General features: G+C 35.3%; 1 long non-coding RNA gene across 1 annotated transcript; it reads left to right on the top strand.

Annotated features, from left to right (window-relative positions):
- The first annotated feature begins 35,023 nt into the window (after positions 1-35,023).
- On the top strand, positions 35,024-64,723 carry LOC127181910 (uncharacterized). The gene is made up of 3 exons (XR_007829834.1): positions 35,024-35,141; positions 38,246-38,317; positions 63,931-64,723. It is a non-coding gene; the product is annotated as an uncharacterized LOC127181910 (long non-coding RNA).
- Positions 64,724-72,089: the final 7,366 nt, after the last annotated feature.

Raw genomic sequence — 72,089 nt, 5'->3', positions numbered from 1 at the left:
TAGGATTTTACATAAGAGGGTGTGTGGCCATTTGTAAATTTTATGGGTCTGACTTTCGGTCTTGTTCACATCCAGCTATTTTTAGCTGTACAAAACAGCTTTGTTTTGTTGCTTGAATCAATAATAAATTATAATAATAAGAACTCAGATAAACCATGTATTGTCATAGTCGTATGTTTATTGGTCATGTTGAAAGCAGTTAAATCTTCTTTTCATTCAGCTGCAGTGGAATTTCCTTGGTTTCTAACTCGGGCGTATTTGGAGTTTCCATGCGAGAGCATCCTCTGACCTTCGGATAAAGATTTACTGCTGATCACAGAACCGTGCTTCACTGAAAGATACACATGACAATAGCAGCTACTGCCTAATCGCAATTGTGATTTCATTTTTTTTTTTTTATTGTGAAGCCCTAATAACATAGTAGAAAACCCATGAAAGATTTATTTAATCCACAGTGCTTTACACAGAGCTTACACAGAGTTTACAGGTGATGGATATAAGTGCAGGCTTAAACCAAATGCCATACCACCATTTTTCCCCAGAAGGAGTCTAAACATTCCCGGATATCGAGTAAAATCTGCACCAAGAAACTCCTTCAGTGACTGCAGCGTCATGACAAGCGTCAGCATGTTTACATCCTGCCAGGATGGCATCTAGTGTTTCTTGTCTCTGCCATTTGTAAACTCTTTCAGTAGCTGTGGTCTACTAAAAGCCTCAGGCATCAGGGCTAAAGTGGAGAGAACAAAGACTCAGGTCTTTAGGACATTTTATTTGTCCACAAGCATCTTCCCATTCTTTTCTCCTCTTCTCCGCTAGGAAAAGCAGACTTACATTGCTTCTCTTGTTGCCCTTCAACTGAAAATTACAACCAAAAGCAAGACAATGTGGCATTGTATCAGTAATTTATTTTTCGAGTTATGTATTCTGAGTTGTGTTGCAGTAAAAGCAGCAACAAGTGCAACCATTTCATGTATTTAAAATAATGGCACCCCCCATTGTCCACAATATGTATAAAATTATGTAGATTTATTTAAAGGGGCCATCGGATGCAAAGTTCACTTTTACATGTTTGAACATTAATGTGTGTTGGCAATGTGTGTACACATCTACCTTATAATGATAAAAATCCATGCAGTGGTTTTTAATTAATCTGTAAAAATAATATCCCCTTTTTTAAATCAAGCCATTCTCAGATGGCGTCACACCGACAGAGGCCACTCCCAAGATAGTTGGGTGTTGTGTTGCTGGATGTAATAATGAACATAGTGGTTGTCATTTACTTCCGACATCATACATATATCGTCTTTCCTAATAACGTGCTAGTTAGCAAGTTTAGAGGCTAAATGCGGCTAAAGTAAACAGGCTCGTCACTCCACAGCGAGAAGAGAGGGGCGGGGCGAGCAGAGCTCATTAACATTTAAAGCAACCTTGACCAGAACAGGATGATTTTTGGAGAGCTGATTTTGGCAAGGTAAAAAGGGTGTTGTTTTACACTACCTTTGAGAATTTTTAACCGAAGTATATTATAGACTTTTCATTAAGACCCTTAAGAGACATCATTTGCGTTATATTAAGCCATATAAATCTTAACCTCGTGTTCCCTTTAAAACAAAGTTGTCGACACTGTCTTGAAGTTGTCTTTAAGACCACTGTCGACACTCCCACTAACGGCAATTACCTTCATCGACCACAGTTTGACTTCAAATCATTTTTGGTGAATGTAAATAACATAATTATTTTTCATGGGTCCAATATTCAGTCCCAAAAGCAGCCATTAATTCTTCAGTTCTTTAAGTTCTCTTTGAAAAAACCTATATTTTCCTACTGAAAATAGGCAACCCTACTGACCAGAATCAAAAGAACCTGGTATTTCATTCATGATCATAGCACAAATCTTGATTAATGGTAATTTCTACATATACTAATACATTTTTACATTTTAATATCAAGTGAGCATTAGATAATGCATTATTAACAAACGTGAATTAAGAGTAAAAACCAGTACATTTGTATGCATCCAGCAGCCAATTTAATAAGGATTTCCTGTGTGAATGCAACTTTTATAGCAGTGAAAGAGAATATCCCAGGTTGAGTTCCATTAACTCCAGCCAAGACCTCTGTGGTGCAATTTTTGTTAGTTTTCACTTTCTATGCTGAGATTAGAGACAGAGGGCATGTGGTGGGCTTTCATTTCCCCTTTGTTGTTGTAAACACACAGGCAAGGACATACACACACACACACACAAGCAAATGCCTTGTCCCTGCCACCTTTCATTAGGGTTTTATGAGGTGCGCTGACAATGGCCGACCCTGCCATGGAGACTGGTTCCACATCCCCCATGCAGGAAATCAAACACAATCTCCCATCTCTCACCATCGCCATCTCCATCTTCCAGCGGAAAACTACTTTCTGTAGCCAGTAGCGCTTCAGGGCATGTGCCTCTGTGTTTTGTGGCAGTTTAATATTGTATGCCATTCTGGTTTGACGTAATTTTTTTATGTGTTAGAAAAGCCAAAACATAAAAGAGTCTGAGCTGTAGTGGCTGGTTTCTTTTTGGTGTCTTACAAACTACTTTTGGCACGACCAGGCAAAATCCTCACGTTCTCAGTGACTAAATGCATGATGCATTGTATTTACAGAGGGTTTTTCTGAGTAAGGCTGATAATTTAGCGGTTGTGACTTACATCACTGCAAGAGTTTTGTGTGTCTATTTATACTAAAGCCTGGCTTGCGGTTGGCTGGTAAATGTCATAGTATCATCAGAAATTACTGGGTTCCCAATGGGATGAATTATGGGCTAATGCTTGAAAAATTTTGCGCTTTAACCTCCCACCTTTACATCTCTCGTTCGTTGTGATCCAACTCCATCATTCATTTCTTGGAGTGTATGAAAACTGCTGCGTTTAGCCAGAACATGCTGCGGTGGCAGAAAGGAAATGAACACGTTGGCTAAATGCATCACTGACCTTGGGGAGGAAGAAACTTTTGTATAAAGTGTGGAGTTGGGACAGTATATATTTGAGATCTGTTGTAGATTGCATGAGGCAAAATATTTACAGTATATTAAAATTTCACTGCTATATCAATGTGGGTAACGCTTTAGATTACAACCCGCAAAGAACTACGTAAGTAAACTGAATTTACGGTGTATGTTTCTGTAATTATAGTGTACCTATAAAGAACGTACATGTAGGTATAAGGGAACAAAATGTTATATTTGGGTAATAAGGGGATAACAAACCAGATATTCAACCTGCAAAGAACTACATAAGTATACTGAATTTACGGTGTACGTTTCTGTAATTATAGTGCACCTATTAAAGAACGTACATGTAGGTATAAGAGAACAATATGTTACGTTTTGGTAATAGAGAGTAACAACCAGATATACAACCTGCAAAGAACTGCGTAAGTAAACTAAAGTTACGGTGAATTTTTCGTATTTATATTGTACCTACGTGTAAGTATAAGGGAACAATAGGTTATGTTTGGGTAATAAGGGGGTAGCAAACAGATATGCAAATAATTTATAATGGATTAATTTAAAAAACTTAACAGGTACCTTTTCTATTAAATCGTAAGTTTGGTGTATCTATACGTAAGCTTTTTAAAATTACTGGGAAATTATACTCTTGTTCCATGTAGTTACAGGGTAAGTGTGCCATCTGCGGGCTGTAAATTAAAGTGGCGACTGTTCCCCTCTTGTTCAACGAAGTTACAGGGTACAACACGTATAACAACGCGACGTAAAATGTGGTTCTACAAAATGTACATTTATTTACATTTTTACAAACATTAAATGTACAATACTGACATATTTACATCATCTAAACATTTAACGTTTACTTAATATGAAATTATAACATTTAACTCTGTTCTGTGTGATTTCTGTTGCCAGCTCGTTTCCAAGAATAGGTCTACATAATGTTATCATGACTACACGGTAAACCCTTAAAATAAATAATATTTCTGCAATCGTTTAATCATTCATGTAATATTAACTTCGTTTGCCGTGGTGGAACACAAAGGCGTTTTCTCTAACATGCTGTGACTAACAATAGAACCATAAAATACACCGAACACGCATCATAATTACAAATTAAACCATTTTATTTGTGTGCTGTAACCCAGATCTTCAGAATCCATACGATTTGCGAGGACCAGAACCAAATTCAAGGCTTTGTCCGGCGATCTTCATCTCCATCTCTAGCAGCGAGTCCAGCAGCAACAGCCATAAACCCGTGCTAAAGTGCATTTTGCGACAGGAAAATCGGACGTTCATTGGCTCTCGCCTGCATTCGTCACAGATTACGACATGCCGTGTTTCTGGTGAGATGTGTTGGAATGACGCGCGGGCGCCTTGGAGGAGTGGATCAAGACAATAATCTGGATAATATTTTCAGCGATTAACAATTTAAATTCTGCTCTCAACCTACTGCACCTCAGACCTACTGTATTCCGTCAGAGAGGACTGCGGCTGCAAACGCATCGTTATTTGGATTACTTTTTGTATGGCTGTTGACATTTTTGCAATAAATAAATGATTGTGATTGCACTTTCCTGTTTTTTTATATTTTTATAACTGTTCAGTCATAGTTAACTTTAGGTTTAGAGGTAGAAGTGGGATTAGCGACTATAAAAAAATATTTTTAGATATATTTTCAGATTGTGTGTTTATGTATTGTACCTACCCTGTAACTTCCTTGAACAAGAGGGGAACAATCGCCACTTTAATTTACAACCCGCAGAGGGCACACTTACCCTGTAACTACATGGAACAAGAGTATAATTTCCCAGTAATTTTAAAAAGCTTACGTATAGATACACCAAACTTACGATTTAATAGAACAGGTACCTGTTAAGTTTTTTTTAAATTAATCCATTATAAATTATTTGTATATCTGTTTTCTACCCCGTTATTACCCAAACGTAACATATTGTTCCCTTATACTTACACGTAGGTACAATATAAATACGAAACATACACTGTAACTTCAGTTTACTAGCGCAGTTCTTTGCAGGTTGTATATCTGGTTGTTACCCCCGAATTACCAAAACGTAACATAGCCTATTGTTCTCTTATACCTACACATACGTACTAATAGGAACACTATAGTTACAGAAACGTACACCGTAAATTCAGTATACTTATGTAGTTCTTTGCAGGTTAAATATCTGGTTTGTTATCCCCTTATTACCCAAATATAACATATTGGTCCCTTATACCTACATGTACGTTCTTTATAGGTACACTATAATTACAGAAACATACACCGTAAATTCAGTTTACTTACGTAGTTCTTTGCGGGTTGTAATCTAAAGCGTTACCTCAATGTGAAACACTGATAAATACCTCTAACTAGAACTCTGTTCTAAGTCGGCCAAACATTATGATTTCAGTCAACTGGGTCGCCGGCATATTTTGATGTTAATTAGACGTTTTTTTTCCAGCCCTGTAGTGTTCTAAACACTGATGATGTTCAAGAGCACAATCATTTAGAGATAAATCAAGCAACTCTCCTCATAAGCAAGTAATTGAGACATTCATTCAAATTATTCAGTTTATTCAGAAACAAAACAAGTGACTCCAAGGGATGGATTATGTTTAAGGGATGAAACATGAAATAACAAGTTGCATCAGTTGAGTAAAGGATTCAGCGACTTACTAATAAAGATGAGTAAACCTTTGAATCACTAACATAAACCTTGCAACTGGATCATCTGCTGTGCTGTGGCCGAGAAAAAAAACTGATGAATAATGTGTCTAAAATGTTTATTCAGTATTAGCATCTTGTTTACAGACCTATTGTATAAAAACCACATAATCGAGGAGTGCACATACGTTTTTCGGACTAGTTCTCATGAGAGTACCTGGAGATTTGGTTTGGTGCTCAAACTGCACATAGTGTGAGCCATTTAATATAACTATAAAAATAAAATAACTTAGAATAGTAATAATAGTTTTATGGCACTTTATTATTTATTTGATGCAAGTGAATAAAATTTTTAAGCACATAAGAAAAAAATACATTATTTAGCAACCCTGTAACCAGCTAAATCTATGATTTTAAAAAAAAAAAGCATTTTTGGCAAATCCAAGCAATTTTCCATAGCAATATCATGTTTTTTTTTTTTTTTTTGTATTTATGACTGCTATATCACCAGATGTGCTACAATCTTCTTAAAACTTTGCATGCTTGTTTAGAAACACCTGTTGAATGTGCTCACCAAGTTTTGAGTTTTCCTTTAGGCTTCATAGGATTTGGGGTAAATTTGGACAGGCTCCTTTTCTAAATGACCCAGTTAAAGCTTCCCAAACTGTGAATTTTAACATTTTTTGATAATTATTGACCTACACTGTAAAAAATAAAAAACACAATTTGTTGAGTCAGCTTAAAATAATTTGTTACCCTGCTGCCTTAAAATTTTAAGTTCAGTCAACTAAAATAAGTTTAGTCAATTTGAAATGTTAAGTTGTACTAAGTAACAACTTAGATATCTGTGTTTGCTAAACTTAACAGATGGGTAAGTAACCCAGCTTCCTTCAAATTTTAAGTTGATTTAACTCAAATATCTAAGTTGTCACCTAGTATAATTTAACATTTAAAGTTGAATAAACTTTTTTTTTGAGTTGACTAAACTTAAAATTTTAAGGCAGCCAGGTTACAAATTATTTTAAGTTGACTCAACAAATTGTTTTTTACAGTGTAGAGAGACCAGAAAATTGTACTGGTTATTTTCAGAAAGCCTAGGACTAGTTCGCGAAAGTTGGACCAAGACCATGCACAGCGATTTTCATGTTGATAGGACAAATGGTTGTATAGTTATAGCTATTTTGATGGGTTTTTTTTCTCTCTTATAGCACCACCAACTAGCCAGGGTCTATGATTTTTTTTTTTTTCCTGTGACCTCAGATTGAGCTCTTACATAATTGTTCTGAGTTTGGTGAGGATATCTCAGGAGTTATAGGCATTTTACAAAAAGTGGCCCTGCCCCTTTCGAATGTTTTGGGGTCCCTTTGCGACGGTGAGTTGAAAGTTCAACTTTCTTTTTTTGATAATTATTAATATTCACTCTCCAGAGAATCTTTCTGCACTGGTTTGGTTCTGACTGATTTCAAAAAAATCCAAAATTTCACCTACAATTGAATCTGAGGCATACGTTTTGATTCCAACGAGCTTGCAACTTACAGTTTAGAGTTATGAACGATATCGTACTTTTGTTTGCTGTAGCACCCCCATCAGGCTGATTGGGGCGAGCCTTGGTGATGTTGTAGGCAATGTGAGTACTACCATCCCTCTAAGTTTCAAGGCTCCATGACTTACGGTTCGGTCTGCATGATGTGGAAATTGCTGATCCTTGGCCATTCTAACAAATACAATAGGGTTTCAGCGCTACATGCTTGAACCTCTAATAAAGTGTAATAATACTATTATATGTCAAAATAAAAAAATATAGTATTAAATACAAATACAATTCTTTCATAGTACACTTAAAGGGGTCATTGAATGCTAAGTTCACTTTTACATGTTGTTTGAACATTAATGTGTGTTGACAGTGTATGTACAAATCTACCCTATAATGATAAAAATTCATGCAGTGGTTTTTAATGAATCCATAAAAATAATATTCCCTTTTTCAAATCGAGCCATTCTCAGATGCCTGTCGTTGTTGCGTCACACCCACAGAGGCCGCTCCCACGATAGTTGATTGACATTAGCGTTTTGCCTCAGATCAGCTGTATAAGTCCGCCCTCTTTTGTTTCGATGCAGGAGCAGGGATGTAAGTTAGACAAGAATATCTCACATTGAGCGATTGAGGTGTTGTGTTGCTGGATGTAAAAATGAACGTAGTGGTCGTCATTTACTCACGACATCTGAGCCGCTGAAGATGCAATAGATTACGTTTGTTTGTGAAGGGAATGTGCCTCCTGATCTACAGAAATGTGTCTATGTTCGTGCGAATCATTCATGATCCAGCTTCACTTACAGCAGAAGTGAGTGTACGGGGTCTTTTATGAATCTTTGCGATCGTCTTTCCTAATAAAGCACTAGTTAGCAAGTTTAGTGGCTAAAGCAAACAGGCTCTTCTTTCCACAGAGAGAAGAGAGAGGGGCGGGGCAAGCAGAGCTTATTTGCATTTAAAGCAGCCTTGACCAGAATGAGATGATTTTTGCAGAGCTGATTTTAAAAAGGGTGTTGTTTTACTCAACCACTGAGAATTTTTAACCAAAGTATATTATAGACTTTTCATTAAGACCCTAAAGAATCACATCAACTTGTGGAAAATGGGCATCCAATGACCCCTTTAAAAATACAATGCTAATATTTAGCATTTTTTACTTTTTATATTCATATGAATTTTTAACATTTTCAAACCTAACATCAGCAAGCTTTTCTGGACTCTGATGTAAACTAAACTAAACGCCACTGATTTTCCAAATAATATATTTCTGTAAAACGATTTGTAAAACAGTGGTAGCACGAAAACCTGTGGAGTTTATTTATTTATTTATTTTTAACAGAGCCCCAAAGAGAACATGGTGATGGAAAAAGTATATTGCTTTCGGGTTCAAACTTTTGCATCCCCCCAAGAATCTTTCACTGAACTATTGTGTTTGCTTGCATAACTTTTATAAAAGGAATTAATATGCAGTAGTTAAAACACAATTCTTTAGTGAGAGAATGCAAAAGCACTGAAATAAAATTTTCCCTCCCATGTCATATTTTTTTTTTCTTCCATCACCATGTCGTCTGTACGGCTCCGTACTTTTCAACATACTTAGTTAATCAGACAGAGAGATGAAAAAATTACTGACCTCATAAAAGTGAAACTGAGCTAACCATCCAATCTGAATACAAGACAGATTTTCGAAGGAACCTCATAAAGCTGCTTAAATTCTGACAGACTAGAGCTGGAGTTAAATTTCACTCCCTGAACTTTATTCTAGAATACGTCTTCTCTTCCTACTTTTTATGCGCCTGGTGTCATTCATCAAAGAGTGATGACAAAAATGGTTCTGGAGGCAACGAAAGGTCATGACCGTGCGTATTTGAACATCGAAAATGTGTGTGCGTGTGTGTGTTAAGAGCTCGTCTGCAGCTCCCAGTGCCTGTCTAATCTCAGAGCCTTAGGAATTAATCCAGTATATTGATGACTGACTGCTGTGTGCATTTACAGGTTTTTTAGTAGACTCTTAGGAAGCTTAATATAGCTTATTTTGCAATATCTGACAAGCAAGGACACGAAAAGTCCAACATTATCCTCCAGTTTTACACCCCCATATTCTAAAACATTATAATGCCGTGACAAATAAATGAAACGCATCACATTTCAGAAGTTTCTTTTGTTGTGATTCTCAAAGCATCCCTGTCATCCAGTCCATCACTAACTCATTGGAAAGGTCTGCGCATCTGTGGCCCGAGGGCCAGAAGTTCGTTCGGTCTTGTTATACGTGTCCCTGGGCTTTCTTTATGTTTTGTGAGCTTTCTTTTAACTGGAGCAGGATTAAAGCTCCAGCTGTGGCTGTGATTTACTGGACAGGAGGCAGAGACAGGAACTTGACTACAATGACTCTGGCATAAATTCTCGGCACAAATCACTGACGTAAAACATCATACACACACATAAAGCCACGTCTCCCTTCCCGGCCTCCAGACACCATGAGGTTGTCTGATTTCCTGAACCCCCTGGGAAGTGACAGTCATATGTATAGTGTTTCCTCTTTTATTATGTGCTGGAATGAGGGCAGCTTTATGGACAGAGAAAGTTGAGGCCTGTCCAAGGTTGAGCCGGGTACACAAGTTGTTATTGTAACCAAAATACTGCCTACGTCATAAATCAACAAAGAAATGCCATGTTTTTGAAAATGTGGCCTACATAGTCTCCATTTTGCTTTATATGGTTATGTATACATACACAGCACCCCTATTGGCACCAAATGGAAAAAGAGTTTGATGGGAATGCATAGAACATATACATTTAGGTTTAATCATTAAGATTATATGTAGCATTATGTGTAAATAAAGAGTGAGCGTCTACAATGATGTTTATATTTGGTTATACAGATTAGCATTGTATCTCAGAGACTGCGCTCATGTTACTTTTTGCATTTTAATTCATCATTACATGATATGTAAAGATACACATTTTTCTTCTTTTTATCCATCATCTAAAATATACATATTTACATATATATTTTATATATGTATAAACCTAAATAAAAGTGATAAATAACAAGATTCATACCTGAATCTATTAAGCTATATGGCAAAGATAAGAAAATAATTAAAGAAAATGTATGTCGTTTTTATCAAATGCAAGTCATTTTTATTCCCAAAGAACCACCAGATTATACTATAATTTTTAATTAAATTTGCAGGACAATTTTACTAGTTTAGAGGCTGTCGATTAAGTGATTAACTTCAATAATTATTACTGTAAATCAGAATAAATTATTTAAAATTTTAATGTTTTATATCCATTTTCCGTTTAAAAAAAATACAGGAATACAAAAATGAAAAAGCTGTAATTGTGAGTTTACATCTCGCAGTTCTGACAATTTTTTCATGATACAAACTTACAATTTAGTCAGAATTGTGAGAGAAATTTGTAATTCTGAGAAATAAAGTCAGAACTGTGTGAATGAAACTCGCAATTGTGAATTAAGTAAGAATTGTGAGATATAAACTCGTAATTCTGACTTTTTTTTATCAGAATTGCTTGCATTTGCAAGTTATAAAGTGAGAATTGCGAGACAAGGTTGCAATTCTGAAAAATGAAGTTACAATTCTGACAAAGTCAGAACTTCAAGAAACTCACAATTTTTACTCTTTCTCAGAAATGCGAGTTTATATCTCACAATTCTGAGAAAAAAATCAGATCTGCAAGAAATATTTCAGAACTGAGTGATATTAACTTGCAGAGTTGGCAGAGTCACAATTGAAAGATACAAACTCGCATTTGTGAGAGAAAAGTTCGTTGCACGTTTTTTTCCAATTCTGACTTTAACGCAATTGTGAGTTTATATCTCGCAATTCTGACATTATAACTCAATTGCGAATTTATATTACGCTATTTGACTATAGCTTGCAATTGTGAGTTTATATCACAATTCTGAGAAATGAAGTCAGAATTGTGCTTTTATATTTCGCAATTATGACTTTGTAACTCGCAATTGCAAATTTTATCTCACAATTCTGAGAAAAAAATCAGAATCACAAGTTTTTAATCATGCAGTTCTGTGTGAAAAAAAGTCTCAATTGTGAGACAAAAAGTTGCAATAACCTTTTTTACTTTTTTTGGGGGCTGAAACAGGCTTCCGTAATAAATTGTAAAGTGTCCATTTCTGTCTATTCATTATTGATCATCTTTCGTTGGAAAATATAACTCTCAGTTTTACAATGGCTCCCGAAAGATGCTTTGCTGTTACATTAAAAATGTGTGAATGTTTGTGTCCCTGTCTGTACTGTTATTCTGACAGCATCTCCTCCCTCATCTGATCGCCCATAAAAGCAGCTGCTGTTTGTGAATGCACAACTGACAGGTATTTTGGTTGACAGATGAAAGCAGAGAGAAAAGAGTAAGGAGTTTATGTGAGAGAGAGAGAGAGAGAGAGAGAGAGAGTGGGAAAAGACAAGACAGTTCTTGAAAGATGTGCAGTGCAAATTTGTTTAATTTGCATGTGAGCAAGAAGAAAGCAGACCCTTTTGCGAGGTAATTTACAAGGAAATGTATTTTGTAGTAGCACAGGAAGAAGACATTTACTGCATTAGACACTTTCCGTAGATGCCAAAATAGTTTTCAAAAAGCACTGAGTAACAAAAATGACTTAAAATGCCTCTAAACAGAATGATCATTTGCGAAATTAAGTGATTGCGAAGCTTTTGAATCAAAGATGTGGATAAATAAATAAACACATTCAAAACATCTGCTTAATTTCTTCTATACTTTTCCATTAGGATTCATCTACACTTCGTGACACTCCATGAAACTGACAGCACAACTGTGAGAATAATTGCTCTGATAAACAGATCCAATAGAGAACCCAATAAACCCAAAGCCCCAACACCAATGCATTTATATTAATGAAAACACTCTGTTCTATTTTCCTTCATAACAGCTGCTGACAGCTTTTCCCTCCTATCAACAATTTTACATTCACTGCCTCTGAGACAAAAGATTTTATCTCATTTCAGCATTTGAGAAATAAATGAATTTATTCCCCACACTTCTCCACAAGCACTTCAGTAAATAAAAGAATGGATAAGGAAAGAAAGCATAAACAGAAATGGGTTTAAAAGCTCTCATGCTATGCGTGCCAAAAAGGTTACAGGGGCTTAAAATGATAAATAACAAAACATTTGACTGAAAACAAAATGTCAGTGCATTTTTTAAGAGTTTTGATAAAGACACCGCAACTGTAACTTCAGTGTAAAAGTAAGAAAATGCAACATCTTCAGACAGATTTGTAGATGTTACTAAATCTTAATATCACTCCCTGCTTACGGAAACATGTCTGCTCTCAAGGTAGGGTGATGCAACAGAAAAATCTTTTATTTTCCAAACTTTTTAGAGATATTCTGTCTGTATTTTGTATTTGCACTGAAGTGGCTTAAAAGCTTGTTTTTCTTAGCAACCACTGAACTAAATAACCATGCCATTGGTGATAGATAAAACATATTAAACAAAAAAAGAAAAATAAGAAATAATCAGTTTTATGCTAAATTTGTGTAGACGCAAACAAATAATTGAATCTGCGATTTGAATCAATTACTTGACACTGAGTTCAGCAGAACCAATTCATAAAAAAATAATCAAATCCACAGCCAGTTTTATTTAGGTTTAAAGAGAATCAGATTTATTCAAACAAATCTTTTTTTATATAGACCAATTTGGAGTAATGTCACAGTTACGTCACTTACAGCTGCGTGCGTATTGTGGTGGCAGAAAAACACTGGTAACAAGTGGAGGGAAATGGGTAAAATTCATGGAATAAGACAAAAAATGTAAGGAATAAGAGAAAAAATCTGACAATGACAGAATCGGAATACAAATCATTTGGTCCCACTGTATATTAAGTGACCCCTAACTACTATGTACTTACATTGAAATTAATCATTCGATACAGTGTACTTATTGTGTACATGGATGTATTTACATTGTACTTAGATTTTAAAAAAATACTTGTATGTAATTACATCTGTAATTACATTTTTAATTACACTGTTGACCCATCTCTTACACCTTAACCCACCGTTAAACCTACCCATACCACCAAACCTCTTCCTAACCATACCCATATCCCACCTCAATAGCAGCAAAAGTGTTTTGCAATACAATATGACCTCATTAAGGCCACTTAATATAAAGTGGGACCAATTATTTTTATAGAATACTGTCGTCAAAGATGCCATTTGAAGCTAAACACAGATGTTCAGTTGGACAGACTATGGATGAAACCTGCTATGATTACTCTACTTTTCAAGCATAAATTTGATTTAAACAATAGGTCTACGTAATATTCACATATAGCGTTTATAGGGGGCCTTACAGTTTTGTTAGCCTTACAGTTACAGCATGAAATACTGTTTAAACCTATAACATTTTACAGAACATTTACCTATTTTATCTCACAATTCTGTTTTTGTCTCATAAATACAAGTTTATATCTCCTAGTTTGGACTTTATAGCTCGATTTAACTCAACAATAGTGAGTTTGTCAATTCTGAGGAAAAAAGCCAGAATATAAACTCATAATTCTAAACCGAGGGGAAAAGAGAAAATGAGATATTGTGAGATATAATCTCGGAATTGCGAGAATAAAGTCAGAATTTTGTAATATAAACTCAATATAAAAAAAAAAAATCTTTTAATTGGTCTATACTTCGGCACTGTTGAGTGCTTAATCTGATTGGCTGACGAATGTTCTAAGGCCACAGCGGTTCCAGGCAGGTGTTGACTGCATTACATGTCCAGATCACTTCGCCAAATGATTTCAGTTATTTCAAAGGTCCTTCCTTACAACCTACAACAGCAAAATAATAAAACTCACAACGACACTGAACAAGCAAAAAAATATAATAAACAACAAGGTAAAAACATCAAATTATCGCCATGTTTTTGCCACAAAAGTATGTTTTTTTTATGTATAGACATTTCTCTCACTCTCTCCCTATGCACACACATACAGTACAGACACTAGGGATGTCACAATACTCAATATAATATCGAACCGTACGGTACGACATCCACGGTTCAATACGCGCTTGTGCATTGCGGTTTTTCGGTTTTGCATTTAAATAACTTCCTTGTTTTATTTCTCTCGGAATTTGCTGTATGTGTGCCCGCGATTTCACGTGCTGAAATGAGGAAACACTTCCCCACTTATATTTGAAAAAGCAACACACGCAGAGCATCTTCCATTCTAAGGACATGCAATGAAAAGCCTTTCTAAACCTGTTGTCCAACAAAAGAGTTATAAATACAAAAGTTCTAAAAACTTTTTTTTTAAATTCACAACATCAGTCGAGTGTTTGAAATAACTTCCGATCTGATGTGGATTCTTATCACAGAATGAGGCAGATGATAAATTCTATACTCGTATTCTATATATGTCGATTAGCAATGGCTTATGAAAATACATGAGATGGCGTGAAGAACACAGATAAACCATATGTTATTGCAGATGAGTGTTTATTGTCCTTACATTTCACCATTCAAAACGTTTAACGTTATATCTTGTTTTTATTCAGTTACAGCAATAGCGATGCCTTTATCCATATGGACCCTTTTCACAAGCCTGTGATGACGCGTTTCAAGGGTCATCATCATCATAAATCCTTTAAAGTTTTTTAAATTTTGAATTTTAAAAATATGTATGTACATTTATAACATTATACTTTGTATTGTCTCACCTTTTTATCAAGTTACAAAAATATTAGTTAACGCTATGCGAGGGTGTTTCTAATGCCGCGTCTTTGACGGTAAATTTGACATTGTTCTCTCTTCTGACTGCCACTATCAGTCTCTCTCAATTTTTTCATTTGATTGAAAGTCATGAAAACACTATTGCATAGTTCTTCTTTTGCTGTTTGAGCAAATGGGAATGAAAAAAATAAATTAGTGGTACTCTCCCATTCACTGCTTTTGGATTTTACCCAACTATGACGACTTCCACTATGAGAAACCCAGAAATGTGAGAAAGGTCCATTAGAGAAGCTGGAACTGAATTTAATCACTGATACTTCTTTGCATCCACGCATATGTGGATTTTCTGCACGAGGGCGCCCTTTGGCGTCCAGTATAAAAATCGAAAAAATTATACCTCTCTCAAAAGAAAAATTAAGCAGACATATACTAAACCACACTTTTTCTAGTGTACACATGTTTACGGGAGTATTTTGTTAATTTGTGCCAAAAAAAAAAAAAAAAAAAAAAAAAAAAACAGACTGAAGTCTGTCTGCAAGATATCAGAACCGATCCGAACAGAAAAACGTGGTTAAAAACCGAGGTACGTATTGAACCGCGGACTAACTGTATTGTTGCATCCCTAACAGACAAACACTTGCACACACTTGATATTAAGATGCGTTTTGGTCAATCGGATCACAAGTGGACAACGATGACACATCCCCGTTTACACCTGGCATTTTAATCCATCTCTTTTGTCCACTTTCGACCACTTCTTGTCACGTATATGTATGGTCTTTTTCAGCTATTTCAGAGCAATGGAAGACATAAGCTCAGACAAATTTCACATGTTCGCAAAATTATACAAAAGAGAATTCCTTTCAGCAAGCTTTGGTCTAGGTAGCCTTGACGAACACTGTGGATTTGCAGTAAAAGTCAGGACTTGTGGAAAAACATTGAGCTCAGTACGTTTAATGATCATCAGTGGCTTGAACATTTTTGTATGTGACAACACATTTAATGTTCTTTGCGATAAATTGCTGCCACTATTGATTTTGAACCGTAAATATTAGGTCAGTAGGTGGTCTTTTGTGGCTGCTCAAACGCAATCGAACACATTGGTGTCAACACCTTGAAAGCAATCCTAACTCTGGAAGTGGTTGAACGTGAACAAGCTCAAAACATTTCACACCCCATTTACACATGTATTTAGCGTTGTCCACTTGTGATCCGATCAACCAAAACACATCTTAAGACCAAGTGTAAACAAGGCCTGAAGTAGTTCAGCAATTTAAAAGCTACATGTCATTTCTTACTAATAACGGCAGTGTTCTTGAAGGTGCTGAACTTGCAGTTTCGCTATTAGGTTGCTGCCAAAAACTGCTCTTATTCTCTCTCTCTCTCTCTTTCAAAACTGCATTATTATCTGCATTAGTCTGCTATCAACAGCTCAAGCCTCAGTTGCTAGGTCCATAATGACGTTATGAAATTAGCAACATGTTGGATGAGACATGTAAGAAATGAATCTACTCACAAGAGCATTTTAAGGACAAAGACCTGACGAATGTCTTTACATACAAAATCGGAACAATATTTGAGGTATGGTAACCGTAGTATAAGCAGAATAATGAACTTGCAAGTTATGCTGTAAGGAAAGAAGTAACCTTATTGCAATATTGCAATACTGTTTGTGAATACTGAATATAGTTGTATGTCATTGTATTTTTTTTTGAGATCCTTTTTGGTAACCAAGGTCAAATTAGATTTTAATAAAGTCTTTCCTAATGCTTTCAACTCCACCACAATGCCATTTATAACTTTTATATGCACTGACATTCACCGAAATAGATTTTATGTACTTTCTTTTCTTTCGTTTTTCTGAAATTACTCTAGAAGTATCTTTCCTGGTTCTGCCTTTCCACATCTGTTTTGACATCTGTATGGTTTGTTTTCCCTGCATGTGATTCATAGCTGCCCATATACCTGAATTTACTGCTTCAAAATGGGTAATATGTGACTGGCTCTAATTGGTTTGCAGTCCTGTCTGGCTTAGGGGGGTTTCAGCTTGAGGAATTCATGCTTCATTCAAGGTGACGTTTTTCATTTCAGAGAGCTGTTTCCAGCAGATGATACGTCTCTCTTTGTTTCTTTCTGGGTGGTGTTGGAGAGGAGAGGCACAGGGGCTGGCGCACAGCTGTTACAGTTATTCGCTCTCTGCTGTCCTTCCCTGTCGCCTCGTGTTTTTCTTTCTTCAGGAAAGAACTGTTCATTCCATTTCCTACTCAATGCCCCACCTTCATCTACAGGATTATCTGCTTGACTTTATCTGTTTCTCTCCGCTACTTCTTAAATGTACTAATGTTATTGAAGGGGCCCTAACTAGGACAGATGGAATCTACTGACTTTTTCATGAGTTTGATGCAAGTTTTGGAGAAAATTCTCTGGAATGACCTATTAAATCAGTGGTTCTCAACCGTTTTGATTCCAAAACAACACTGTCCAAGACAAAATGATAAGCAAAGATATTTCTTGTAATTGTAATGACAAAGCTGTTTGTTTTCAAGCTTTTTATTTACAGATAAATACTAATATATTAATAAAACAATTACATAAAATAATTAATATACAAATAATAACATAATTCCAGAACTTTCTAAGAACTGAATTTAGTTAATGGGGATATTTATTTATTTATTGATTGATTTATTGACATTAGCAGTTTCTACCTGATAAAAATATTTTAGATTTTTACATAACTTGAAAAATATATATTACACTAGCAGTCAAAAGTTTTTAAACATTAAGATTTTTAATGTTTATAAAGAAGTCTCTTCTGCTCACCAAACCTGCATTTATTTGATCAAAAGTACAGCAAAAATAGTAACATTTTTTTAAATATTTTTACTATTTAAAATAACTGTTTTCTATTTGAATAGCTGAGTAGAATTTTTTTCAACAACAGCTGAGTAGAATTTTTTTTTTGTTTTTTTTTTTTTTTTGATGATTAGAATGTTCAAAAGAACAGTGTGTATCTGAAATAGAAGTCTTTTGTAACATTATAAATGTCTTTATCATCACTTTTGATTAACTGATTAATTGTGAAAGCATCCTTGCTAAATTAAAGTATTAATCTCTATAATTTCTTTTAATTTTTTTTTTTTTTTTTGAAAATGGTGTAAATTTACAATTTGAATGGTGTAGTGTATATAATGTTGATCAAGTTTAGTGTATACGTTTAAAAGTAATGTTAATAAATGCTGATCTTTGGATAGTTCTGTTCATCAAAAAATCCTAAAAAAATTTTCTTAAAATGTACTGTTTTAAATATTGATAATAATTATGATAATACAAATGTTTTGCTTTGATCACAGGAATAAATTACATTTTAAAATATATTCAAATGAAAAACAAATTTTAAATAGTAAAAATATATCACAATTTTGCTGGATTTTGGATCAAATAAATGCAGGCTTGGTGAGCAGAAGAGACTTTTAAAAAACATTGAAAGTCTTACTTTTCAAAAACTTTTGACTGGTAGTATATATATATATATATATATATATATATATATATATATATAATGAATTCTTAGCATTGTATTAATTTCCATGACTTTTCCAGGTCTAGAAATTAAACTTTTCAAGTTTCCTGATTTATCCAAGTTTTCAACCCTGGTTCCTAAATTAAAGTCACAGTTGTTCAGGCAGCAAAATAAAATACTACATATGTCACTGACTTGTTATTTAGCTGTTTTACCTTATTTTGAAGCATGTTTTGTCTTCTTGTTGAAAACCGAGCAGTTTTCTTTTCTGTGTTCTCCAAGGAGTTCTATATTACCTGAAGAAAACCTGTTAGTATTAGCATTCATCTCAATAACGGCTGACACAGAACCCATCGAAAGCTATGCCATTTGAAATCTTTGCTAATAACCGTTTAGTTTGAAGTTTCTGATCCAATCACTTAAGCTGTAAATGTCATGTGACTCATTATCTTGGAGCTGAAGATGTCATGACAACACTGATTGGCTGATTGGACCAAACATATTATATAAATCCTGCTAATTGCTTTTTTGGAATGGCTGAGAAAAACGATCAAACAGAAACAAACATTCAGAACAAATAAAACAAACCAGACAGCCAAGACAGGCACTGAAGGTTTTAATGTCAGCGTTTTCATGTTTCATAAGACATACAGTAATGATTTCCTCTCACTCTCTGACTGTCACGTACTGCTATGCAGAGGTAAGTGACATTAATATTACAGATGGCAGCCTGCTGCTGCAGAGTCTGCTGCTTTAGCAGGGAGAGCGCTGTAGTGTTTGCCTTCACAATTTAAACTGCTCTCAAAAGTAGATGGTTCAGCAGAGGGTCAGGGCGGCAAAGACAGTTGGAAATTTATTCAGTCCACCCATGGGAGAGATAAAGATAGAGAAAAGGTGGAAAAAAAGAGAGAAACCAATGCTTTGCAATGCTCACCCCAGCTGTGGGGAGGCTGCCTGGTAGTATATTGTAAAACTACAGTGTCATGTTTTTAGTTTGTGGATAAGCATGCTTTAACCTCCACTAGACCTGCACCAGAATATCCCTGTATACTGAGAAATAGTTATTTTTAACATTAGTGTTAATGTAATAGTTTAACTTTTAGTGCAATAGCTGCTTTGCACTTTTGCTTCAGCTGTGCAAGAATCAACACAAAAAGCAACACATTTTTGCAGTGTAAAGATAAGGAATAGCATACCCAAAAATTACAAATTTCCAAACCTGTATGAGTTTCTCATTCCTCTGCGTGTAACTAAACACTTGGCCTTAGCCACTGACTTCCATTGTATGGAAAAATGATTCCTAAAATCAATAGTTTGAGCCAGGTCTTTGCAATGAATCAGTTTACGAAAACTGCTTGAATGGCTCATTCATAACACAGACTGATAATTCTCAGTTCATTTTCGGTCACACAAATCTCTCATATGACTTCTGAAGAACTGTAATATAGAGCGGGACACTTTTATAATACATTTATGATGCTTTTTATGATGCTTGATTAAAGCTTAACAGCCTCAGTTCTCTTTCACTTTTATTTCTGTAAAACAAAACCAATTAAAGAAAGTTCAAACTTCAGTATGCAAATAATATCCTGACATCATCACTGCTGGTTTCATTTTGCATGCTGAACAAGTCAAAAAAAGTTACACTTCTTACAGTTTATAAAATCAAAAGTAGACAACATACCTAAGGCTGAGATGATCTACAAAACAAAGTTAGTGTGGAGTCATTACTGTAAATGGCTGAAATAAAAGCGAGAACAAGATTAAGTGTGACACTATACTCTGAGCCCTGGTTCCTTTTTGCACTGTTGGGAACTATTTTGTGCTCCAGTTTATTTTAAAGCTCAGTGAGACATGATCCTCTCTGTGAGCTCTCTTTTCATCCTACACAGCTCTGTCTGCATTTTAATCACACAGATCCTTCTTCATTTCATTCCTTCATCACTACCTGACAATCTTATTGTAATGTCCCACTAATTAAAAGCATAAATCTGTCATGCCAACGTGTATTAACTGGGGCATTCCACGTTGAAAAAGACAGAACGAGAAGGAGAAAAAGTAGATGAAGGAAGAAAAAAAACGAGAGACGTTCAGACAGGGAATCAGTGTAGACAGCACATCAGATGTCAGACATTTTGAAAGCCTGCAGGACCACCATGACAGCCCGCTGTTTGTGTTAGGGGTTTGTTGTTTGTTGATCTGCCAGGCTCATCCACATCACTGAATCTAAATGCGAAAATTACACCCTGCCTCTAGCCCATTAGACTACAGACTGGCTGTTTTCCCTTTTAGCCTAGGTAACACTTGTGTGGGAGAAGGATTTGTGCAGGTTACCGAGCTGACAGACTCTTTCGCACGGTTCTTGAACAATTTGGAGGTGTGAAATAAGAGGCTGTGAGCAGTTCCTCTTTGACCTTAAAGCCCTGTTATCACACAGGATAACTCTACCTGTACCATCACTAACATCAGCAGCAGAAGTCTATTAAAGGCATTACAAATCTTTACTGGTGGTAAAAATATCCCAGGCAGCTATAGGCATAAACACACAGGTATGAAGTCAAATATAACATGTAAACGAATAGTTCACCTAAAAATGTCAATTTTGTGAATGGGTGACATCAGAATGAGATAAAAGATAATAAAAACATCATGATAATACACAACACAACTCTATTAATGAACATCTGTTTGTTTGTAAGAAACAAGTCCATCGTTATGGCATTTGAACTTTAAACCGTGGCTTCAGGCCGAAATACCAGACCATAATCTATAATAACGCTACAGCGAAAATGTCCATCCCCTGTTGTCCACTCACATCGGAATCTGAGTTAATAAACACTTATATATATGTTAATCTCTACCGATTTGTCTTGATGTGTCATGATTTAAATACTTCAAAGAACGGTTCACTTACGAATTATTATTAATTTCATTTTTTGCTCATCCACATCATTTTAAAACCTGTATGTCTGGAACATGAAGGGTTTCCATAAAATGAATGAGGACTGGAGGATTCACACTCTAAATCTGATGAAGAAACACCATGGAAGTACCATAAAATAGTATATATGCTGTCTTCAAAAACTTATGAAAGTTAGAAACACCTCAAGATTGAATTTTTCATGAAATATCTGCAGCATACTTTGGTTAAAATTCCTCAGTGGTCGTGTAAAACAACACCCTTTTTACCTTGTCAAAAAAAGCTCTTTTCATAGCGATCCATTTTGGTACATGTCTCTTTATAAGCTAATGAGCTACTGTTCACCCCGCCCCTCTCTTCCACTGTTGTGTATTTGGTGGCACATTACCATCAAAAACAAAACTAATCCACTGCGTCCTTAGTGGCTCTGATGCCGGGAAAAAATTAAGACTCTATATCCAACTACAAAACACCAGCATTGCTTACGAGACATTGTTGTCCCTAGAGCTGCTCAAATGCAGAGAAAATGGCAGACAGCGTACAACTGGCTTAGGGTGGAAATATGCTAATACTCTGCTCTGTTAGTGGCAGGGGCAGGGCTTGAACAATATGACATCATACTACTCAGAAAATCAAATTAGCTTGATAATTGAGACTGTTTCGGATTTTGGGGGGTTAAAAAAGGGAATGAATGGATTTTTGTTATCATAGGGTGACATTTATATGAAAGCACCATGCAAAAGTGTTTTTTTAATTTTTTTATTTTGATTAATATTACCAGAAAACCTCTGCCGTCCCCATTCACTTTGATTGTATGCAAAATAACAGCCTGTATATCCTGTTAAACTTCCCCTTTTTTATTTGCAACAACATGATGGTGAATAGATCATGACAAGACTTTCATTTTGGGTTAACTGTTCCTTTAAATGCAAAACCGAGAGCTGTACAGTGCTTTTGAAGTTGCTGATCTCATACTCATCATCCAATATCATTGGTCAGCTGCCACCAGAATGAATGTCCACACCAGCTGTGTGATCTAAAGAACTGAGATAAGACAGCAAGACTGCAGGCACTCTTCAAAGCACATCACTGATTAGCATATTTCATCAAAATTTAATCATCTGAAACCTGGGTTGAGTGTATAAGAAGGGGGAAATGCACTGCAAAATAATGTTTACTGTAAAAATGCAGTGATGTTGTTAATGGCATTACAGTGTGGCATCTTGCTGACTTTATACTTTTAACAGTATTGAGCTATTAAAATATGTTGTTTACGTAAAAATATGCTGATAATAATAATAATAAATATGCTGATAATAATGCTTTAATAACAGAAGTGTTACGCAGCACCATCTGCATAAAATAATGCAGAAATTATTAACTAAACAAAATAATATATAACGAAAGACACTTCAGTGTACAGTACAACTACTTATATAAATAAGAAGAAACATACTTTTTAAATAAAACCTAAATAAATATGATGATTCAGACATGGATTTCTGGAAAAACTTTTTTATCTCTGAAAAAGAAAGCTGTAGTTCACTATACCATATTATATAGTAAAGTATCTTATACTTCAATGGTTAACAGGTTTTTAGTATAGCATTTCTATGTTAAAACGTAAAAATAAATATTTTTGTTAGAATACATATTGTAGCGTACAAACTGCGAAGGATGGTATTTTTAGAGCATAAATATTTAGATATACTTCTGTGTGCATATGGTCTTGTTTGCACCGTATGCCAATATTTTTTTTTTCTCTTGCTCAGTGCTTTTTCTGTGGGCTGACTGTTTGATGTGGACTGATGGCTTCAGGAGTTTATGAATGAATATTTAAAGGGCCTTGGCTTGAACCACTTACAAAATGGTCCCTCTGTACTGCCTAAAAGACAGTCAGTCATTTAACATATAAACCTCTCTTAAAGTCATCAGAAGAGCAGAGGCTGGCTGTTCTTCAATACACTGAGAATGAAAAGTGTAGTCCAAAGTAGTATCTGAACTTTCTTTCATTTAAATAGCTGTGATGAATCCAAGAGTGTGTGTGTGTGTGAGAGTGGAAAAAGAAAATTGCTTTCAATACCTGGGACATTAATGGAATGAGAAGAATCTCTTTATTCTAAGGTGAAGTGGATTTCACGGTGAATCATTTCATCACACTCTGTTACATAAACAGACATCTGTGGAACAACGTGCACATCAGAATCCTCTCACTCTCTTACTCAAAATCCTCTCAGTGATAAATTTTGCACTTAATGCAGCATTTGTCCACTCAGTCGCAAAATTGCGGCAATTTTTAGATACTAATGTTCATTCTTGAAGTATATTAAGGTTTTCTATAGCCTCAGCCTTAGATTACCCACTGACTAGAATTGGGAACTGAAGGGAAAAACAATGCTGTTACTGAATGAGTTTCCTGCACTAATATTCAGTAATACTGCATTGAATCTACAGCGCAAAACAGACTATCAGAGGTCGCGTTACTGAAAATTGTCTGTCATTGACAGATTTTTTTTCTCAGTGACAAAAGGCCATGACCAGTGTTGGGGGTAACGCATTACAAGTAACACGAGTTACATAATAATAGTACTTTTTTCAAGTAACTAGTAAAGTAACGCATTACTTTCAAATTTCTACGAAAATATCTGAGTTACTTTTTCAAATAAGTAACGCCAGTTACTTTTTTCCCCATTTATTGATTGGAAAGTCTCCTGTCAGGAAACTGGGAGTAAACATGATGTTACTGTATTCTAGACTAAATGTAAACATGTATTAATTCATCTCACTCACGAAAAACAGATTCAGTATTCCTCAAAATGAATAAAAACAGTGAAATGCAAACTCAGAATATGATGCAACCCTGCAGTAATTAAATATGTTAAATAATGTTTAATGTATTCAATCCCATTTTATTAACCAGTGTCTTTGCTGCTGACCTTTGATGATGCAATTTAACCATACTAATAAGCAAAAATTACTTTAGATAAACTAACATTTGTGCTTTTTTTTTTTTTTTTTTTATAGCTGAAGAGTCATTTCCTGCGTAAATGTACTCCCGGATAATCGAAAATGGGCAAAGAGGCGGGACATGAGTGGAGCTGGTTGCTGAAACCACGCCCGCATAGTATGACGGTGGTGACGGCAGCGGTGTTGTGCCCAGTTCTGACCCCCGCCAGATTACTACCCCCCTAGTATTGGTAGGTTTAGGGTTAGGTGTGGGGGAGGGGTTAGGATTAGGGGTGGGGTTAGGATTATTCAATCAGGTAGTGATTTCAACGAGAGGGGGTAATAATTTGGCAGGGGGTCGAAAATGCTCAAAACAGCGGCAATCCACCTGTCACTCAAGTGGCCACGCCCCAAATTATGCAGAACTTTATTCTTTATTCTCGCAATTCCGAGATTATGGCTGCATCCGAAAGCTCTAAAATGCTGCCTTCCAAGGCAGGAAGACATCAAGGCATGTCCGAATACAAATTTGATTTCACTTCATGTCTCCGGAGGTACCTTGTTCTGATCAAATTTTGAAGGCAAAATCCTTTGCTGCCTTAGATATCCCACAATTCTGTACGTTCCATTCCATGACGGTTGAGCCAAAAACAATCAAGATTGCATCTGAAAGTTGCGTTTGGTGGTCAGTTTGTGTGTAAATGTATATTTCTGACTAACTTTTGATGTTATTTCCAGCGAGAGATCAATATTAGAGTATCTAAATATTTGTTTGGCTATCATCAAAATTCGTTCCATTTTGTTGTAGATCATTAAACCGTTATGCTGCCTCAGAAGCCTGTTTCGAAATCGGTTTCATAAGGTGCCTACGTGCAAAAACGCTGCCTGCAAAGTCAATGACCGATAAGGCAGCGAGGCAGCAAGTCAGCTGTCTAGGCTTTCGGACACAGCCATCTCACAGTTATAATAAGGAAGAAACAACTCGTCATTTCCTCTTTTCCCCTCGGCTCAGAATAGGAGTTTATATCCCACACTTCTGGCTTTTCCCCCTCAGAAGTGACAAATTCACTATTTTTGAGTTTAATCGAGTTATAAAGTCAGAACTAGGAGATATAAACTTGCATTTGCCAGAAAAAAAGTCAGAATTGTGAGATAAAATAAAATGTTATGTAAAAATGTTAATATTAATAGGTTTAAATAATATTTCATGCTGTAACTGTAGGGATAATACAATATGTCCCCTATGAACAGCACATGTGAATATTATGTAGACCTATTGTTTAAATCCAATTTATGCTTTAAAAGTAGAGTAATCATAGCAGTTTTCATCCATAGGACGTAAGTTTAAACATCTGCGTTTAGCTTTAAAGCGGTCATCGGATGCTAAGTTCACTTTTTCATGTTGTTTGAGCATTAATGTGTGTTGGCAGTGTATGTACAAATCTACCCTATAATGATAAAAATCCATGCAGTGGTTTTTAATTAATCTGTAAAAAATAATATCCCCTTTTTCAAATCGGGCCATTCTCAGATGCCTGTCGGTGTGCCGTCACACCCACAGAGGCCGCGCCCACGATAGTTGATTGACATGAGCTCTTACCTTAGACCAGCTGTCACAGTCCAGTAACTTTCCATGTTTTGATGCCAGAGCAGGGATGTAAGTTAGACAAGAATATCTCTGATTGAGCGATTGAGGTGTTGTGTTGCTGGATGTAATAATGAACATAGTGGTCGTCATTTATTCCCGACATCTGAGCCGTATATCAGTCTGTGTATATCAGTCTGTGTTCATACATATCTACATATATCAGTCTGTGTTCAAGCGAATCATTCATGATCCAGCTTCACTTACAGCAGAAGTGAGTATAAGCGTTTTTTTATGAATCTTTGCGATCACCTTTGTGGTAGTTGGAAGTTAGGAAGTTTAGCGGCTAAACGCGGCTAAATGTGGCTAATGTAAACAAGACCGTCTTTCCACAGAGAGAAGAGAGGGGCGGGGTGAGCAGAGCTCATTTGCATTTAAAGGAACAACCCCTTAGAATGAGATGATTTTTGCAGAGCTGATTTTGGCAAGGTAAAAAGGGTGTTGATTTACAAAACCATTGAGAATTTTTAATCAAAGTATATTAGAGACTTTTCATTAAGACCCTAAAGAATCATATCAACTTGTGGAAAATGGGCATCCGATGACCCCTTTAAATGGCGTCTTTAATGGCAGTATTATATAAAAATTATTTGCATTCTGGTGTTGTGCCCGTTTTCGACCCCCTGCCAAATTATTACCCCCTCTTATTGAAATTGCTACCTTATTGCCTAATCCTAACCCCACCCCTAATCCTAACCCCTTCCCCTCACCTAATCCTAAACCTACCAATACTAGGGGGTAGTAATCTGGCAAGGGTCGGAATTTGGCACAACACCGGTTTTAACATCAAAAGGCACAATTTTTTTTTCTCTCCTATTCCATGGATTTTTACCCAATTGCCTCCACTTGTTACCAGTGTTTTTCTACAACCACTATGGGCGCGCAGCTGCAAGTGACCTAATTGTGAGTTAGTCTATTGCGATTTATTGGATGGGAGGCACAATATGTACTGTTCTAACATCATCTGAAAACAGCATATAAAGATCGATTGGGATTTACGAATCAATATTGGTTCATAAAAATGAGAATATATTAAAACTGCTGTCACTGCAGGGTGTGGTATTAAACATGAGAAGTTACGCAGTCTCAACTGTTCTTCTGTTCTTTTCAAAATAAATGCATAAGCCTATCCACCTTATTTTTCAATGCGGAAGTAAGCTGTGTTCTGGTAATGTGTTAGACGTCCGGTTCATAATCCACTATAGGGTAATAATGAGAAGAATATCGAAGTGCAGTAAACGGTAAAACAGTTTGCACTACAAACCAGTATGTTCATAATTAAGATAATACATTAAAATAATATGGTAAGACACACCAGTTTGCAATATCAAGCAGCAAAACAAGCTTTTTGTGCAGCTAAAAATAGCTGGAAGTGGATGAGACCGGAAGCCAGACACAAAAAATTTGCAAATGGCTGCACCCACTCTTATGGGAAAAATAAGGTGGATATAGTCCATATTAGGTTCATAATTAAAAAAGAAATTGTAAAAAAAAAAAAATCCTGTCAAAATGACGGACAATATTAAAGTCGAACTCAACTTTTAAAGGCTATATAGGCTAGTCAATATATAGTCCGATTGCCAAACAACTCTGAGTTGGTTTTTTTGGTGAATCAACAACTGAACGACCAGTGCAGTCTGATTTTTAAAATAATGACCCTTTATGTCTTTCTGTTTCATTCCAGTTGCGTTGCTGTCTATGCAGGGTCAGAAAGCTCTTGGATTATATCAATAATACCTTATTTTGTGATCTGAAGATGAACAAAAGTGGGTTTGGAATGATGTGGGTGAGTAATTAATGACTGAATTTTCATTGTTGGGTGAACTATCCCTTTAAATCAGCAGTTCCTGACTTGTCAAGAATAACATAATCACCGTATTTGCCAAAGTTTTACATGTTAGTGGTATAAAATCTTTGAAAAGGTTGGGTTTGAAACACTTAGTAGCAATAAATATCCACAAAGAGTACTATATCAAACTGTTTTTTCCTGTCTAAGTGGGCAGTTCTTGGCCAGAATAAGTTGTAATGGACTGAGCTTATGAGGTTTAGTCTGGCTACGGAAAAATAACTTCCTGTTCCTGCTCCGTAGCTACTTGTTCTGCTGGTATGAATACAGTTGCAGCAGATTCTTGTGTTCACATCATGTCCCATGAACAAATATTTTGAAGAAAAGATCAGAGAGATATTGTGCCTGCCTCCAGCTGTGTGAATACAGGAATATTGGATGCCCCGGTGCAGTTTTCACAAAAAAAAGTGGAGAGACACTTTATTAGTTCTGAAATGAGAAATGTCCCTTTGTGAGACCCAGTTCATTCTTGTTTATGAAACATCCTCTCCATCTCTCACCTTGATTTTGCTGGAACAATGAAAGCGATAACAAGCCACTTTTATCAGAACAAACTGAACAGAAAAAACTGTCACTCATATTTAAGCAGCATCCTAATCGCACTATTAAACAACAGTATACTGTGCTATTGTTCAAATCAGACACGTCACATCTGTGTCTGTTGAATTTTTTTTGGAGGGAATGCCCTTCTCACCAGCTGGGCCTCAGGTAATTTTACGAGAAATAGCTTTCGGATTCATTTGAGTCTGGGAATGCGAGGCTCCATAATTGTTCCAGCCTTGTGACATTTCTTGGAAAGGGGAGGTTGCTGTAGGAATTTTTTGTTAATCTATGAGGAATGCAATCAATTAAAAATTAATTTTCTTGCTTTGCTTTCGCCCCCGCTAATACTTATCTCAAAGTAGCTTTTTTCCCAACCAGACACTTTTTCCCCCCTCAAAAATAGCCTTAGCTGACTTTTCATAACCAAGGCCTGAGGCACGACAGAAAAAGAGGAAATAAGCTGTCACATGTGTCCTATTACAAAAATATGCCTGCACTGTATCTGTAAGTCAAAAGTGGAGCTATAACAGATAATATATGACTTAATATATAAAATAAAAATACTTTTTAATAATAAAAGTGGCTACTGACTATAAAAAAGTCAGAAATTATACATATTACTAAAAGTGTATTGTTTTATAGTTTTTGTAGCAGCCACTTCTGTTATTAAAAAAGATATTTTAGTTTCCCATCTGTAGTGTTCAGTAAAACACCAGCATGTTCCAAACCAATGGTTCTGTTTTGGCCAAAAATTTCCAGCACCACATTACAGTGGTCTCAATATGTTTTCATCATCTGCCACAGTGTAATGAATTTGACCATGCTATTCCTCTGGGTATTGTGTTGCAGACCATTTGTGTGTTCTGGGAGCATGTTGTTCCAATTTACACACTAGGTATTTAAATCTGTGATGTGCTACTGATGAAAAATTGTGCCTGAAATATGTACTAAATCCTCCAGGCTTAAAGGGAAGGTTAAAGAGTATATTGTGGCTGCTGTTTATACCAGCAAAATTGCAGTTGTATAAGCAATCATCTCCGTAAGATCTGAATATATTGATTAAGAATTGAATCAAGCAGAGAGACAGCAGCGCCAGAGTATACGTCTGGGAAAAGTACATTCATAATTATAGCCTGAAGTTGAGCATGCTGTTTTAATCAGAAACCACATATGGTCAGTTGTCTAATCAGAGATGACAGCGTGATAATAACATTACTAAAGAGTTGATAAATAAAGCAAAATAATAAAGCACCAGTTTATTTTCCAGGACTGTAAATGGCAATAAAATGAAAAATAAAAATCAGCTCGTGGTTAGTCTCTTGTGCTCACCAAGACTGCATTTATAAAAAAATATAGTAAACACATTTAGCGATACTACGAAATATTATTACAATATTTCAGTATTCTATTTCTGTTTTTTACGTGAATATATTTAATTTATTCTTGTGATGGCAAAGCTGAATTGTCAGCATTACTCCAGTTTTCATTGTCAAATGATCTTATTTGATTTACTGACTTATCAATGTTAAAAAACAGTTGTGCTGCTTAATATTTTTGTGGACACCAAGATACATTTTTTTTAGGATTCTTTGATGAATACAAAGGTGAAAAGAACAGCATTTTTCCCAATAGATATTTTTTGTAACACTGTAAATATTGGTAACACATCATTAATTCATGCTTAACTAATGCAGTATATATATAACTCATGAAGAACTAAATCATTTATTAATAATTAACAAATGAACATTCTAAATGATTCATAGATTAAGTAATCAATAAATTGTTATTAATTAAATGTGTCATAATGTATTAATTCTCTAATAACTTATTATATTAACTAGTAGTGTAAATTCATATGTTAATTGCCACAGTGAGTTGAAGCCATGCATTACTTCCAGTTGTCTGCTTTAATTAATCATTAGCTAAAGATTTGCAAAAATATTATGTTATGACTTTACTTGTTGAAGCACATGACTAACTAATTCTAAATCCATAACTACAATGATATATTACTTAACAATTAGTTAATAGTTCTGTGCCTCAACAAGTACAGTCATAACATAATACATTTGCAAATCATTAGCTTACGATTCATTAAATCCGACAACTGGAGGTTTAAATACATAGCTTTGACCACTGTAGCAATTAACATGTATTTACATCATTAGTTAATATAATATGTTATTAGGAAACTAATACATTATGAGACATTTAACTAATAACAATTTATTTGTTACTTAATCTATGAATTACATAGAATGTTCATTAGTTGCTGGTTTAGTTCTTCATGAGTTATACATTAACTCGTGATTATCTGTGCATTAATTAATGCAAATATGTGCACCTGTATTGTAAAGTGTTACCTAAATATCTTTGTCACTTTTGATTAATTTAATTCATCCTTGCTAAATAAAAGTATTTCTTAAAAATAAATAAATAAATATTAACCCCAATCCTTTGTGTAGAATGTATTTCTGAAGAACCAGAAATAATTTATTAAGTTAATGCTTCTCAATAATCAAAGTGACAGATATTGTATTCTAATTGTGACCCTGGACCACAAAACATAAGTAGCACAGGTATATTTGTAGCAATAGCCAAAAATTAATTGTATGGGTCAAAATTACTGATTTTTCTTTTATGCCAAAAATTATTAGGATATTAAGTAAAGATCATGTTCCATAAATATTATATATAATTTTGTAAATTTCCTATTGTAAATATATCAAAACTTAATTTTTGATTAGTAATATGCATTGCTAACCTTATGACTGTTTTTTTGATCCAGGGTCACAATTATACAATATAATACACAATATATATTTTAAATATGCTTTAAATGAGAACTGAAGTCAACCAGGATCAATCCAAAATGGTAAAAACACACTCAGACAGGATTTAGAAAAAACACATTAGCATTAATGACCCATAGCACATGTGGCAAGGTACAGACTCCCATGATTCCTCTCTGCCTAACGAGCTTGACACCTTTTATGCTCTGTTTGAAGGCAGCAGCACAGAACCGGGCGACAGAGCTGTAACCTCCAAGGTCGCCAGGTGCTCTCGCTGTGTGCAGATGAGGTGAGGAGATTGCTGCTAAAAGTCAACACAGTCGGATAGACATACCAAGACAGGCCAAATTCTGCTTCAGTCAACAAACAGATGTATTCACATACATTTTTAACAAATCTTATGTCCAAGTGACCACTGCATTAACCTTACTTAACGAGTCATTAATATTAATAGGAATATTCTGGATTCATTAAAACTCACTCGACATTTGTCAACCGGATCTCACGATGAAAACGTACCTGTGGAAACTTTTTCGCAAGATGCGAAATACTTACACGTTTCATGACAGATTTAAAGGGTATGTTGGGTTTTTTTCCCTCGGAACCAATGAACGTACATATGGCATGTTTTATGTGACGTTGGTTTTGTACGTGTCACCGCAGTTCTCACTTGAAATGTCCATTGAGTGGTGCTATAACTCTAAAGCTCAGTGACGTTTTAAAATAACATACCAGCTGTACGATACCTAAACCTACCCGATAGTATGAACAAAAGCAAATGTGTTGTACAGTAAAAACGCAATCGCAAACATGCCGTTTTAGCTTGTTTTTCGATCTCCCATCATAAAATGAACTGATTTGTATACACACCCTTAAATTACACTCAGTGAAGTTTTTATAAAAATAAAGTTACTTTACAATTACAAATTATATTTCTACTACAGTTTGAATGATGGCTGTCATAAAAATTTGACAGATTTATTCAAACAAATATTGAGGAACAGTAAAAAATTATAATGAATACACTATATTTAGCTAAATGCTCCTCTAAGTTCATTTTTCTAGCTGACTAATAAGCTTATAGTCACTGAATATTTCTTTTTCTAAGGTATATGTGACGTTACGTGACAAACAGTTTACAAGCTGTTATACTGAGGTCTTTCCATGGTTGAAACACTGACTGAGCGATTACATGAAACAGGATACAGATTTCGGTAAGTTGTGCTCTTTTGCTTATTGTGATTTATTGAATGGGTGGTGCGCTATATGTTCCTTTCATTAATTCAAAACAGGCTAGACTAATTGGAATTTAAGAATCAATGTCATTTAAAAAAAAATGAGAATCGATTAAAATCAATATTTCCCCCCCTATTATTAACCATTTTCTGAAAAATATCAAACGTATCAAAAATACTGTTGACTGAGCTTACTGAAACTTGTACTTGGAATATTTCTTTAAGGTCAGCACACTTTTGCCACAGTTGCCTACTGGACCAGCTAAAGCTGACGCATTGCAATACACATAGTCCTGTCCCATCTGGATAAAACGGACACATATGCAGCAATTCTTAAATACCGCTATTTCAGAAAAAGATAAAACCCACTAGGCAGTGTCCACAGTTTTATACTGCTGCTGCGGTTTATTTCTTTAGTCTGCAGGTTGAAGCGAAAACACCCGAAAAGCAATTTCAGCAGTAGTGGAACCCCCTAGAAGTAGGCTTTGAGCCCCGGGTTTTGATGTGATTTTGATAGCCATTTCCCCCCAGAATGCCACTGAGCTGGTTTTGTTACATAGACCTGGCAACCCCACCACTAGGCTAGGTTACCATCACACCCTTATTAGCGTCAACTTGAAAAGGATCAGTATTTTCCAAATGATTTGCATTCATCTCACAGAGAACCCCTTGTGTGATTTAAAAAGTGCATCATCTCGTATTCTTCTTTAGATGATTGAAGGGAGCTATGACATTTCCTCAGATCCTTATTAATTTTTACAGACTCCCTACTGGAGGCATACTGACAGGTTGCATCACAGCGTGGTATGGTATAACTGACCGCAAAGCCCTACAGCGGGTGGTGAAAAACTGACTAGTTACTAACTGAGATTGCTGTCTCATCTGATTAGGAAATGTATGATGGAAGCATCATCAAAGACCACCCACACATCCCAGCAACAGACCTTCAACATCTGGAGATGGTATTGAAGTTTTCAAAGTACTACACCCCTCACTATCAAATCAGAAAAATTCCTACCTTTCTCAACAGTGCTGTGAACCCTTGCAGTCCATATCAAAACATGCAAGGTCACAGGAAAGATGTTTCAAAAACATCAAAAACCCTTAACCAAACCTTTCATGTAATTCATTTACTACATAGAACCCTAGATAAAAAATGTTGTCCATTGTTATTTTTTTAAAAAGCACTGAAATGCAACATGTTATACTTGACAAAAAAATGTCAAAAATTACTTCTGATATAGCTATTTAAATATTAAAAATTTTAAATACAAATAATTGCATTGAAAATAGAATTACGTTTGCCTTTTTTTGCATTATTTTTGGAGCCATGTTCTTTACCCAGATATTTAAAATGTGAAGGTTGAAACTATTATTAAAGGAGAAGTCCACTTCCAGAACAACATTTACAGATAATGTACTCACCCCCTTGTCATCCAAGATGTTCATGTCTTTCTTTCTTCAGATGTAAAGAAATTGTTTTTTGAGGAAAACATTTCAGGGTTTTTCTCCATATAAACTTCAAAAATCATTTCGAAATCATCCTACATCGCTGCAGAAGTACCGACCCAGTCTTTGCACAGTGAACATGCAAAGAAGATCAAACACCCTTAACAAAAAAGGCAGAGCAAGACAAGACGAGCGTTTGACATTAAAAAGTATATAAATTGTATCATTTTTTATGAAAATAACGATCGTTTTGCTAGATGGGACCCTTCTTCCTCAGCTGGGATTGTTTACAACAGCATTTGGGATTGTTTGAAGCCGCACTTAACAGCATTTTGGAAGTTCAAACTCGGGGCACCCAGAAGTCCACTGTATGGAGAAAAATCCTGAAATGTTTCCCTCAAAAAACATAATTTCTTTATGACTGAAGAAAGAAAGACATGAACATCTTGGATGACAAGGGGGTGAGTACATTATCTGTAAATTTTTGTTCTGGAAGTGGACTTCTCCTTTAATAATTATTAATGTGGTTTAGTGATGAGAATGAAAAATGTCACAAAGAGCAAACAGAATTTTCAGTGTAACGGCAGAAGAGATTTTGGTTTAGCAAGCAGTATTTCATGATTGTATTTTCATGGATATGCCAACAAACTTGAACTTTATGGAGGTGGTTTAAAACAGCATAATTGCAGGGCTAAAATGTGAACTCTAACCACCAAACTGGACGGCTCTCTGATTCTTGAAAAGCGCCACATACTGTAGTGGCTTTGCCAAACATGTGAAGGAAAACATTACAGCAGACACAATAATTTTAGAGATGGCTCAGACAAGACATGATGTCATTTACAGTGTGTGTGCTTGTGTAGACTTGCTATAATAAATTTCAGACTCAGTAGTAAAATACTAGAATACTGCAAATACTGGATAAAATGATGGCCAGCTTATAAGGAAAGGCAATGAACCCCTGATGGTAGCTTCAGCTGTAAAGCCAGACAGTAGGCTATTTGAAACATTTCAGGAATCTTAAATATCAAACATTTTTGTGCTGCTGCATTATAAACCCACTTTTGGAGGATGAGCAACTGGGTGGCCTCTATAATATTTTTTCTGAAACAGACCCCTGTTGTGCTTTTTGTGATTTGGATGAAGTGGGTGGTGAGTTGGCAGCGAGTTAATTGGCCTATTACACTCACCTGCTGCCAGTTAATCAGCCACGCTGGGCTTGAGAGCTGAACGGAAAGCCACTGCACCACAGGACATGGGTGGCCAGCTGCCTTTCTCACCAAAAACTGGAATAAACAAGTTGTTTACAGGTAAACATCCTTAATTTGGAGCAACGGAAATATCCTTGGAATGTTGGCCAGATTGTTTCATGCTTTAATGTATTTTTGGCATTTTAAGCACTTTTAGCTCCAAATATAGTCATGCAATGTGTAACTTTTTAGCAAATATTATGTACATAACAGAAAGACTGTGTCACAAAATAAATGTTATTTAAAACTAGGAAGTAAAATTAAATAAAAAATCACTAACAAATTATGATTGTGTTAATGGAACCAATATAATGCCTGCAGATGCTTTTGGTTCCATAAAAATAACAAAAATATGTTCGTTGTCATTATTTAAAGGTGTGATCATAAAACGGCAATGCATATACGGAGGCGTATAATTAAAGTGCAACAAAAGCTTTGTCACCTCAGTGTGGTGTATAAATAAATTGTGTTGGCATAGTGAGACTTTACTTTCCGTCAAAGCTGCCAGAGTCGGAATGTTTCCTTTGCGCAGTTTGATACAGAAAACAGGAAATCACTGCATACCTTGGTCCATTAGTTGCCCTCAGAGAAGCCAATGAGGTCCATAAAAGCTACACATGTACACACATACACACAGCGTCTAGGGAACTGTGAGGGAGGTGTGATTTTGCTAAGACAGCCAGTGAAATGCAGCTATGTGAGAAAACACCTCTTCAAGCAAACAGAGGTGCACAAGGAGGCCGCTTGTTCTGGGCCCACACACCTCCGACTCAGAGAACAGAGAGAAAGAGAAGACCAAAGTGTTTTCAGATAGGAAGTGTTCAAAACAAGAAATCTGTTTTACCTGGGAAAAAAAGAAAGAAAAAAATATTACTGAGCATAAATGACAGTATTTGAAATGGAGCTTAACAATCAAGATGCAACTCTTTATTTCACATACTCTGGGACTAAAGCTATTTGTAAACGGATCGTTCACCCAAAAATGAAAATTCTGTCATTAATTACTCACCCTCATGTCATTCTAAACCTGTAAGACATTCATTAATCTTTAGAACACAAATAAAGATATTTTTGATGAAATCCAAGAGCTTTCTGACCCTCGGATAACAACTACGTTCAAGGCCAAGAAACGTAGTAAAACAAAGTAGTTATTTTTGTTTTCTTTGTGCACAAAAAGTATTTTGGTAGCTTTATAAAATAAAGGTTGAACCATTGATGTCACATGGACTATTGCAACAATGTTCTTACTACCTTTCTGGGCCTTGAATGTGTCGGTTGCGTTGCTGTCTACGCAGGGGTAGAAAGCTCTCAGATTTTCTCAAAAATATCTTCATTTGTGTTCCAAAGATAAACAAAGGTCTTATGGGTTTGGAACGAAATGAGGGTGAGTAATTAACCGTTCGCAAACAGCTTGATTGACAGGCGATCTGACCAGTCATAAGGCTGAATCTGCCATTCTGTCTTACAAACTAATCAGACGGGAGAGTAGATTAACATTGGTGAACTAAAACTTAAAGCGTTGTGTGTACTGACGTCTTTCCGCGGTTGAAATAACATACATTCTGTTCATTCATGTTTTTTTTGTGCTTTAAGTAAAGAAGAAAAGACGATTGGTTCATGCGTCACCGATCTAATAAGGCAATACACTGATCTGTCACAACAAATTAAAGAGCCACAAAACGGTATTTGTTGTTTGAATTTCTTAAATGACAATTTAAATTTGTCTTGTGTGTTGGCGTTCTATCTTAGCCTCTATATGTATGTACGTACAGTATGCATGTATGTCTATTCTATGTCTAATCTATTTGTATGTTGTTTATGTCTTACTTCAGTCTGTTTCTCCAGTTTTCAGTCTTTTTACTTGGAGTAAAAAACTTGCTCTGCTTGCTCTAAAGTCAGAGAAAGTTGTTATAAATATACATTCTTAAGGTTTATTAATAAATAGACATTTTAAAAGAACATTGTTTATTTTGAAAAATAATAAATGTATTTATTCTCACTTTCAGTAAATTTAATATATCCTTGCTAAACAGAATAAATCTTACTGACCCCAGTTATTGAATGGCATGTCAAATCTTATGTTTATAATGTTAATTTATACCATATTTGTTTACCTGTTATTGTTGAGTAAAATCTGCTTACCTAAGTTAAGTAAATGTTACAAAGAAAATAAGTAACTTTAGCTTGGAGAGTAATTTTTACTTAGTCAAAGCTTACTTGGCAATACTTTGATTTTACTCAATATAACATTGAATTAAACCATGCTTTTGAGACATATGTCTTACTCAGTAACGCTGAAAAAAATAATGCAATAGATATCATGTCGACATCATATCTACATAATAAGAAATGCCAGTGGTGTAACTTTGTTTTAAAAAAGTGGGTGAGACACTTTCTTGTCCCCTATTAAAATCAAAGATGTTCATCAGTGATCATATATTTGCAGATCAGGGACACAATTTGTGTTTTGTTTTGTTTAAACCAGAATGAATAGATGGTCTCCGCAATGTATAAGTGATGGAAAGAAGCGCTGATGTGTGAGACTATGTAAGAGCCACAAGAGAACGTTTTGTCACTTAAAACATTGTTGCGGACCTTTGTATGATTTTAAAATCAACAGATTCTAGCATCAAATTGCAGTTTATTTAACAGTAATGAATGTCATATAAGTTTAATTTGCATCAGGTACATCCTTGCCATGAGATGTTTCAAAAAAGTAATGGGGACAATATCCATCATGGCAAAAAGTGGTGGGGACACAAATTGTTTTTGAATATGAATGTGTCATTTTGAGTAGAAGATGAATTCCAGATGTATAAATTGCAAGTTGCTTAACCTAACAACAAAAAAATCCACTTCAAATGTTGACTACTGTATATACCTAATTATTCATGCCCGAGTGCATGATGGGAACACCAGTATCAGAAAAGTTGAGTAGGTTTAGTTTATTTTATAGCATTGATATTTCTGCTACAAAATACAAAAAAATTAGACTATTGCTTGATTTAACTTATTATTCTTCATTTACTTCACCACAGAATCATTTTTATCAGTGAGTAGAATATAAAATTGGTTTTCTGTCTTAACTTTTGGGAAAAGCCAGGAATTTCTGGTCAATCTCTATTTTGGCTGTTTACAGTGACTCAGACATGTTGTTTTTGCAGTTAAGATCTGATGCCTTGTTGATGCATTTCTCTTACCATATGGGACCTGCTCCAGCAAGTCAAACAATGCTGGTGAGTAATTCCCCTTTTGCTTTCAATAACACAAGTCTCCAAGTCTGATATTTGTACTTGACAAGAAGTCTCTTTGCCTTTAGCTGGGTTGTCAAGGAGACAGGCATATTTTCAGTTTAACTTGTCTCCCGCTACATTTAAGCACTCGTTCGCCCATTATAATGGGCTCATTTCTCCTGTCTGGTATTCCCCTACTTTTATCAGAAGCCCACTAAAGTGAACTGTAAGCAAAGAGACTGCCAATGGTTTAATGGCTGCTGTGCAGCCAGACAAATTCATGCTAAATATCCCCCACCCCACCACCACCTCAAAATCTTCTATGTTCCTCCTACCCGACTGTCTTTGTTTTTCTTCTCTGGAAGTACCCTGAGCTCCGATGTATGGTAAATGACCTGCCTTCTTCCTATAGATTGATCATAAAGTAGAGTGCATGTGGGTGGATGCTGGTTAAAGAAGCTTTAAGATGGTGGTGTTTGGAAATGCAGATATGCTGGTTGCCACTAGTACAAGTTGGCCTGTTTGTCTTGGCTTGGTTCGGATAGTCTGGATAAGGTCTTACACAAATGCACTGGTACATTATATACTCCCAATAAGCCAAACTAACTGCCAAAAATAATGCCTCAAGCTGTTGTTTGAGAAATCCAGGTTTTAAATCACTCTACATCATGTTCAGAGATCTAATAAAAGCCTGTAAATTTTGCAGTTGTCATTATGCTAAATGAATAGTGCGTCCTCAAAAACAATGCCTCTCTTAGAAGTAAAGAATGTGCAAACATGTCCCCGAAGAGTGCGTACAGCTTACTGTCACTGTCGTTTTTAATCCTTGTTTGAAGCATCTGTCAAAGCTGTTTGTAATTCAGAATGTGATTCTAAGACACCTTTTCAACTTGCACAAAGAGTTTTCATTTCTGTATAACTTGTGCATCTCTGAAGGGGCATGCAGTTTCTTTTATTTTTATCTACTAATGTTTTTGAGACGTTTTCCACGTCTAAAAGACAAAGCTGTTCAAAATCAAAAGCGTTAATGAGACTTCATTACGCAAGACTTTGTTGGTTAAATGTTAATATGTTTTATAAAACATTTTTGAAAGATAAATAGAACGTTTTGTTATCACAGTGTAAAAGTCTTTGGCATGTTTAAACAATTTTATGCTTCGTTGCTTAAAAAAGAATTTATGGAAGACTATTTCCTCCACTGCATAAAAAAAAAAAAAGAAAAAAAAAAAGAAAGTTATAAGTTATAAAGTCCAATTTTAAGGGGGGAAAAAAGACTGATATGTTTTTTCTCAGAATTGCAAGTATATAAACTCGCAATTCTGAGAAAAAGGTGTCACAATTCCAAAAAAAAAATAATAATAAAGTCTGAATTATGAGATACAAACTCGCAATTCTAAGAAAAGTCACAATTCTGAGATATAAACTTGCAATTCTGAGAAAAAAAAGTCACAATTTCAGAGAAATAAAGTCAGAATTGCAAGATATTAACTCGCAATTGAGAAAAAAGTCACAATTCTGAGAAATAAAGACAGAATTGTGAGATATAAACTTGCAATTAAGAAAATAGTCACAATTCCGAGATATTAACTCGCAATTCTAAAAAAAAAAAAAGTCACAATTCTGAGAAATAAACTTGCAATTCTGAGAAACAAAAGTCACAATTTCGGAGAAATAGAGTCAGAATTGTGAGATATGAACTTGCAATTGAGAAAATAGTCACAATTCTGAGAAATAAACTTGCAATTCTGAGAAACAAAAGTCACAATTTCGGAGAAATAGAGTCAGAATTGTGAGATATGAACTTGCAATTGAGAAAATAGTCACAATTCTGAGAAATAAACTTGCAATTCTGAGAAACAAAAGTCACAATTTCGGAGAAACAGAGTCAGAATTGTGAGATATAAACTTGCAATTAAGAAAATAGTCACAATTCTGAGAAATAAACTTGCAATTCTGAAAAAAAATGTCACAATTCAGAGAAATAAACTTGCAATTCTGAAAAAAAAGTCACAATTCTGAGATATAAACTTGCAATTCTGAAAAAAAATGTCACAATTCTGAGATATAAACTTGCAATTCTGAAAAAAAAGTCATAATTCTGAGAAATAAAGTCAGAATTGTGAGATATAAACTTGCATTTAAGAAAATAGTCACAATTCTGAGATATTAACTCGCAATTCTGAGAAATAAACTTGCAATTCTGAAAAAAAAGTCACAATTCTGAGATATAAACTTGCAATTCTGAAAAAAAAGTCACAATTTCGGAGAAATAGAGTCAGAATTGTGAGATATGAACTTGCAATTGAGAAAATAGTCACAATTCTGAGAAATAAACTTGCAATTCTGAGAAACAAAAGTCACAATTTCGGAGAAACAGAGTCAGAATTGTGAGATATAAACTTGCAATTAAGAAAATAGTCACAATTCTGAGAAATAAACTTGCAATTCTGAAAAAAAATGTCACAATTCTGAGATATAAACTTGCAATTCTGAAAAAAAAGTCATAATTCTGAGAAATAAAGTCAGAATTGTGAGATATAAACTTGCATTTAAGAAAATAGTCACAATTCTGAGATATTAACTCGCAATTCTGAGAAATAAACTTGCAATTCTGAAAAAAAAAAGTCACAATTCTGAGATATAAACTTGCAATTCTGAAAAAAAAGTCACAATTTCGGAGAAATAGAGTCAGAATTGTGAGATATGAACTTGCACTTGAGAAAAAGAGTCACAATTTCGGAGAAATAGAGTCAGAATTGCGAGATATTAACTCACAATTGAGAAAAAAGTCACAATTCTCAGAAATAAAGTCAGAATTGTGAGATGTAAACTTGCAATTGAGAAAAAAAGTCACAAATCTGAGACATAAACTTGCAATTCTACAAAAAAAAAGTCACAATTCCGAGTATTAACTCACAATTCTAAGAAAAAAGTCACAATTCTGAGAAATAAAGTCAGAAATGTGAGATATAAACTTGCAATTGAGAAAAATTTCACAATTTGAGATATTAACTCACAATTCTAAGAAAAAAGTCACAATTTCTGAGAAATAATGTCAGAATTGCAAGATATTAACTCGCAATTGATAAAAAAAAGTCATAATTCCAAGATGTTGACTTGCAATTCTGAAAAAAAAGTCACAATTCTGAGAAATAAACTTGCAATTCTGAAAAAAAATGTCACAATTCTGAGATATAAACTTGCAATTCTGAAAAAAAGTCACAATTCTGAGAAATAAACTTGCAGTTTTGAGAAAAAGTCACAATTCTGAGAAATAAAGTCAGAAATGTGAGATGTAAACTCGCAATTGAGAAAAAAAAAGTCACAATTCTGAGAAATAAACTTGCAATTCTGAGAAAAAATGTCACAATTTAGAGAAATAAAGTTAGAATTGCAAGATATAAACTTGCAATTGAGGAAAAAAGACACAATTCTGAGAAATAAAGTCAATAAAGCAATTGCGAGTTATATTCCCTTATTTTTTTATTGTATAAAACCAAGCTTTCAATTTGTCTTGCTTTGTGGGAGTTTTACTACTGGTATTGCAAAATCAAACACATACTTGTTTTAAGCTAGTTTCTGTGTGTTTTGGATGACTACCATGTTAGCTTTTGTGTAATAATGTTATCTTATATTAGCATTACCTCTTCAGCTCAAAGAAAAAGGCCAGTGTCAGATTAGAGGAAATTTGTTCTTTTGGGTACATTGATACAGTCCTGAATGACACACGGTTGGAAAACTGTTTCCTGAGCACCATTATCTCTTTAAAAGGTCAAGCAACTTAAATGGATGTAGCTATTGACAAAAACATATGGGTAGCAGTGATAACTGCCAGGAAACAAAATTGAACGCACACTGAAGTTTCATGGCCGATAAACACCTTCAATCTAGAATAAACTAATACAACGATGTGGTTGCTTTTATGATTTCGAAAGGAAGTTGCTGAGTACTGTCACTTTAAGCAAAATCCTCCTTTTCTTACTGGTTTTGAAAGAATTCTCTGTCTCTCTCTCTCTCTCTCTTTCTCTATAACAAAATCGACCGTCTCTCTGCAATATGGTGATACGGGACCTAAACCCCTGAGATCATTTGTGTGGCGAAATGAAAGATGCAGGTTATTATAAAGTCACTGGTGCATGTGAGATCAAATAAAGACACAATGTGCCATGCGTATGTCCCCTTTGTTGCAATCAATTTTTCCCCCCACACAGACACACACACACAGATAGACCGGATACAAGCACCAACAATGTGACAGGCCTCATTATCAGATAGCTCACCGATGACATTTTAACATTGTGACACTCATTAACTAGCTGTTCTTGTCGAGTTCTCACATAGGGCAAAAGACAGCACATTCCCATAGGGACAGCATGACATCCACAGTCCACGTTACACAACCTCTCTTTTTCCTTTCTCTCACACACACCTTCTCTCACTGTTGCCCAGAGACTTTTGATAGTCAGATCAAATAATTAATCAAGCTGTCAGGCCTTTTTAATTGCTTTATTGTGGCACTCGACTCACAAATATGACTGACGTTAAGCAGCTACAAGCCTTGCAAAATTGAAAAGCCTGTAAAATTGTGATATTTTAAAACCATTTTACTTCAGGACCAGACTTCTATCATCTTACTCGGCATCTTTTACAAGTATAATTATGTAATTGTAGAATTAAATGGATTCTGATTTGGGGAGGAAAATCTGTGGAATTTGTCATCCAAGACGTTTGTGTCTGTCTTTCTTCAGTCGTAAAGAAATTGTTTTTGAAGGAGTCATCGGATGCCCATTTCCACAAGTTGATATGATTCTTTAGGGTCTTAATGAAAAGTCTATAATATACTTTGGTTAAAAATTCTCAATGGTTGTGTAAAACAACATCCTTTTTACCTTACAAAATCAGCGGCCTCTGTGGGTGTGACGCAACAACGACTTAGCATCCGATGACCCCTTTGAGGAAAACTTTTTAGGATTCCTCGCTATATAATGGACTTCTATGGTGCCCCTGAGTTTGAACTGCCGAAATGCAGTTTAAATGCACCTTCAAAGGGCTCTAAACGATTATATGCTTTTTAACCTCAATTGCTTGTCTTGTCTAGCCCTGCATCCCAATGTTCATACTATTCATCTTAAATTGTATGTGAGATCACAATAAGTGTGTCCCAACGCATAGTATGCTGAAAAGAGTATGCCATAAGTCCCTGGACGGTTTCCTTTTTCAGGTTGATTTTTGAAGTGTGGATCCATGCACACTCTGATGGCTAATATTGCCCACAATCCACTGGGCTTTGGCTAAGGATTCAGTCCAGAACTACAAACATGAATAAAACGCGTTAAAAAACGACAGACATGGCGGATGTGCGCGACCGGCGGTTAGGTAGAGATGTTTAGAAAAAGGGTTTTACATTATATTATTATATATTTTAATGTTATCTGTGATGTATTTCATCTGCAGTTGCAATGTGAACTATTATAAACATTAGTTTGGTCGTTAACTTTTAAATGCATCGTTATGCAAAAACTATGAGCAGACTTTTCGGCATGAAAGACCCGCGACTGGCAGATCAACGTGCTGCTACTTTTCTCTCCAATACGGTAGGAAGTTGAAATGAAATGTGAAGGATGTTAACAGTGACAAGATGATTGACAGGCCATTTTACAGTGACAGAGCATCCGTTAAAGATGCAGTTGTATAGTATAGTATGTCCCAAAACTTGCCTGGTCTTCTACTACACACTCAAAAGTGTGTAATTTTTCTTCACAAAAAGGGTACATACTTTAAGGGTGTAGTGTAAGTAGATACACTGGGATGCAACGTGAGTTCGCATGAACTATTTTTTCTGGTTCAAGACAGTTAGGGTATGTCGAAAAATTCCCATCTCATTTTCTCCTCCAACTTCAAAATCATCCTAAATCACTGCAGAAGTACCATCCCAGTGTTTACAAAGTGAACGCGCAAAGCGTAAAACAGCGATGCAGGACAATTTTGAAGTTGGAGGAGAAAATGAGATGGGAGTTTTTCAACCCACCCTAACTGTCTTGAACCAGAAAAAACCTAGACAAGACGAGCGTTTGAGGTTAAAAAGTGTATAAATTGTAATTTAATTTAATTAATTTATTTATTTTTTAGAAAATAACTGATCGCTTCACTAGATAAGACCCTTCTTCCTCTGCTGGGATTATTAAGAGCCATTTGAAGCTGAATTTAAACTGAATTTTAGGGAGTTCTCAGAACTCAGGGGTAACATTTAAGTCCATTATATGGAGAGAAACCCTGAAATGTTTTTCCTCAAAAAAACAATTTCTTTACGACTGAAGAAAAAAGACATGAACATCTTGGATGACAAGGGAATGAGTATCATTATCTGTAAATTTTTTGTTCTTGGAGTGAACTACTCCTTTAAGCTTGAGATAAACAGAGCTGCCAATATTATTAATAGCTGAAAGCATTGTTATGCAGATTATGTAATATATTTAACAGGCAAACATGTAAAGAATTCTAACATTTTATGAATGGCAGGCGTTGTGATTTTCTGGAAATCTGTGACGCTTTTGGCGAGCCCAGGTTCCATGTGGGCCTTTTTAAATTTTGTAAATGAATCTGTACACATTACTGGTGACAGCATTCTGTCACTTTCCATCTCCATATGCTTATTTTTGTAATTTTTGTGTGAGCACATCTGAGCTTCATTACGTAAAACCTCAAAGCACATTATTTCAAAGTTCATATCCATTTAGTCTGTTGTGTACGCCAGCCAATTTAAAGATGAGCAATTGAGACTCTCTCTCCCAACAAATTTGCTAATGTTTATTCATGAAATATTTAAGTCGCCTGTCCTCCAAAAATGAATTTACTGAGTCACAGCCAGAATTTTGACATTTACTACATCAGATAATATCAGCACTTTTGATTTGCCTTTTAAATGAGATGGTGGAGGACTGACTCAAAGTCACATTCACATGCTCCACAGTTGTCGGCTGTCATTGCTGTAGAAACACAAAGTTCACATGCTGTTTGCTAACTGCAGTCATTCTGGAGTAATGCCCCTAATCAACAGTTTCCTTTTTGCAATTTGAAGCATAATTGAAGGCATGTGAAAAATCATCACGGGATTCGATTTGCAAACTTTTGAGACTCTAGTCTGGAGTTGCTGTGATGTGGTCAGTTTTTTTGAACTTGCTTTTACCTCCAGAACTCCAGAACTTTCAGCTGTTTACATTTCTGCAAATAGTTTGTTAATCATATTAGTAAACATATTAGTAAAAGTCGCTATTTATCTACATTCTCAAAGGACAATGTTCATGTTAAAAATATCATAATTTTTGTAGCTCCAGTATGTGGGTTCTTCTAATAAATTATCAACAGGCTTTACACAGTCATGGAAAACTTAAAGTACAATATCAGGGAATGTTAACATTGGAATTTCCACATCTGGAGGAGTCATAGAAACAGTAAAATTCTAAAAAGTCAAGAACACACTATTTTTTTTTTTTTTTTTTTTTTTTTTATTTGTTAGAAGTTGTCCTTAGGTAACTATAAATGACTGAAAAATGTGGAAAGGTCTTAAAAATTAATTGGTTACAGATTGTGGGAACCTTGTATCTTTCCTTTTATACCAGGACATGAATGCATAAATATATTTATATAACATTTCTTTCTGGTCCTCGACTCTGATTGGCTGAGAGGACCGTGATATTCTAGTGATATCGGAACACCAACTGCTTTACCGTTTATATCACTCCGCTTGTGGTATTTCTCACATTGAGTGGCAGATGCCCAAATCCACAATAATTTGTGGAGCGCTGTCCTTGTATTTTTGATTGAATCACATTTATGATGGTGATTGTTGTTTATTAAATATTATTATTAATAAATATTTTATATAAATAGTAGTAGTGTTTAATTATAGTATTTAGTATTGGGAAATGGTGTGTGTGTTCGTAATGGTAATTTTAGTTATATTATTCCGCCATTAGATGGCGACGAAAGTCGGTAGTAAAGACTTTTATATTGAAAGAGACTGAAACAGGGTTGTAAACAAGGAAGTTATTTTTTACTTTCAAAAATACATTGTAAGACAGCCAACAAATGCACTGAGCAGCACTGTCATCGTAAATCACCGCTAACAGATGAAAGGGTAGTATGACAGAGATAGCGCACATTCAAACTAATGTTTTATTGTGTATATAAGACTGCGATGAAGAATAAATGCTGTATCAGATGCAGGAAACCACACTCACTCAGTCCATCTCTCTCTCTCTCATAATACTTTACATAATACAGTTAGTTTTTAATACAGTAATACAATAAGCTTTCAATGAGGCAACTCAGCATTCCTTCGTTACCAGACATTTTTAAATTAGTAGTGGAGGCTTGGGCTCAGCTGTTAAACTTAGAATCTGTGGCAGAAGGAAGTAGTTTTGCACAAAAGAAAGTTTTTAAAAACACCCTGTTGTTGTTTACTATGTATTTACACACTTGTGCCATCAAACTTGTTGCATAAACGCAATATCACACTTGTAGCTGTGCAGTATGGCAGTATACAGCCATAACGCATGGCTACTCATGTGATATTGCTCATATATTTGGATCTCAAAACTGTGAGTCTGTCACAAGTAACTCTGAATATAGGAGAACCTCTACTGGTGTCAAATAACATTCTTTTTTGTGAGGATCAAAAGTATCTTCCAAAGGCGAGTTGCTTTTCACACCAATTATACAGCACGAACGGTCTATATTAAAACAAACTCTGGGAAAATGTCTCTTGTGTATCCAGTACCATTATATTCCCTACTTCCAAAGTTAGTCTGTGTAGAGTGAGGAACAATACCTTCTAGAGGGTTCATTAGCTTTCTATTTTCTCTCCTTTTATTGAAATACATTACCATGAAGGGCTGCTCCACTTAAAAGGTTTCCATTCATTTTGGGTATGGAAAGTAGCTATAGTTTAAAGTAATCCAGTGTTATGAAAGTTGAGAACGTTGTTTGTTCTTGCCACCAAAAGTTGAGGGATGTTGTCTGGGGTTTGCTCCTTCCTACATTGCTTTTAAGTGCAAGCTTGAAAGTGACTCACTCTGAAAAGGACTAATTGAAGTACCAAAGTAATTTAAAACCTATGGTTTTGCAGCAGAGATTGAACTACCTTGGAATATTACTGAAAACTTCTGCACAGTGGCTGGCTGTGTTACGTGTTTCTGCGCTTAGCACACTATGGAGGCCACTGCGTGATTAGTGACGGGTACTATTAAAAAGCTTATTCTTCTATTTTCCATGTATTGAGTGAAACCATTACTCTAAATGGCGCAAATTCAGTGTCTCTAAGGACCACAACTGCCAAGAAGCTCTTCTGCACATTACTCTAACCTAACTGAATTTACTCAAAGCAGAATTGCACTACCTCAAACCTCAAGGACTGGCCTTTTGTTAACGTACCTACAAAAGTCTTTTGCCCAAGGATTTCCTTTAACCGTACTGAAGGTCTAAACTGCAGACGTGCTTTTAGAGCAAGGGTGGAGGTATATTTCGCAAGGCCAATGCTTTTCAAAAACATTTTAGAAGGAATCCAAACAAATGTTCACAAACAGCTAAACTCAACATTTTCGTAACACTGTAGTGAAAAAGCAATTTCATTCGAATATCAGGCCTGACCTCAAGTTACCTCACCGTGGCGACTGCAAAACATCTAATCTGTCACAAACATCTAAAGTCACAACACGGTTAGCTGAAAAAGCCAATTGAAACCAAAATGCATCTTTTCTATTCCGGGGGCCATTCTATGCGTTTTGCCAGATAATTTCTGTAACAAAAGATGGATGAGATGTGCTAGATCAGTCAGATAAGTGAGCAAATCCCCCCCCCGAGCAAGACTAATGTCCCGTAAGAAGCAGGTGTTTGAGAAGACAAAGTGCCAGACGTAATGGGTCAAAAACTAGCAACAAACAAATCAATTCGCCCCTCAGTGTGTTTGGCTGTACTTTGGACAGAAGATCCAGACAGGATTCTGCTGAAGCGGTGAATCATAGCCTTTTTCTTGCTCAAGCAGAAAACTGGCTGAAAATGCCACTCTCACTCTTTGAAATGATTAATCATTTTATTTCATTTGAATTTTATTTTCATTACTTCTTACTTTTTCCCTTTTTGCAAAAAGAGAAATCTTGCACCAGCTTTCATACACTGTAAAAAAAAAACAAAAAACACAATTTGTTGAGTCAGCTTTAAATAATTTGTTACCCTGCTGCCTTAAAATTTTAAGTTCAGTCAACTCAAATAAGGTTAGTCAACTTGAAATGTTAAGTTGTACTAAGTAACAATTTAGATATTTGTGTTTGTTAAACTCAACAGATGGGTAAGTAACCCAGCTGCCTTAAAATTTTAAGTTGATTCAACTCAAATATCTAAGTTGTAACTTAGTATAATTTAACATTTCAAGTTGAATAAACTTTTTTTGAGCTGACTGATCTTAAAATGTTAAGGCAGCCAGGTAACAAATTATTTTAAGTTGACTCAACAAATTGTTTTTTACAGTGTATTTAGTGGAGGTGCATGCTGTGAGCCATAGACAATTTAGATATTTGTGTAGGTGGAATCACAGCAGTTCATTGTTTTGGGGAAAATGGTGAAGTTAAAAGGGTAAAACGTTTAAAATGGAGATGAAAACAATATGTAACACTTTTTGGCAGCATAATTTAACACAATATTTAATAAACACGTAAAAGGTAAAATGATGTTTAGAACATGTCACATGCTCATGTACTTTTACTGTATATGTGAAATTATTCCTTGCTATTGGATGTGTTTTGAACTCACTCAGCTTTAGAGATGAAACCTCAAAAGAGCTGGTAACCAGAAGGAGAGAGAAAGAAAAACAACAACAACGACAACATCTAATGCAGAGAATTGAGATAAAAAAAAGACAAACAATATTCTACGCATCCTGCATACTCATTTGTTATATTGCTTATGCACTACAAATTACGGTGTTCCACTTAGAAATCATTCATTTTACCCACAGCAGTGAAGTAGTTAAATGTTACATGCCTACGCTTCAGCATTCACAGGCTTCAAAGATTGAAATGTATAATACAGCCTAAATCGTCAATTAAACCCATGCATTTGTAAAGTCATACATTAGTAATTATGTATGGTACCCTAAGAGCTTTCATGTTTTGTTAGTGTTTTGAACCTGTTGATTAACCTGAAGTACAGGTCTATTCACAAGCTTCACATGCAGGCTAACCTTTTACAAATAGGTTGGATAAATAATGTTTAACAAATAGTTTAGAGATGGGCAAACCCATACACAGGCTGCCTACATGGGTCCTAGGTAGTACACAAGTAGGTAATCATTATGCTCTGCCTCTTTTCAGTCTTCTGGACTGACATTTGTTATGACATCCGCTTTGAACATTACAGTGCTTATAATACATATTGTTAACTCTACAGTAAATCCACCTCACCCAATAAGTACTCTTCAACAGCAATGAATATACAGAGCTGCTGAAAAAAAAGATGGGTGCTTGTTTCTCTGTTGCATAAGGTACTCAGGATGGGTAAACACTGTATATGTGGGGCCTACTTTTTCAACCATATAGGTCCCACTTGGGCAAATCTAGGTTGGCTCTTTTTGTGCGTACAAGTTGGGTCACCAGTTGGAAATGAGTGTATGAGCTCAAACTGGGCAACCCAAATGAGACCCATTTAGGTTTAATATATAGGTTAAACATGGGTAAACACATTTGGGGCCTACTTTCTTCAACCACATTGACAGATGGAAGGAAGCACACAAATAGGCAATTAGTCTATGGTTATATAGGGAAACACCAATGTGGCCAGTACACAGACAAACACAATTCAAATACAGGTTGACAGTCTGTGTGAATCTAGGTGTTCACTAATGCGTATAAGAGAATTATGTGGGGTCAGAATAGACAGTGAGTCTGGGAATCAATGAAAAAACAGGTCAAACCCAGGTGTAGTCAGCAATGACCTGCTTACACTCTTAAAGGGGTCATCGAATGCTAAGTTCACTCTTACATGTTGTTTGAACATTAATGTGTGTTGGCAGTGTATGTACAAATTTACCCTATAATGATAAAAATCCATGCAGTGTTTTTTAATGAATCTGTAAAAATAATATTCCCTTTTTCAAATCGAGCCCTTCTCGGATGCCTGCCGTTGTGGTGTCACACCCACAGAGGCCGCTCCCAAGATAGTTGATTGACATGAGCATTTTACCTCGGATCAGCTGTAACAGTCCACCCTCTTTTGTTTCGATGCTGGAGCAGGGATGTAATTAGACAAGAATATCTCCGATTGAGCGATTGAGGCGTTGTGTTGCTGGATGTAATAATGAACATAGTGGTCGTCATTTACTCCCAACATCTGAGCAGCTGAAGATGCAGTAGATTACGTTTGAGAATTTTTGACCAAAGTATATTATAGACTTTTCATTAAGGCCCTAAAGAATCATATCAGCTTGGTAAATGGGCATCTGATGATCCTTTTAAAGGAATGGTTCACCCAAAAATGAAATTTGTCATCATTAACTCACACTCAAGTTTCTTTCTACTGTGAAACGAGAAGATATTCTGAAAAACCTTGGTAACCAGACAGTTGCTGGTTTACACTGACTTCCTTAATATGGGGAAAAATACTACAGAAGTCAAAGTAGTCCAGCAGCATTCTTCAAAATATCTTCAAAATGGTTCTTCGCACTCAATCTAACGTTGGAAATATTTTTATAACTGATGAGAAGCAAGCTCAAGTGAGATATATTGTCCTTTTTGGCCTAAAAATTCCAGATTAATTTTCTAGATTTTTAAGAAAAAAAAAAAAAAAATAAAATAATATGAAGTATAATTTACCCTCTTAATTGTGACAGAATTACATTGTAGTGTTTATCAGTTAAAATTGTCCTTTTAAATGATCTGTATTTTAAATTACCAATCCCAGTCATGAAAGAGTAAACCATTTAAATTATTCAAGTTATATGCAATCCCTTCATATGTGCAATAATGAACTGCCACTTCATTTTTATAGGCTATTTATAAATAGAGCGGATAGTAGTAAAATATACAATAATAAACTTGTTAGGTTAGACGATACTTATGTAAGAATAGATTTGTTACCTTAAGGAAGAGATTGTATGTAAAAAGGCATGGCTTTAAAATAATTACATTTAAAAATCCCCAATACCAAATATTTGTTATAGTTTATCAGAATTTTTGTTTATTGATGAAATTTTTCAGAGCAGACAAAAATCTGTATGTTCAATTGAAATCTACTTTTAATATACCTGGCAAAGATGTCGTTATATTTGTTGAATAAAAAATCATTCAGACAGAAATCCGTTTATTAAAAAGAATCAACTTAAAGAGTGATTCATTTATGTTTTAGACTTTGCTTCAATCAGTGCTGATTCTAAATGGCAGAAAATATGGGACATGCGACTTGGTCACTGAAATATCATAAGTTCAAATGTTTCCCCTCTTCAATCGTTATATGTAATCTCCCTCGTCATAAAATAAGTGAAAATTTCCCGGGGTTCGTTGCGTGCCAGAATTGTGCAAGGCACAGTTGATTCAACATGTACAAAAACTCAAATCAGCATTGTCTTTGAAAAACAGCAGATTTGGGGTGAGATATTTCTGTTGAGCCTTATATTTGAAGTTTGTGTAAAGGTGGTTTTATTTTACAAATAAGTTGTATGTATTGTGAAAGAGGTCATGGTTTACTTAAAGAGTGTGATGAGGGGCTGCTGGCCTCGTACTTTAGGCCTCATCGTGTGCTGTCAACACTACTTAGTGGACTCGGTGGTAGGAGGGCCAGGGTTATGATGATAAGAGGGGGGAGGTGGATTACAGAGTCTTTACTTATGGTGCTGAAAGCTTGATGAAAAGTGCATATTTAGGCACACATTCCATTTCAACAGGTGTACAAATTCTGCTGCGCAAATATTCTTTTACTATGTAAACAGATTTCTGTGCACTTCTTTCCTTATTTTTTTTTCACAGCCATGTTGAAATTCTCTTTCTTTCCTGAGTGAGTAATAAGATAGGTATCCAATCTTTCACAACTACCTCAGCGCAATGACTTCAGCTTCCTTAAGGCCAGCCATGTCATTGCGGTTGAGGTTACTGGGGCGGCCTCACCACGTATGCTCAGCCTTTTAAGGACAAAAGAGGAAAATACACAGACATATACACTTGAAACGTCAAGAAAAATTGTTCACTGAAAAATCCCAGCATAGAAGCTGACATTAGCGGCTCGGATTGCCCCTAAATTAGATGGTGGACGTTTTCGTTGGCTGCCGTGTACCCGTCTACCATCTAGTTCCAGTAGAATGTCAAAAAACAAGTTGAGCTAAGGTCTAATTATATAGTGGGGAGCCAAGGCCCCAGCCTAGCCCCAGATAATCACTGTCATTTGTCTATTCAGCCATTACCGTACTGTATAAAAGCTACAATCGGAAGGCCACAAGCGGCGAGGCTGATGACTTTATGCAAGGAAACACTATTTACAGCAAGGCACGTGTAAAAACAAATGGACTGCCCACTCATCCCTGTATTAAGGCCTAATTATTCAACATGACTAAGTATAGTTAATGACAGCTGGATCATCGTGGTTAAAGTTAAGGTAGTCATCATTACAGGCCTCGTTTGTGAGAAGGTTTCTGTGGAGGGCTGCAGACCTCAGTTTGAGTTTACACAGAGAAAAAGGGGTAACGGCAACCAATGAATCGTCTCCTGCAGCGAAGGAGCGACTGAGACATTTTTGGAGCTACAGAGCAACTCCAGCGGAGTTTATGTTGTTGGCCATTAACTGCCCACAAGGAATTTGGAACATTTGTGAGCGCATGCCGACAGACATTCGGTCAAACAGCGCGTCTCTCTCTTTCCACCCCAGCAAAACCCACCCTGAACTCTTTGAATCAGCATTTAACATTCCTGCGGTATGTTTTGGCTTTGTGCGCTTAGGGCACCTGACGGACTCATTTAGGCCCATAAATGTAGCTTCTACTGAGCCTAATAGAAATAGCCATAGGCCTAGAGGGTGTCCCAAGCTAAAAGATGAGGAACAAAATCGTAAATCTAGCGGTTAGTTTGTGTGATGTGTCAGTCTATAAATCTGTCTGAACTGTTCCCACATCAGCCTGCTGGGGTTTTATTGACTATATTTTACCACTTCTGTTGTTTGTGATGACAACAAAAGGGAACCCGTTGAGATTGGACACAAAGATAAAAATGGTGGACGATTAATTCTTAGCACTTCAGATGGCCAAGTCTGATGCAGTAGAAGATGTACAGACACAATAACAACTGGTGTGTAAAGCGTGTTTATAGATTTTGACTTGTGGTAGATGCAGTTGTTTTTGTTCTGTGGAAGTTTTCTTTTCGGTAACAATATCTTTTGAAAACATGGTAGAGGAGTCCAGAAGGTCTCAGCCAAATGCTGACCTGCATTGAAGCCTACAGTCTTTCTCAGACACAGCTACAGTTTTAGCTTCTGATTTTACGAAGTCATTATATGTCAAATAATTTATCCAAAAAAAAAAAAACAGCTCAAATGTTTGATTAAAGGAAGATAAACATGTATGGTGATGAAGCTAAAATATTAAATGTCACACATGTTTATTTACTGAGTAATCCACTATTTTGTTGAGAGGGGTCAAAATGAAAAATCGAGATTCAGAGCCAAATTACAGGGGCTTAAACATGACTTTAGAAAGATTGCAGCATCGTTATATTATTTTTACACATATATTTGTAAAATCTGTTGACTTCTTTATTGAACTGAATGTTTATTGCAGTATATGCCAGTGGTGACCATTGAAAAATGGGAAAAAGCACGTATACATTTTTTTCTCCAAAGTTTACATGGCTCTAACTGAAGATGTATTAAAGACATTCCCCTTGTCGATCCATTTCCTCAGATGTTCGCCTATTAAATACAATAAATATCAGCTGTATATGAAGTGACCAACATTTGGTTTTTCGACCACTGAAAATGGGTAATATTAAACAATCTGGACATGGAGCCTCATTGAGATCCCCATATCTCTGGAACTGAATGACATACGGCCTTGAAAATGAAGATTCCAAAAAATAAATAAAAAATAAAAAGAACCAGAGTCTAAATTCATATTCAGATATCTTTAATACTACTTAACAGGCATGCAAACTTTGGAAAAAGAATATCTATGGCACTTGGACAGGTATGTTCAATGCAGATGTTTTGACAGAGGGAAACAAGATACATTTCTAGTTTCAACATTATTTGTTCTTCAGACCTTCCTCTTTAAAAGAAAATAAGTATCATCTGAATGCAAATGGCACAAGTTTGGTTTTTGACCTTTGAATATGTGTACAATTTGACGATTTAATTTACGATATTGCAATATCTGGAACTGAACCATATAGGGCCTTAAGAAATGAAGTTGGCAAAACAAAAGTTTGTTAAGACTAAAAATCTAAAAGGGCATTAGGATATTTTTAATACTTCTAGAGTTACAGGCATGCAAACTTTGGAGAAAGAACATTTATGGCACTCAGACAGGTATTTTCATGCAATTGTTTTGACAGATGGAAAAAAGATACATTTATTTGTTCTTCAGACCTTCCTCTTTAAAAGAAAAAAGTATCAGGTGAATGCAAAGCGACCCATTTGGTTTTTGACCACTGAATACGTGTATAATTTAACGATTTACTCCTGAAGCCATATTAAGATTGCAGTATCTCTGGAATTGATTCATACAGGGCCTTAAAAATGAAAATGCCAAAAGGAAAGTTTGTATATAATTGTAAATAATATAATGATGCTGCAGTCTTTCTAAAGTCATTTGTACCCCCCTGTAATTTGGATCCGAGTCTCGGGTGAAAATTGGCATTTTGACCACCCTTTACACAATACTGAATTATTCAGTAAATACACATCTGTGACATTTAATATTTTGACTTTCATCACTATACAGGTTTTCAAATCAAAAATTTGAGGCAGGGACCTTTGGTTGAGTTGACACGGAATGACCCTACTGCAAACAAGCCAAATGTGTGTATGACGTCGACAAATAATGACACATGAACATTAGAGCTTATGTTTTAACATAAAAAGAATGCATCAAATCACTGTGCTTCCAGGTAAACAAACTGGCATTTAAGAAAGAAACAATAAGTGTGCCAATAACACTTGTTGATTGCTTTAATGTAGCTTTATTTCCAGTATCTTGATGTTAAAAAGTTGACAATGGCATTTTGACATCTTGGAGATGTGCTGCAGATCCCAAATTATAAATGTGATAGGGATGCGCTACATTAAAATTCTGTTACTAGTCTGTATAATTATTTTGTTCTTTTGTGCAATAACCTATAAATGGCTGATATTGAAATTCCATGCAATTTTGTGTAATTTCATTTCAATTAAAACACAAAAATTTGTAATATAACCACATTATATTAGAAAGTATGAAAGACAAATATGCATTTTAGGATTTATTATTCAATATCAATTAAAATGTTTACATTTAAGATGTGTTTTTACATGACCCCATTATATAATATGGTACTGAGGTAATAAAAAATATCTGTGCAAACTATAAAACTAACATCAAGATTATTAACACTCATAAGCTTAGCCTTTTTTTATAGCGATCATGTCTCAAGCCACCCATCTTGGCTCTTCTCACTCTAAAACTTGTTCTGGCACCACTGGTAATGATGTTTTATAGCTGAGAGATAACTGAAGTCTATCCAAAGTTCCTGACATCTAAACAGTGAGAAGAAAGGTCTGAGATATTTATCTTGGCTTGGGAATTTGAATGCATTTTTCAAACTGAGACAGAGTAGACCACAACAGGAGTTTATGTTTTGTACTAGCATTTTGTATTAGTTTTTAGCTCTCATTGATCTGATAACATTGTAGTTCACATGTGCTATATTTATATCAATGAAGGTTGACTGAGAATTAGCCTAAAAGCAAGTTGTCCGTCATTTAAAGTTCTAGACCATACAAGCCAGTGGTTAATTTGGGTCAGATGTATTTTTATAAGGTAATGTTGATGTATTTGGTCTTTTGGTAGGCATGAAAAATCATGTGCTTTCTATTTCGGAAGAGATTTCATATGACTTCAGCCGTCACTGCACAAACAGATGGATTGTACAATGCTTGAGACTTCACTAATTATGATGTATAGTGTTGTGGGCTATAGATCCAATGTGTTGAGTGTTTTGTTATTAATCTGACTGCATTTCCAGCAGTCATTACTCAACCATCAGAGCTCCTGCTGTGTCTTAATAACTAATATTAAACACTCCTTAGAGGCTTTTATGGTTGGCGATGAAGAAGCCTAGAGTGGTTGTAAATTAGTTGCTTGCATTATTTGAGCTTAAAAGCAGATGCACAGGCTGATGGTGAGGAATGAATCACCAATACAGTCGCATACAGTGGGCTTTAAAAATCTGAAACCATGTTGAAAACAGACACTACCATTCAGAAGTTTTTTTTCGAGAGGCTGATTTACTTGGATGTGTCACAATACTGTATAATAATAAAAATACTATCCTAAATCGAAATATTTAGTATGTGGTATTTGCAGATTTAAACCTGAAAACCCCACAAGATGACTATCACCATTGTGCCTTTTGAGTGAGTTGGACCTGTAGTAGTTTTGGTTGTCGACTCAACAAATTGCTAATGTTATTGTGCTCTTTTGACCACAGCGATCGTCTTCATACATACAGTACTAGTACTCCCACACCAATGCATTGGACTCGGGTGACTTGGGAGCTCATTTACAGTAGCTGGCCGTTCTGCATGTGAGAATATGTGAACTGTCTTGGCACCCCTGATATGAGCATTCTCATTAAGACTCTGTATTGCTGTTCACAGCCTTTTCTCTAAAGGCTTATGAATAAATGTTGCCGCTTAGCAGCATCATGATTACATTATGACAGCACTTCTGTCATAAAATGGTGTTTTAGCAACAATAAAACACATGAATGTGCCACTTAAGAGGGATATATACAGTACACAGATCTATTGCGTTTTAAGATTGTTACTGATAATAAGTATCCACATTCCACTACTATGCACTGTACAATGCGAGTCTATACTGGGGTTGCACAGCTTAAAATATCAGCACTGATTTGCAGAAGTGAGAAAATATCTCACACTTATCTTTCCTATATTCTAATCGTGCTGTTATCTTATTAATCATCTCAAACTCTCTTCTCACCTATGAAAGCAGTTGCAAAAAGGGACCGCGTGTCTCCAGAGTAGTGCAGTGAGAGAAGGTGTAGCTGTTTAAACACCTCTCATTCCTCTTTCTATTCACGAATTAGAATCCACAGCTCTAAATGTCACAATGATGTTATTCTTATATCAGTTTACAAATTAAATGTATTGTATAAAATAATATCTAAAAAGACACAGTCACTTTTGATCAATTTAATTAATTGCTGAATAAAATTATTAAATTATTAACATTTTTAAATCATACCTACCGCAGACTTACCTCAGCAGCACAACTGTCAACCTGGTTAGTAATAATAAGTGTTTCTTGAGAACCAAATAAGCAGATTAAAATGATTTCTGAAGGACCATGTGACATTAAAGACTGGAGTAATTACCTCAGAAAAAGGCCTCAGAATTAATTCAAATTCATTTAAAAATACATTAAAATAAAAAAGAGTTACTATAAATTGTAATATTTTACAGTACTACTATTTTACTGTATTTTTGGTAACACTTTACAATAAGGTTTGTTAGTTAACAGTAATTAACTACTTTAGTTAACATAAACCAGGAATAAACTACTTTTACAGCATTTATGAATTATCGCATTTACCATTCACATTTACATTTACTAATGCATTATTAAAATCAAAAGTTGTGTTTGTTAACATTAGTTAATGTGCTGTAAATTAACAGGAGCAAATAGCGAACAACTGTGTTTTTTTTATTAACTAACGTTAACAAAGATGAATAAAGACAGTCTAATTAGATGCAGTATAATTAACGGAAATCATGAAACTTACCCCATTTAACAGCAACTTATTAAAGTTGCACAAAAATTACATTTAAAGGCCCTATGAAATAGTTATTTTCCTCAAAATTAAGTTTTATGTTTACCAAATTGTGTGTTTTCCATTAATTTTCTGGATTCCATTTTAATGGTTTCATTAAATATAACAATCAAAAGCATGTCTAATTAATCAATTTTATTTTTTAAAAAAAGGTTTATTTATTTATTTATTGATTGTATTTAACCAATTTTTTTTTTTTTTTTTTTTTTTTTTTCTGGATTTCGTTTTTTTCTTCCCAGGTTTAATTTTTCTAGACTCTGTTTTAATGGTTAAATAAAAAAAAAAAAAAAAAAAAAACACTCAGAAAGCATGTCTAATTAACTGAAATCATGAAACTTACACAAGTTAACAGCAACTTCTTAAAAGTTTAACAAAAATTACATTTACGTTTTTAGTTTCCCCCCCCCCTCTCAAATAAAGTTTTATTTTGACCAAATTGTGTGTTTTCCATTAATTTTCTGGATTCCATTTTAATGGTTTCATTAAATATAATAATCAAAACTATGTCTAATTAATCAATTTTATTAAACAGTTTTTATTTTATTTTATTTTCAGAAATACTGTGTTGTGTATTTACATTTTCCTGGTAAATAATATTTTTGGTAAATAATCCTTACAAATTCATGTTTTAATTTTATTAGTAGTAGTAGTAGTAGTAGTAGTAGTAGTAGTAGTAGTAGTCGTACTATCATTACATTAAGTAATATATATCTGTCACAGTTTCTTCAAGTTAAACCTTTTTTAAACTTTTATTTTGATGGGTTGCTGTGAAGACCTTTAAGTTTCTGTCTGTATATGATATGATGATAGTTTTTGTTAAAAGAAACAGTAAAATGCCCATGACTCTAATGGAGCAGTTCTGATAATGTTTGTGTTCATGTACTGCATCTTCGCCATTCATTTACACAGAGACACACAGGATTCACATTTAAATTGCATTTTTTGTGGCTTAATATTCACAGACACTAGTCCATATCTCATTTTGATTTAAGTGTACTGACCTACTTTTGATTTATTCATCCAAAATTTGGCAAATTCCATGACATTCCACGTTATACAGTAAATTACATTTTTATGACTAGGTTCCACGAATTCATCTGTGTTTTCCACATTGCGGAAATCATAGGGCCCTACCTTGGTTTTTAAAAACATCAAAGTATGTTTTTTCTCACATGGACTATAATGTCTGAACAGCATTAAAAGCTTGCAGTCACACAGATTTCCTTTACCGTGGCGCACATGTTGAAATAGCTCTTAGGAGCTTCATTTCGTGTGAACTCCTTTTTATATCTGATCTCGCCGTACACTCCCACACCCACAAGCTCACTGACCCCTCATTTCACATGTGTATTACCCTCTCAGCGTTTATTTATGACTCTTTTTGAGCAATAATGGCATGTGGGTGGGTAAAGGAAATGGAGGAAGTTCTTGTGTCCTCAAAAGATCTCAAGATCATCCATGAGTCTTTGGCAAAACTTTAATGTTCATTTTCAATGCCCTTCAGTTGTAGAGGGCTTCCCAGGAGGAGAAGACCTCTATTTGGCACATCAATATTGATTCAGAGAACTATCAGTCATACGAGGACAGGCACATGCGCTCGATGTGCTGAACAGAGGGTGAAATGGGTGTCTGTTTTAGTGTTAAGGAGTAACTCACCATTAAATTCTCTCGTTGCTACAGAGGCTCTTTGCAAAGTCTAATTTCATCCATCAGAACTCCTGCAATAAGACCATGAAGAGCCTATATCGGCTTTTGTGTTCGTGTTGTCATTTTTCAGCGCTGATAAATTGAGGACAGGGAATATTCAGAGAATATACAGAGCGAGATGATCAAATATTTACTCTTTGATCCCTTTGAGAAGCTTCGTATACACAGTGAAATATGAATTCAGTTTGATTTCAAAAGTTTTAACCAAAAACATGGGTGCAGGTTTTTATATCTTTTTTTTTTTTTAAATAAATATCGTTTTCCTTTTTTGATGTGTGTGTGTGGTTAAAAAAAGTGCATGATTTGCATGAATAAGTATGATGAATGTGCAATTTTGAGCCTTTTCATCATAAGAACCCAGTGCTGGTAGAGTCACAGGTGTGTGTCTTTGTTTCATAAATGGCAGTGTGTTGTTTTGGCAGGTGTTCTTGCGATATGCTGGATGTCATTTCATTTTTTGTGCTGAAAGCTTTGCACCTCGACTGAGTAGATGCAGCTTTGCAGGCTTCAGCTTCTGAACTGCTACTTTAAAACAGATTTGTCAAGTTAGTGCTTTGGGACCAGTGCTTGTCTTTTTTTTCACACATACTTTCACACATAGAATTTTATTGATAGTTTACAGCACATCTATTGCAGTAGCATTTTAGATTAATTTAGGCAGCACAAGTCAATACTAATATTTTTTTAAATCTATTACAGTGAAGATCAGTGTAATTTGTAATCACTTTGCAACTGTTATATTTCCCTTACCTCAGCAGAAGGTGAATTTTAACTTTAGGCCATTAGCTTCTGATGTAGCTGCCGCAGAAAAATAGACAGGATTTAGTTAATACAGGAAGTCATCTCTTTACAACGACTTCCTTTTCCCATTGAGAGGAAGTGAGTTGGGGGTGGAGGCGTATAATAGCATATAATAATTCTATCAGCTCCACAACTTTCACTTCCTCAATGCTTCTGCTTTTTCTAATACATGTATATATTGAAAGTTGTCTTTTGTCTGGTTTCTGTTTTAGCCTACACTAAGATTCCTAAAATCACACTGGAAACATCAGCAAATATTTGAATTGAAATGATTTCTGGTGGTACAAACAATAACACACAGAATGCAACTTGTGACCTTTGGATAGAGTTATATTAACATTATGCTCAGGTCACTTAGTAGGTATAGGGACAGAGTAATATTTCAATGAATATTAATGAGCTTCTCTTATTAAAACACAATGTACAACTCTTAAAGCATAGGACCTTGAAATGACATGTTTTAAGTTTTACAAATACGTGACAGAGGAATGTGTCTGACAAGTTATCTTTGGAAAACAGAAACCAATTTCTAAAAAGTTTGTCGTTTTATCAGCTCATTTTTTGCCACATCACACTGCGCAGAGCGCAAGACGCCGCCTCATTTCCATAATCAAATCAACACTAAACACAGGGATGAAACCACATCTCTGCTTTTCAGCCACAATCAGCCTTAATTACACAGCCGCCTAACTCAATCACACAAAAACACATGCTTCTGCAAACCCCTCTGATTTTAAAAGCGCAAAACATCAATTAAAATATGTACAGACAAATGGTCGTTTTCACTGTGGGTTATATCTCAAGCTCTGACTGATTACAAAGTCATGCTACAAGAGCAGACGATATATGTGACACTGACATTTATCTTTTGATGCTTTTATAGTATCTGAGATGATTCATAGATGCATAGTTAGGTAAAGTGAAAAGTCATTACACTCTTAAAAACAAAGTTTTTTTACTGGCATCTATGGTTCCATAAATAATCTTTAACTTCCATGAAAACTTTTCATTGCACAAACAGTTCTTTATGGTCGAAAAACGTTCATTAAATTATTGAAAATGTTCTTCACAATAAGAAGAAGGTTCTTTTCACTGAAAGGTTCTTTGATAAATTTGACATGGCTATTCTGTGGCATCGCTGTGAAAACCCCATGTGAAATTTTTATAGAGTGTAGATATAAATATTGATGGTTTTTGATTGACTAATACATTTTTATGAAATTGATTATTCTAGTGTATACAACAGTTCTTCCTGATCCTCAAATCTGATTGGCTGAGAGTAGTGCGATATTCTAGTAAAATCAAAACTCCAACCGTTTTACCGTTTGTATCACTCAGCTTGCGGTTTTCTGACAGTGAGTGTCATGGCGGATGCCCAGATATAATTTTATAAATAATACTGTTTTTGTGTCATGGAATGTAGTTTTAAGATGTTTTTTTTTTTTTATGTGATAATGTACGTGTTTAGTCTTCAAACATGCAGTTTGTTAATAAAATAATGTCTATTTGAAAATGAAAAGAAAATGTAAGATCCAGGGCTCAAGCGGCCATTCAGACCTCATGAACCCACCAAGAGCAGCCTTACCTCGGCAAATAGTAAAATCTCATCACGTCATATTTGATGTAAATTTAATGCTGTATATCACTGCCTTTGTACTTTTGAATTGCCTAGCAACTTTTATGGTGGCTGTTGTTGGTTTATAAATATTATTATTATTATTATTATTATTATTATTATTATTATTAGTTAATAAATATGATATATAGATAATAGTAGTATTTAATAATAGTATTTAGTATTGGGAAATGGTGTGTGTTCATGATGGTGATTGTAGTTACATTATTTCACCATTAAATGGCAACAAGACACTTTTTTTATGAGTGAGTCGGAAGTAAAGACTTTTATATTGAAAGAGAATGAAAAGCTGTTGTAAACAAAGAAGTTATTTTTACTCTCAGCAACACATTCCCTGCATCCCAATGTGCATCCTATCCACCCAATCAGAATTTAGGATGGATAGTATGCACACTGGAATTGCAGGCATTGTAAGACGCAGTCAACAAATCAATCACCCATAACAGATGAAAGGCTAGTACGACAAAAATATTTTTTAAACTAATGTTTTATTGTGCATGTGAGGTTGAGCTGAAGAATGAATGCTGTGTTAGATGCAGGTAATCACACTTGCTCAGTTAATCTTCCCTATAATACAGTGAACTTTTAATATAGTAACAGAATAAGCTTTCAATGAAGCAACTCGCCGTTCTTTTGTTCCTAGTTAAGTGATGTTTTTGATTTAATAACGGAGGCTTGGGCTTCCTGTTTGTCAATTGGAAGTGCGTTTATTTGTGCCATGATTTAAATTATGTAACAGATAAAATCTTTTGACTTGATAACATTTTATGGATTTTTAAAGCTAAATCACGAGGAATGTTTACCCACAATTTCCATGCTAACTATCAATTTTCTCCCCCAAGCTCCTTCTCCTCCTCATCATCTGTATTACAGATAGAAATCTACAACTGTCTGCCTTTTTTCGTACCGCTCTTTTGCACTGTGAACTTGTGAAACATCTAATCCAATTTTCAAGGTCTTTTTTCATTAAGAACTAATGACAATTTTCTTTCTCCAGTGATCACAACTGCATCTAATAGGGTTTTATCGATTTGGCACAGCTCAAGAGACAACTTTATTATGAATTTCAGTAAATCAATGCAGAAGAAAATGGTTAGAATTAGATCCCACCGTTAACTGATATAAAATTCATAGAAAATTAGGTAAGCTCTCTCTCTCTCTGTGTGTGCGTGGATTCAGAGGAATGTTTTTGTCTCCTTTTTCCAGTCCCACCCAACTGAACCAACCACATTACAGCAGTCTTCCTTTAAACTTATATAACATTTTTTTTAAAAATATAGATTTTTTAATTCATTCAGAAAATAGACAGAAGTTCAAAATATTCTTTCCAAATATTTGTGTTTGCCTTAAGCCAAGAAAATGTTGCTGACTTACAAGCAAAACTTTTCCTGCAGGTGTGCCTTGGGAAAACAAACCGCTGTGTCTATGGTGACATAGTTAGTTATGAAAGAAACCGGTCACCTTCCTGGATGATAAAATAACAACACAGCTGGCTCGGGTGGTAAGCAGACCCTTACTCACACAAAGGTCGTCCAAACATACCCACCTGCCAAGACTGAACTTCAATTACTGTATTCTCTCAGCTCGTTTTTAGTTGTTGGAGAGTTGTGTGTGTGTGTGTGTGTGTGTACACGTGCACGTCTGTATGCGCTCTTATTTGTCTTTTTCTAAACCCTGCTGTTGCGCTGGTAATTGCTGTGTGGTTTGAGAAATGATTGTTTGGAAAGCTCTGGTGAGAAGGTCCAGGTGCTTCTACAGACTCTCCAAAGCAATGGAGCTGAAAGCAAATGGCCTCTTCACACCTGTGGTCCATCTCGCTTCGAGAGATACGCTACCTTACTCATATGTAATAACAGGATCAAAAGAGCTGTTGATCAAATATGGCTGCATGAGGAGAACTGTCCAGCTGGTTTTGATGTTGTTGTTGTTGTTTTTTTTTTTTTTTTTTGGTCATTGAGGATCATTCTGGGCAATCATTTAGTTGGTGGAGAGATGCGATTGGATGGCTTGTTTGGAGCTCTCCTGATAGTAGTGTTTTCCACCTGTCACACAAATGTTCACTATCTTTTTCTGGGAGATTTTTTTTAAAGATGGTTTTGCTCATTCAAACTGTTGATGGTGCTTTCGCAGTTGATTTGAAGCATTACTTCTGTGGTGAACAGATCCATATACATGTTTGTGGCCCTGCAGAAGTTGTACATGTAGATGATCAATGTTTCAGAAATCGAAAATATGTACTACAATTGTAAATAAATTTTGTTCTGTATTAATGGGATAGTTCAGCGTAAAATGACAATTTATTTACCCTAAAGTAATTTCAAACCTATATGACTTTCTTCTGTGGAACTCTTGAATATTTTGAAGACTGTTTCATTGTTCCAGTGTTATTTGGGATCCCACTTTTTTTTATTATATAGACAAAAATGGTTGAAGGTAGTAATTTTTGCCAACTCTTTTATGAATCCATGGTCACACTGCTAACCTGACATGCATACTACACAGATGGAAAGTAGGCATATTAGTTGATGGGATGTGTTTGACTTAATTTGAAATAGTATACTAGTATTTTACTTTGACCGTTTCTTCTATATAAAGAAAAATGTAAATATATAAAGTAGAATATGGTAGTATGATATTTTGCAATTCAGCCTATGTGTCTCTCTTAATGTTTCCAGAGAGCGCTCTTACAAATCCTTTCTTCTTGTCTTCCATTGCCAAATCATCGAAACACAAAAGCATGGAAAATGTGAGCCATTTCTCACTTTTCTAGATGTATCAGAGTGTAGTAGAAATTGCGCTTTGGTCTGTACCTCATAAGTGTCACAGTGACCACAGTCTCCTTTGGAAGCTGAGTTTGTTTGTGTCTGCGGTCATTGAGCCTGTGTTTTGTGAGGATCTATCTCTGCTCTGTATCACGGATGGTGAAGAGAGATTCTGCCAGATCATGCTGTGTTATTAAGGCCCAATGACTTAATAATTTTTGCTGTTTTTTTTCCCAGTGCATTCTCACTAGCTTTTATTTATTTTTAAGGCAGAAGGACTTTAATTTTTAATTTTAGCATCATGTGTAAGACCATTGTATGGAAGCCCATTTTCGCCACTGAATAAAAAATGGAAAGGTTTTTCGACTGCTCAATTCTGAGAAAAAAAGTTGCAAAACTTGCAATATTAAAGAATTATATAAATATAAACTTGCAATTGTGAGAAATAAAGACAGAATTGCAAGAAATAAAGTCTGAATTGTGAGATATAAAGTCACAATTGTGAGAAATAAAGTTTTAATTGTGAGAAATAAGCTCGCAATTGCTAGCTATAAAGTCGTAATTGTAAGATATAAAGTCAGAATTGCAAAATATAAACTCGCAATTGTGAGAAGTCAAAATTGTGAGAAATATAAAGTCAGAATTGCAGAATAAAAACTTCCAATTGTGAGATATAAAGTAAGAATTGTGGGATATAAACTCACAGTTGCAGAAGGTAAAGTCTGAAGAAATAAAGTCTGAATTGTGAGATATAAGATCGCAATTGTAAGCTATAAAGTCATAATTGCAAGATGCAAATTCAGAATTGTGGAATATAAACTTGCAGTTGTGAGAAGTAAAGTTGAAATTGTGAGATATATAAAGTCAGAATTGCAGAAAATAAACTTGCAATTGCAAGAAATAAAGTCAGAATTGTGTGATATAAAGTAAGAATTGTGGGATATAAACACAATTGCAGAAAGTAAAGTCAGAATATAAACTTGCAATTGCAAGAAATAAAGTCAGAATTGCGGAATGTAAACTTGCAATTACGAGTTATAAAGTTAGAACTGTGGAATATAAACTCACAATTGTGAGATAAAGTCAGAATTTTGGGATGAAATCTTGCAATTGCGATTATTAAAGTCAGAACTGTGAGATATGAAGTCAGAATTGTGGAATATAAACTTGCAATTGCAAGAAATAAAGTCAGAATTGGGATACATAAAGTCAGAATTGCAGAATATAAACTTGCAAGTGCGAGAAATTAAGTCAGGATTGTGAGATATAAAGTGGATATCTTTTTCATCTTTTATTTATTTTGTCCTTTTTCTTCCATTCTTATGTTCTTTCTATTTTCTAATTAAAATTAACTGTTTTAATGTTTTCTCAGAATTCTGAGTTTATATCTCGCAGTTCTCACCTAATAACTTAATAACTTAATAACTTAATAACTTAATAAATTTTGTGTTGTAATGTCAGAATTGCAACGTTGTTTTTCAGAATTGCCAATTATTTGCTATTCTCACTATTCTGACTATAACTCTGAACTTAAAGTTTATATCACACAATTCTGACTTTATATCTCACAATTCTGACTTTACTTCTTGCATTTGCGAGTTTTAAAGTTTGGAAACACCCCTGGCAAAGTGTGGTTTTGGACGATATCAGCATAAATCCTTATCATTTTTTGGTGCAAATACATTAAAGTAACTTGACATTATCATTGAAGACCAGCAAAAATAATTTTCATTTTGATTACATAATAATGGCAATACGTGTCAAAATCTGACATGCTCCTTTGCCAGCTGTGATGCCTGGTTTCTGGTTTAAACTTGGCCCAGGTTTTTAAAAGATTTTTTGGTCAGCACACCTTAATAGCTTCAACAATTGATTGCCAGTTAAGTTTAGAATACAATGAATTTAGGCCCAGATTATGCAGCTGTAATAGCTGCTAATGATGGATATTTTGATTAAACGAAAATTTAAGTTTTTTCTGTGTATAAACTGTTTATGTAATAAAATATGTTTTCATAGTTTGTGTTGTCCCTTATCAGTGCAAAATTATCACAAATTAAAAAGAATTCATGCCAATATTGTCCAAAACCCCACTTTTCTAGGGCATTTCCAAACTTTTGGAGGCCAGTGTATATCTCACAATTCTGACTTTATTTCTTGCAATTGCAAGTTTATATTCCACAGTTCCAGAATTGTGAGATAAAAAGGCACAATTACTTTTTTAATTATATTTTTATTCAATGGCAGAAACGGGTTTCCATACCATTGTGATTTATTTTGTCCTTTTTCTTCCATTCTTATGTTTTTCCTTTCTTCTGTTCATTTTGTCATTTTCTCTTCCTTTTGTCCATTTATTTTTATTTTTCCTCCTTTTTGTCCTTTCTCTTGCTCGACTTGTCTCTGTCATATCCCCTGAATGTGCTGCAAGTACAGTACAGTGGCATCTAACACTGCTGTAAGTTACAGGGTGATCACAGTCTGTGTCAGAATGACCTGTGTGTGTGTGTGTGTGTGTGTGTGTGTGTGTGTTTGTTTGCAGTGACAATTTTGTTTGTGCATGATGGGTTTTTTAACCAAGCCACTAAATCAGGTTTTTAAAGGTGCTGCTTTCAGAGGTTGTTTTGAAGGCTGAATTCTTCAGGGAGCCAATCTATGTGTGAATTTCTGGGTTAAAAATCCTGCAGAATGTGAGCATGTATATAAATATATATATACATATATAGTATGTGTGTGAGAATAGATAAAAAGCTTAGAAATAACCTTGACATCAGAGGATGTTAAGTTTCAAAATTTCAAAACAAGCAATGTAAGGTGCTGCAGAAAAACAGTCCTTTCTTTCTATTATTTTAATAAGAAGCTTCTTGAGATTCATTATTAACATTCAGCCGCCTGCATCCTGTACCGCCATTTTCACAAATCAATGTGATCACCCACACAAGGATTAAAAACCCACATAAAGCAGATGGCCAATGAGCTCCATACATATACCAAACATAATCCTTGCACTAATCAACGGGACGCTGTTAGCATCTAACCATTAAAACACATCAGGCAATATGAGTCATTAACACTGCTATATTAATTGCATTTGAGCCATTCACAATGTGTCAATAATGAAGACCGCTACAGATGCATGAGCAACTGTTAAAAATTGCTCACATACAAGGTTCTAACAAGCACATAACAGACATGAATGGTACCACAAATCATGTGAAAAGTGATTGTTTCAGCCCAAGTACTGCACATTTAACACCTTCTCTTCTCATGCCATTTTGACTGAAAAGCTCTGACAGAGTCATCTTGATAAAAATTCACAGAGCAGCAGCATTAAAACTGACCAAACAGCCAAGCTTTATCCTTGAAAGAGAGGTGTAAAATGTTGTGGGCTAAACTGATGTACTAAGGCCTCCAAAGTCCGAAGTTAGGCCAAAAAGTATCACTTGTAATACATCATGTTTCTTTGTCATAGCCAAGGGCTCTAATCAACGTCTAGACAGTAAAACAGAGATGGAGATATCAACGGAGACGGAGAAGTAGGGTTGGACCAGCCTCAGGAATTGAGACGAGAGGAAAACACTTGGGGGGAAAAAGTTTCATTTAGGCCAGTTGGGTCACATGCCATCACACGGTTTTAAACGCTCACATTTAAACGTCTCCCTGGGGTCATTTTGTGCTGATGTTTTGGTTTGATGAAGTCATGTCTAAGTCACTGAAGTGAAATTGAGAATTGCTATTGGCAAATGTGTTTTTTTGTCCTCGCCGTGATGGATTGCTTGACCTTCTTCTGGTCTCGAGAGTTCTAGATCCTTGCAAACTAATTAAAATACTGTAGCAACTCAGTTGTGCCACAGAAACTTCAGTTAGCTGCTAATTTGGCCCGTTCACTTGGTGGCTCAGTAGTGCATACCGCTTAATCCTATATAGAGAGTTCCCTATGGACAATTGCAGCTATTCTCAACACTTTTTGGGAAAAATGAGTAACCCGTCTATGATAAAGGATGAATTTGAGTATGTGGGGTTTTCCCCATACAAGTTAATATTTAGATTTGTGGTTTCACAGAATAGAAAACCAGTGAGACTGCAAGGGAAAGAGAATGAGGGTGTCTTTTTTTCCTACTTTTCCTTCACTGTGGCACTGTATAGGAAATTCCCTTGTTGCTCGCTCAGTCTCCCTTCCTCCTCAAACGCTCCAGGAGGTTTTATAGACAAACATAAAGCTCCCCCGACTGGAATGTGCAATATGGATCCCTGCTGTCGTGCTCCCCTGCCAAAACCTCTTCCTTTGTTGGTTTCATCTCAAGATCACAGCTCTCTGAAGCAGCTGGAAACTGCAGAACCTTCTTTTGCTCGAGGAAGAGCAGTTGTGGCCTTTGGCTGACCTTCATTTGATCGTGGTCACATTTGCAAGCAAACATTTCTCATTAAAAAGATAGCAGATGAGGATGAAGATGAGGTAACGATAAAGAGAGTGTAACGGGCGGTCTGATGACGCACAAAGCTACAGATGCTGAGATTGTTTTGATATTCTGAAAATTGTGGCAGTGACAGTGGCAAAGCTTATAAACAGATTTAACTTTCCTTAGATACTGGTTGTTCAGGCATTTCCACTTAAAGCTTTTATAGGGATATTTCACCCAAAAATTAAAATTACCTCATGATTTACTCACGCTCAAACTATCCTAGGTGTATATGACCTTGTTCTTTCAGACGAATAATCAGAGTTATAAAAACAAATGTCCTGGTTCTTCCCAGCTTTATAGTACCAGTGAATGGGTATTGAGGTGTTGAAGCAAATTAAAGTGCATCCATCTATCATAAAAATTACTCCACACAGTCCCTGGGGGTTAATAAAGGCCTTCTGAAGCGAAGTAATGCGTTTGTATAAGACAAATATCCATATTTACAACTTAACAAACTGTAATCTCTAGTTTCCACTAACTGTCATACGCATGTTCATGAGAGATGCATGACATAGGCATAGCATGAGCTCTGGTGAGAATATGCTAGTCTTACAAGAACCAAGTTTTGTTGACAGCAAATGAAAACCAGTCATCTCTTAGCTTATATCAAAATCCTTTTTCCCATTTTTCAGTAACGCTTTAGATTACAACCCGCAAAGAACTACGTAAGTATACTGAATTTACGGTGTATGTTTCTGTAATTATAGTGTACCTATAAAGAACGTACATGTAGGTATAAGGGACCAATATGTTATATTTGGGTAATAAGGGGATAACAAACCAGATGTTCAACCTGCAAAGAACTACATAAGTATACTGAATTTACGGTGTACGTTTCTGTAATTATAGTGTACCTATTAGTACGTATGTGTAGGTATAAGAGAACAATAGGCTATGTTACGTTTTGGTAATTCGGGGGTAACAACCAGATATACAACCTGCAAAGAACTGCGCAAGTAAACTGAAGTTACAGTGTATGTTTCGTATTTATATTGCACCTACGTGTAAGTATAAGGGAACAATATGTTACGTTTGGGTAATAACGGGGTAGAAAACAGATATACAAATAATTTATAATGGATTAATTTAAAAAAAACTTAACAGGTACCTGTTCTATTAAATCGTATACGTAAGCTTTTTAAAATTACTGGGAAAATATACTCTTGTTCCATGTAGTTACAGGGTAAGTGTGCCCTCTGCGGGTTGTAAATTAAAGTGGCGATTGTTCCCCTCTTGTTCAAGGAAGTTACAGGGTAGGTACAATACATAAACACACAATCTGAAAATATATCTAAAAATATTTTTTATAGTCGCTAATCCCACTTCTACCTCTAAACCTAACGTTAACTATGACTGAACTGTAATAAAAATATAAAAAAACAGGAAAGTGCAATCACAATCATTTATTTATTGCAAAAATGTCAACAGCCATACAAAAAGTAATCCAAATAACGATGCGTTTGCAGCCGCAGTCCTCTCTGGCGGAATACAGTAGGTTTGAGGTGCAGTAGGATGAGAGCAGAATTTAAATTGTTAATCGCTGAAAATATTATCCAGATTATTGTCTTGACCCACTCCTCGAAGGCGCCCGCGCGTCAATTCAACACATCTCACCAGAAACACGGCATGTCGTAATCTGTGACGAATGCAGGCGAGAGCCAATGAACGTCCGATTTTCCTGTCGCAAAATGCACTTTAGCACGGGTTTATGGCTGTTGCTGCTGGACTCGCTGCTAGAGATGGAGATGAAGATCGCCGGACAAAGCCTTGAATTCGGTTCTGGTCCTCGCAAATCGTATGGATTCTGAAGATCTGGGTTACAGCACACAAATAAAATGGTTTAATTTGTAATTATGATGCGTGTTCGGTGTATTTTATGGTTCTGTTGTTAGTCACAGCATGTTAGAGAAAACGCCTTTGTGTTCCACCACGGCAAACGAAGTTAATATTACATGAATGATTAAACGATTGCAGAAATATTATTTATTTTAAGGGTTTAACGTGTAGTCATGATAACATTATGTAGACCTATTCTTGGAAACGAGTAAATATGTTAGTATTGTACATTTAATGTTTGTAAAAATGTAAATAAATGTACATTTTGTAGAACCACATTTTACGTCGCGTTGTTATATGTATTGTACCTACCCTGTAACTTCGTTGAACAAGAGGGGAACAGTCGCCACTTTAATTTACAGCCCGCAGAGGGCACACTTACCCTGTAACTACATGGAACAAGAGTATATTTTCCCAGTAATTTTAAAAAGCTTACGTATAGATACACCAAACTTACGATTTAATAGAACAGGTACCTGTTAAGTTTTTTTTTTTTTT

The sequence above is a fragment of the Labeo rohita genome, chromosome 19, assembly GCF_022985175.1.
Source record: "Labeo rohita strain BAU-BD-2019 chromosome 19, IGBB_LRoh.1.0, whole genome shotgun sequence".
NCBI classification, from domain to species: Eukaryota; Metazoa; Chordata; class Actinopteri; order Cypriniformes; family Cyprinidae; genus Labeo; species Labeo rohita.
The sequence above is the reverse complement of the archived record's forward strand: the minus strand, read 5'-3'. Positions and strand labels throughout refer to the sequence as shown.